At 40.6% G+C, this 60,948-nt stretch overlaps 1 long non-coding RNA gene across 1 annotated transcript; it reads right to left on the bottom strand.

The window, feature by feature from the left end:
- Nucleotides 1–6,505: 6,505 nt before the first annotated feature.
- LOC103554979 (uncharacterized) lies at nt 6,506–29,081 on the bottom strand. Its single transcript, XR_545862.2, has 3 exons — nt 28,807–29,081; nt 26,416–26,548; nt 6,506–6,702 (listed from the first exon to the last, which is right to left on the bottom strand). It is a non-coding gene; the product is annotated as an uncharacterized lncRNA (long non-coding RNA).
- Between the last annotated feature and the right edge of the window lie 31,867 nt (nt 29,082–60,948).

Below are 60,948 nucleotides of genomic sequence, written 5' to 3'. Positions count from 1 at the left end.
GGATTCTCCTGGGCTCCAGCTCTGTTTAAGTGCCAGTTGTACTACAGGGGGTTTGTTGGAATCCATTAACGGGTTAAACCATGATGAGACAACAGCTTGTGTGGATGTGCCTTTCTCCCTAAGGTGGATATTTGGTGGCAGCATGGGGGAGTGGAGGGAATGAAGATGACGGGGGAAAACGTTTCTCTTCTCTGAAGCCTCAGTATAGTTACCTTAATGCCCACTTATGTCAGGGTCCCGAGGTTTTCATTCAAAATGATAATAAAAAGATACCTTAAACCCACAGGGAAAACCCACTCACATAGAGCAGCTTTGAGCCAAGCCTCTGGAGTCACCAAGCTGAAAAGAACCTGATTAATGACAGCACCTGAGATAAGTGGCACTTTAACCAACCTTAACTGTTGATGTATGATGACATAATGTCCCCTCCAATTAATGACAAGGATATAAAACACCTGTATTTAGCAGAGCAGATGCTGCTTTTATGGTTAGATGCACAGATGAAATTGACTTCTAAAGGACCATCTATAACTTACTTCCCTATTATTTGTTTCTATATTTGTTTCGTTATGTATGTTTTAGGTAGAGGAGGAAATTTAATCTCAGATTCCACACCTGTGCAGCAAAAAGGTATATGCTATACTGTAATTTACCTAAAAACTCCATCCCATGATTGAGCAGGGTGACAACGGTGATCTGCCTTATTCACTGAGGGCCTTTCATACTATATGAACCCGAAGTTTTTTTTTTAATGTAAAGATGAGCTATACCTTTAATGAATCAGCCAACCAATCAATCAATATACAGAAGCCATTTGTTTAAGTCCTCTGTAAGGTGAACAAGGTATATGTGGTTTTAAAAATGAAAATGGTTATTGCATACTAAATGAATGTAAGCTGCTGTATTAGGTGTTTTGGGCTTACAGAGGACTTCCTTATGGAGTTGTAATTTATCAGGGGAAGCAAGGCACATGTACATGGCTGTGAATGCTAGACCTTTGGGAAAGCTGCTGTGATGTTGTGACTTATAATAGAAACATATATTAGGTCTTTGTCCAGTTTCTGGCACAAAGATCCTAAAATCCTTGGGATTTCCTGAGTGTTGAGGGCTTAAACATGTCTTTTGTTGTGTTAATGAGGTGACTTTTGGAGAGCACTTAGGTAAGCAAAGGATGGGGGCTGGTTGCCAGGGGACCCAACCAGCCACCTGGTTAGAGGGTGCGAACTTTCAGTCCCATGCCCCCTGCACCCCCTTCCCCTGCCCACCACCACCTCCAGGAGGAGAGAGAGGCCAGAGGTTGAATCAGTTGTCAACATCCAACGATTTAATCAATCATGCCTGTATGATAAAGTCTCTATAAAAACCCAAAAGGATGAGGTTCAGAGAGCTTCTAGATTGCTGAACTTGTGAAGATTTTGGGGGAAGGGCACACCTGGAGAGGGCATGGAAGCTCTGAGCCCTTTCCCAGCTTGCCCTATGAATCACTTCCATTTGGCTGTTCCTGAGTTATAATCTCTTAAGAAACTGGTGATCTAGTAAGTAAAATGTTTCTCTAAGTTCTGTGAGCTGCAAATTAATCGAACCTGAGAGGATGTCGTGGGAACCTCCAGTCTGTAGCCTGTCGGTCAGAAGCACAGGTGACAACCTGGACTTGCAACTTGCGGCTAAATTAGTTGGGGAGGGCACACTTGTGGGACCTTAACCTGTGGGATCTGAAGCTATCCCTGGGTAAACAGTGTCAGAATTAAGTTAAATTGTAGGACACTTAGCTGGTGTCAGAGACTTGCTTGTTGGATGTAGGGGTGCAGGGGGAACCCACACACCCACACCTTGGAATTGGGTCCAGAATGCTTTTAGCTACAGATAGTAGGCATTCTATGAGTTGAGGGAAAGGAGAGTCCCATGGGCTGGAGTCAGCTAGAGAAAGCTGCACAGAAGAGGTGGGATGGGAGAAAAGACTATGTAAATAGGTTGGGCAGAAAGAGAGGACAGACCAGGTAGGAGACTACGCTTTTGAAGCAAAGGCCCGGGAATACACAGGTCAAGCCAAAGTCTGGAGCCAAAAGAAAATTGCAGTGCACAAAATGTCCATTGGACAAACTGTAGCTCAAGATCAAAAAGATAGATGAGTTAAGATTGTGAATGATGTTGAAGACCAATTCAGTGTCGTTTACATGATGATTTGGGAATCTAAGGATGGGGTAAAATAACAGTGAATCTTCCATTTTCTATCTCGATTTGAAGCATTTTATGTTACCAACTGTGTTGCTTGGGTGAATGCTGACCCAGGAGGCTGGGTAATAGAATTGAGAGACTTTAAACAGGTATTCAAAAGGTATTGTGGGTTCAGACTGCTCATCTTGTTGGTTACAAGAAAAAAAGATAGGAGCAGCAGTAAGAATTGGAGAAACAGCCTCATGAGTTGTGTGCAGGTCCTCCCATGAGACCTTGGTATGAAACTTTATAGGCCATTGGCATGGCTGTCAAACACGTGGGTTAACAGGAGAAAGAACAAAATGAGGGTGAATTTTGGTTTTTGTGAGCTAGGAAATTCATGGCCCCTCTCTTCTTTCTTTCCAACTTCTCTCTACTCCCGAGAGAGGAGTTTTTATGGATTGGTCCAGTTTTAGAACATTTAAGTGGCCACTGAATACTTACTTATTCAGGCCAAGAAATAATTATTTCAAACTGACACTGAGTAACTATCCAAACCCAATTAAGAAAGCGCTTGGAGGCTTCAGCTCCCTCACTGTGCTGAGTTAGGTCCTAGCGTGTGTGGGTGTGGACTCTGACTCACGGCTCATGGCTTCCTGAGACCTGAGAGGACACCGGATTCAGGGCTGCTGCCGAGCGGGTGAAGCCCAGCAGCAGGTCCTCTCTGCGTCTCCAGGCCATCGGCAGGCTAGGGGCAGCTTCCTCCCCTCCTCCCTTGCTGGGACAGGTGGCCTTCGTCAGTTCTGCTTTCATTGTGAGGGCAAACGTTCTGTTTCTTTCACTTTCTCTTGTTTGCCATTGAGCATGGCAGGTGTGGCCATTCTCACATCTCAGGGTGGTCTCTGGGAGGGAGGCAGGCAGAACAGGGAGCTTGGGCTGACAATCTGAGGTCACACTTTTCTTGATGAATTTGGAGATAGCACGTAAATCCTATGCACGCAGGACTTTATTTTGTTCATTGCTTTATCCCTGTGCCTGAAACATATTGGGTATTTACGTTAGTGGATTAAAAAAGTGTCACTTTGCCTTGCTTTCTTTTCTGCAGACAAATTTTCTTTAAGGACCCAGATGGTTGATTGAGGGCTACATTGGCTGTTTGGGGTCTCATTCCCCAGACTTTCATGTTTCTATCTATGAAAGATATCTGTATATTGCTATAAAATGGGGCACCCCATTTTAACATACCCAACAATAGCCACCAACATTTTAAAACTAGTTTTTCCTTTACTTCTCCTGGAAGAGCTATTTGTGGGACGAGTGAAGCCCCCCAAAGATGGTTTTCAGTTTTTTATGCCCCCGCTATTCAAGATTCCAGTCTGAGGAATAAATCAGCTGAGGACATGTGGGACCCATTCTCACTTCATCTTTGTAAAAGGAAAAGATGCCCTTCCTTCTCTTCAAGATCACTTTTCTCCGTCCCACACCCTCCCGTCTAACCAAGATCAGACTCATATTTTATACATTATCCCCTCTCCCGCCTGGTATTTTCCACCTCTCACTATCAACTTCTCTGCAAACTATAGACATATTTATCAATCTTTAAAAAAAATCTTTCTTCCTCTCTGTGTCCCAGTTGCTGCTGTTGATCCCCTCTCCTTTCCTTTGAAGTTTAGCTTCTTGGGAAAAACACTTACACATCTACAGCCTCCACTTCCTCCTTTCCTTCTGACGGCTCCCTAACACTTTCCTGGGTGGCTGCTCAGGCCAGAGCTTGTGCTTTCTGGTCTCTCATGTATCATTAAGGGCCCTTTGTGATGGCATAGGTCCCCAGCTATCTGTGCTGGTTCATCTGTGGTGACAGGCAGCTGTTGAACGGAATTCTTGGAATCCTATGATGCTTATGACCTAATTTTACATTAAAATGAAATTGGAAGAATGGGGACCATGTGTGATTTTCTTGTTTGTTCAAATAGTTGTACTTTTATGGAAGCGTTCTACTTTTGGAAGAAGGGCAAACCATGGTTCCGTGCTCTTATCAGGAAGTGGAGACCTGGGGATGTTTGAGGAAGGAGGATGGGGAGGTAAGGAAAAGCTCTCTGTGCTCCGTTAGCTATCAAAGAGCCATAGACTAGAAACACTCTACACAACAGACGGGACTCCAGGGACCACCTGGTTAGATGAGGCAAACAGGCCTGGAGGTTGGGATGTGGGCAGAGAGAGGAAGTGTAGTGTGATGGTCAAGACCGTATCTTCTAGAACCTGAATTCCTGTGTTTAAATCCCAACTCTGCCACTTAAGAGACAGTTGCTTTGTCTCTCTATGACTCAGTTCTCTCACCTATAAATTGGAGCAATAATAACAGCTACCCATAGGATTGTTGTGAGGATTAAATGAGTTAATATTTGCAGAGGCCCTGGAACAGTGCCTGGCAGATAATAAACATGTATAAAATGCTATTTTCTATTATTAGTTAAACAGACGTTAATAGACTACCCGCTGTATACCCAAAATTGTACTGAGTGCTGGGGTTATAAAATGATTAAGTCGTAGAGACAGACGTCACAATACAATGTGCATAAGTTACTGGAGAAATGCAGAGTCAAGGCCCCCAATGGGGGCTGAGATCTCCTTACCACAAGCATCCGATTCCATCCAACCTTGACAAGAGTTGCCCTGTGCCCCATTGCTCCAAGTATTGGAATGAGAGGAATGCATCCAGGTGTGCGGGCAAGCCCTGTCTGCAGACATTGCTGTTCACACATTTAGGAAAAGAGGCAATGGACTAAAGTGCCATTCAGCAGCATACTTTCATAAGAAATGAAGTATGTGTGGTTTGGCCAATGGAAATAATGACCTCTTCGCTTGAAAGCATAAGCTTCTTTGTCCTTTTTCTCTGTCATGGATATGTTTAGTCTTCAAAATGGCATTGAGGGATTAGTTTATTATTTCTAAGAGAAGAGCAGCATTTTCTTGACCAAAAAGAGATGTAATTTCCACATGAGCCAAATCTTTAGTTTAGTTTAGGTGGAAGTGAGGCACTACTCTTTTGGTCTGTAGTGTTTGTTTGGGTATTTATTTAGTTATTTGTTTTTAATGGCAAAGATATATGAAAGTTGTCTCCTTAGTAGAAATGTCCACTTTCAGACATTTGTGCCCACAACAGAATTTTTGGTCTGTGAACTGGGTGCTGAGAGATTAAAGACAGCTGGTGCACACCCCAGCAGCAGAGAAGGAGCGCGTTTCTGGGTAAGTGTGTTGAGTGAAATCTAAACAATGCTAACTGGTCACAGACACTAATTAAGGAGCATGCCAGTAGCTGTGGGCTGCTCCAAATGAAACACTATCTTTTCTTCACTCTGTTGACATAAAGATACAAATAAGTTTCCAGAAAGATTGAAAAGAAGAGTGTGGGCCCTGTAATCTTGTCTTCCTGGTAAATCTGCCAAAATCAGGTAACACTGAGACGGAACTAGCTCAGAGCCACCAAGAGACGTTGTTAAATGAGGGCTGATTTGTTTTTTCCTTGAGAAAAAAAGTCATGGAGCTCAAATTCTCAATTCTCTGGCATCATCATTTTGTGTTAATCAGAAAGAAAACAGCTCCACTGAGAATTTAAGAATTTCAAGGCTCCTGTCTACTCATCTCCAACGATAGGTTTTTCCCTTGTCAAGGTCTTTGTGATTTTTCATACTTTCTCTTTTGGAGTGAAAAAAATAGTCATAATTTGAAATGATCCTCTTTGGGGAGTTTTTATTCATTAGGCACCAAGAGCTTTGTGTGTATTGCTTCTTCAATCCTTACAACGACTACGAGATTATTCTCATTTTATACGTAAGAAAATTGAGATACTGAGGGATTCGATAAATTGCCTGGGGTCAAAGAGCGGAAAAGTGGTGGAGTCAAGATTCAAACTGTATGGCCTTGAAAAAGACCAAAGTTGGAGCCTTCCATAGAGTTCCAGGAAATCGGCAAAGTCTCCCTGCAGAAATAGAGGCCAGTTCAGCCTGAGAGCTTGCCCTGTAGGTCAGGGTAAAAATAGAGCTTCAGCAGGTGTGGGTGAGGTGAAGATCAAGTCTGAGCCCGTCTAGGAATATTCAGTGACTGGATATAACAGGCGTGTATATTTAACATTTGTGTTTCACAGTATTCTTTGTTGTCGTCGTGAGGTAAATGTACTTCATCCTGTACCATATTTAAGATCAGTGGAGGGGGCTAAGGGAAGTGTGCCTACTGCATGGCAAGGAGTGAGGGTGGGAAGCAAGTACTCCATTTGGAATATACCTACTACCTATATCAACTAGGGTTTAGGAATATGGTATTTGCAACTGACAGAAAATCCAAGTAACAAGGGTTTAACCAAAATAGGAATTTATTTTTCTTTTACATATATAAAAAATTTGAATGCCCAGGGCTGGCAGAGCAGCTTTAAGAAGTCCTCACAGACTCAGGCTCCTTCTCTCTTGATGCTCCACCATCCTCAGTGTGTAGTTTTCATCTTATGGCACAAGATGGCTGCTTGAACTCCAGCCATCACATCTACAATTCATTCTGCAGGAAGGAGGAGAAAATGGGACTCATGTATAGCACATCTGCTTACATGCCATTGACCAGAACTTAAAACTTTTGACTATGTTACATCATTATTATGATAAAGTAATCCATCTGAAAGTATTACAACTAAAGAATTAACATATAACAAAGTACTCTCTCCAAGTACCATTTTGCATGTTCAAGGGAACTTCTGGGCATATAGCACCTTCACTCCAGAATTTTACTTGTATGTAGACACCACAAAAATAGGTAGAAGAATCTTCGGGGAGTTTTCTATAAAGTTTAAAGCAAATAGGAAAGGGATCCTAGCTTGAAACTTTGGACCATCTCTTTATACATTTACTCCTAAGAAGAAGAAAAAAAAAGGCTAAATAAAGGAAAGATGCTGGTTATTGAATAAATTATAAGATGAATTGTTTTATTCCAATCTGAGGGTTTAAGAAAACACGCATGTAGAGAAAAATATACTCTATGTAAAGTAGCAAAATCTACATCTTAATGGAGGGTAGAGTCATACTTAGTAACGCAGAGAGCTAAAAGCCTTTGAAGTACAAAATATTAAAGCCTAAGTAAATTAAGCTAGTTAGTCAAAGGGCAAGATTTTATCAGTTGTTTGTTTGTTTGTTTGTTTGTTTGAATTCCAAGGAACCAGCACTGACTTGTGTTAACATAAGCGGGAAAAATTAAAACTAATTTGTTGGAAGATTATGGAGAGCTTACTAAATCCAAGAAAAAGTGAAAAGTGGAGATTACTATATCTACAGAAAACTCCCCAACAATTCATGGCTTCAGAAAAGACATTCACCCTGAAACGCGTTGGTCTCTTTAGATCCTGCAGAGTGAAGCAGCTTCAGCCATTTTTCATACTTGGTGCATTGCTCTCTAGATTCAAATTCCCAGGAAGGTTGATTCACTAAGCTTGAGTCTAGTGCAAGGAAAGGATGTGGCACCTTGATTGACAGAGCTACCAAGACTGGATACATTGGGGGTGGCGTGATTTCCCACAGAAAAATTAGGACACTCTTAGCAGGAGAAGAGGGAAGGAACGCTGCCAGGCAGAAATAACAGATGGCCGGCTACCTACATACACACAGAGAGTAGCTCAACTTGAATCTCAAAGGATGCGAAAAGCATAGAGATTCAGGTTCAGTGTGGTTAAAAAGCAAGAAGATCATAAGCAAGTCTAACTAACAGAAGTTCCTTATTTAGTTTAACAAAATTTACAGCTGGAAAGTCAGAAGGAAGGATCCCTTTGGTCCTCCAGGAATGGAAGAAAGGCAGAGAGTGAGGGAAAAAAGAAAGGGAATGAGGAGGAGAACGAAAGCGAGTGAAGGTTTTGTGCCATGGTGTGGCCCGGCTCTACTTAAAATGCTGAAATAAGGACCACTGCTTTCATTGTTTTTATAGGAGTTGTGATGCTCTTGACTAACACTGTGGCATCAGCAAATGGGGCTGCCTTAACATACCATCATGGGGATTTGATGACACATAGATGTTGCAATGGCATCACTAGGAGCCACTTATCATCCTCCCATTATTCTGAGGAGTTTGGCTGAACTGACGACAGCAAGGGCTTTAAAGGCAAAGAGGATCAGAGTCAAACCTCACTTGTTTAAACTTGGGAAAGTTATTTAATCTCTCAGTTTCCTCCTCTATATATTGGGGTTTTTCATATTTCCCCAATAGAGTACCTGTGTGTCTCAATTGCCTAGGAGACCCGGCAAGCCCTGGTCCCCAACACCACTCTGACCCCATCTTCTTCCACTTTCCTCTTTCTCACTCAGCTCCAGCCACAGTGATGATGTTCTTCAAACAGACCAGGTACCAGCTGATTGTAGAGAGCAGTGACCCAAGCAAGGAAAAGGGTTGAAGCTGATTCATCCTGGGTGATCAAAAGAGATCAACTTACGCCCAGGTGCCTATCCTTCCCGAAGCCTGAAGTTGATGAATCTTGGGGACATTTTCTGTAGATGTGCTTGTGTTAGTTTCCTATAGCTGCTGTAGGAATTACCACAAAACAATACAAATTTATTACCTTACAATTCTGCAGGTTAGAAGTCTCCTAGGGCTGAAATCAAAGCTGCATTCCTTTCTGGAGGTTCTAGGGGAGAATTTCCTGGCCTTTTCCCATTTCTGGAGGCCACCACACTCATTGGCTCATGGCCCCTTCCTCCATTGTCAAGTCCAGCAACATTGAGGCAAGTCCTTCTCACACTGCCATCTCTCTAGTTTTCTCTCTTCTGCGTCCCTCTTGTAATTGTAAGGGCTCTTAATGATTACATTGAGCCCACCTGGATAATCCAAGATATTCTCCCTATTTTAAGGTCAGCTGATCAGCAACCTTAATGCCATCTGCAATTTTAATTCCCCCTTACTGAGTAGCCTAACATATTCACAGCTCCCCGGGATTAAGATGCAGACAAACCTGGGGACCATTATTCTGCCCACTACAAAAATAATACGCAATTTCCACTCTTCCTTAGAAAACTCTCTAATATTCTTCCAATGAGTTACTTTTATTCCCTGCTTATGCTAACCCAAGTCAGTGTTGGTTGTCTCTGCCTAGATCATTCTTCCCCCGAGATATGGTACAGCTCACCCTCTTGCTCTTGTGTTTATTAAAGTGTGTCTTCTCAATGAGATCTTGATACCCCATCCTTGCCCCATGCCAGGATTCTGGAATTCCTGTCTCCTAATCAATTATTTCCACAGCTTTTATCACCTCCTAACTCACTATATGATTTACTTATTCATTATTCCTACTTTGTGTCTCCATCCACAAGAACAGTGTGTCTGGGACATCACAGGCACTCAACAAATAAATACTTGATGAATTAATGAAAAGAGTTGTTGTTAGGATTAAATAAAATTAACTGAGATGATTTGTGTGCAACACTTAGGACATTGCCTGGCACGTGGTAAGAGCTCATGGATGGTTGCTCTTATTGTTAATTCCCAAAGGTCTCTGGCTTCTGGAATTCTTCATGGAAAGTCCTTCAGCCCCAATTTGAGGCCATCACAAATCTTGCTAACAAGCCCCAAGAAACTTAACTTTTAATATTTCTTTGACTGGAAAACAAAACTTTAATTCTTTGAAAGCCACAAAAATCTTTTACACAAGGCAGTTACCACACTGGCCTTGTCTTTCTGGAAGTGTTGGGATGGAGGGACAAATCATGCATTATGCACCAACAGCTCAGTTGCTTTCCCTTTAGGGTGACGGCTCTCTGCTCCTGAAAGTGAGGGACCCTGTCCGCCTCCTCAGGATTCCAGGCTGCTGCTCCAGTGGTTACAAAGCACCGTGCAGCATTGAGGAAGGCAATCAGAAGGCCACTAAGTGAAAAAAGGCAAGAAGGAGGGAACAGCCCTCCGTGCCATGTGAGTAACGGGCTTTTTCAAATCAGCCTCCGAAGTACCACTTCCCTGAATCTGCCAGAAATGTGAGGCTTTGACCCTGAGAACCAGAGAAGTGCAGGTTTACATTCTAGGTAAAGATTTCCTTAAAGCCAGCCAGCAGCTGCAGAGCTCAGAAGAAAAAGAGGAAGACAATACATCCTCTTGCTCAGTCTGCGGTGGCAGGTGCACACCAAGGGTCACGGCCTCCAGGAGGAACTGGAGCTTGGCTGGAGAACTGTCAGTTAATCATCCAAGAGAATGCCCCTGACAGTGGGGAGAAAACTCCCATTCATTTCCTCAGGATTGTGCTGCAGCCACTAACTGCAGTGTTTCTACAAAGCAGAACTCTTTCGCTGCTTGGCACTGGGAGTCATTTGTCTGCTCCTGTGTATTGTAGGCAAACCCTCTGTTGCAGCCGGACGGGCCTAGGCCAAGTCCTCTGAACACATTTTGTGCCTTCTCTTCTCTGTTTTTGCCTCTTACTGTGCCCCATTTGGAATGCACAGCCCCTCTCTTCTCTTCTCATGTAAATTCTGTTCATTCTCCCCGGTCCCACCAAGTTCCACTTCCTCCCCGGCCACTTCTATCAAACTTTCGCCCTTTCTTTACCCCATTTTGTGAATTGAATGACCATGTATTACGTTTATAATGATAATAATAAAAACTTGGCTTAAAAAATTCCCCACTTTCCCATTTACTATCTATATAACCTTGAGCAAGTCATTTGACCTCTCTGAGCCTCTGGTTCCTATCTATAGAAGGGGGACTCCACCTACCTCGGAGCTGCTGTGAGGATTGGAGGGAATAACCCGTGAAAGCTTCTCTAGGTCACTTTGCACAAAGCAATTGCTCAGTAAAGAGCGGTTGAATCTGAAACTCTTGTCCTCTGGATGGTTCAGATGCTAAACTAGACTCTGACGTTCAGCATTCTGCCGATACGCCTTTAAATGAGTGAGTCACTCCAGCCCTTCTCTTCTCCTCCTCCTCTTCTTCTCTCTCTTCTCTTCTCCTCCTCCTCCTTCTATCTTTTTTATTCGCTGTTCACTGTTCGTCCCCTACCACATCTGGCCACTTTACAGCCACATCCCCCCAAACCACCATCACTCCAGTCTGGAAGTACATCTGATTTTGAGAATTTCACCCGGCCTAGATATCCCAGATCTAATTTCCAAGCCAGTGGGAAGTGTGGCCCAGGTCCTATCTCCTCCTCCTGCCCACTCTGACAGCCATGCAATAGAGGTCCCCAGACCTGGGCATGTTGCTACTTTGAAGAAAGTGTTCGTTGCAGGGAGAGCTCTCCCATAGCCGGACATTCTGCAAATGAACTGTCCTGGACTCTTCAAGAACTGTCGGTGCCATCAAAGTCCCTGGTTGTCCCTCCCCACCTCACAAAACAAGTCTGAGGGAAAGAGACTAAAGAGATATGAAAAGAAAAGCAACACATAACCCATGATAGGATGCTGGGCCAAAAACATATTTCTAATGGAGACTATTGGAAAATCTGTATTTGGTATGTATGCTGGATAGTAAACTTTCTGAAGGCGACCATTGTATTGAAGTTATGTAAGAGCATGTTCTTATGCTTACAAGACACGTGACTGAAGGATTCACGGGTGAAGTTCCAGATAATGATGTCTACAGCTAATCCTCAAATGGTTCAGGAAAAGAAAGAGGGAGAAAGCAAATCTGGCAACATGCTCACAACTGATGAAACTAGGTGAGTCTTAGATGTTAATTTTACTACTCTCCTGGCTCTGTTCTGTCTTTCTGGTCAGCAGGTTCGCTCCCCTTTATCCCTCAGAAGTTAATCTCCCGGACAGCTTCTGGCCTCAGAGTCCAGTAGGTTTTCTGCTTCCTCCTTGGTTGTTACTATGTTTTGTGTTTTGTTGTCCCACCTGTGATATATGGAGTACTCACCTTGTTTTTCAGGATGGCTATGTCTTTTATTATTTTCCCCAATTTTGAGGAGAAAAGTTGTTTTTTTTTGAGGAAGATTAGCCCTGAGCTAACATCTGCCGCCAATCTGCCTCTTTTTGCTGAGGAAGACTGGCCCTGAGCTAACACCCATGCCCATCTTCCTCTACTTTATATGTAGGACGCCTACCACAGCATGGCTTGCCAAGCGGTGCTATTTCCGCACCCGGATCTGAACTGGCGAACCCAGGCCGCCGAAGTGGAACGTGTGCACTTAACCGCTGTGCCACCAGGCCGGCCCCTAGATCAGTAGTAAAATTAACATCTAAGACTCACCTAGTTTCATCAGTTGTGAACGTGTTGCCAGATTTGCTTTCTCCCTCTTTTTTTTCCTGAACTATTTGAGGATTAGCTGTAGACATCATTATCTAGAACTCTACCCATAAACCCTTCAGTCACGTATCTTGTAAGCATAAGAACATTCTCCTACATAACTTCAATACAACGGTCGCCTTCAGAAAGTTTACTATCCAGCATACATACCAAATACAGATTTTCCAAGAGTATCCTTTATAAATATGTTTTTGCCCAGCATCCTATCATGGGTTATGTGTTGCTTTTCTTTTCATATCTCTTTAGTCTCTTTCCCTCAGACTTGTTTTGTGGGGTGGGGAGGGGCAACCAGGGACTTTGATGGCACCGACGGTTCTTGAAGAGTCCAGGACAGTTAGTTTGCAGAATATCCCCAATTTGGATTAGTTTGATTGTTTTATTATCATTTGGTTCAAGTAAAGCATTTTTTGTCAGAGTCCCATGTTGGTGATATTGGCCACTTCTTACTGCTTGACATCAGGGGGCACATGATATCAGTTTGTTGCTATGGTTTTTAAATAAATATTTTACTACTTGATTTTTCTGTTTTGGGTTGGGTAGGGAATTCTGCATGACTTCGCAGCAGCATGGTGAGTGGAACCCCTGATAGCTTTTACTGTTGCCCTAGGATTGCTTTAGTCAGTTTGCATATTTTTTAAATACATTGATGGAAGTCATTTTGAAAATCTCACACCATTGTCCTCTTAAATCCAAGGACAGTGATGAGAAACTGAATGATGACTCCTTGTTTTTGTTTCTTATTCTTATTCTTATGTGAAGAAGCTCTTGTTTTCTTTCTGCGTCACTTTAGGACATCTCTTGCTGTGCTGAAATGTGTCCTCCATTCGTCTAGATGTGGGTAATAATGTTTTATTCTGACCAGCGCTCAGTGGGCCCTTTCAGTTTACCACTTTTTTTTCACAAGGCAATGCAGTTTTATGATATATTTTTGAAAAATGCTTGGCTCTGCCTCCCATGTTACCAATCGAGATGTTCAATCCTTGATGCCATTGTTTTGTCATTGTCCGTCATCCCTCCACACCCCAGCAATGTTCTCACTCTCCTCCTTACCCACTTTAGTCTATTTTGATTCCTGGCAAACATTTGTCCTTGCCCCATTTTCTGCTTATTGTATTTAGTTGGCAAACTCAAGCCCTCACTAAATTCAATTACCAACATACTTTCCTCCTCAACCTAAACAACTGAACATTGTCAGAGAAAAAGAAAACATTTGTGCTGACAGTTCTTATTTAAAATTCCATACCACAGACCTCCAGTGGGCACTCAATCAGCGCTCCTATGACACTTCCCTGGTGTATTTGCTGTACTCTTCTCCAAAACAACTATTTCATGCTCTCCTCTCTCTCAGCAGACTACCTTACCCTCGACTCTGCCTCTCCATCAACTTGTAACTTCACCACTTACTTTCTTCAGGAAATTGAATCAAGCAACAGGTAACTTATCTACTGGCATCCATACCTACTCATTTCCTTTGGTCTTCTTTCCTGCTTCAGTAGATGGACGACGTGAGTTCCTGCTCCAATGTTACTATTGCATGTCTCTATTCTCCTTCCCGACAAACCTTCTCTGTGGTGATTATCTCAGCTAACACTCTGCTCTTTCTCCCTCATTAACTCCCTTCCTTACTGCTCTCCGCAAATTGCTCTTGTCAATATCCCCAATAATCTTAATATTGTGCAAGCTGGCTGCCATTTCTTTGTCTTCGTCTTGCTTGATGCCTCAGCCAAAGTGACCACGTCTTCCTTCTTGAAACATTGTTTTTCTCTTGGAGACACTGTGCATGCTGATTTTCCTACTCCCTATCTGGCTGCTTTTCCTTGGCAGTACTCTCAATTTTGGAGTATCTCAAGGATCTCATCTGGTCCCCAATGCTTGAGATACCACCTTTGTGTCAAACACACACACACACACACACATCCATTTCTGACCTCTTTTTCTTTTTCTTTTTTAAAGATTGGCACCTGAGCTAACAACTGTTGCCAATCTTCTTTTTTTTTTCCTACTTTTTCTCCCCAAATTCCCCAAGTACATAGTTGTATATTTTAGTTGTGGGTCCTTCTAGTTGTGGTATGTGGGACGCCACGTCAACGTGGCCTGCTGAGCAGTGCCATGTCCACGCCCAGGATCCGAACCGGCGAAACCCTGGGCTGCGGAAGCAGAGCATGCAAACTTAACCACTTGGCCACGGGGCTGGCCCTATGACCTCTCTTCTGATCTCCAGAGTTGAATAGCCAACTGACTATCAGACATCTTCACTTGGACATCTCGAATTTAACATATTGAAACAGAACTCTTGCTTTCCACCCCGCTCAAGCTTTATGTTCTCTTAGATTTAGCATTTCATGGAATGGAACCAGCATTAACCCAGTTTTTCAGATGTAAAGCCTAGAAGTGTTTCTTGTATTCGATCTTTCCCTTCCTCTCTACATCTAACTCATCATCAAGTTCTGTTGAATATACCCTTAAAACATAACCCAAGTCTGTCCCTTTCTTTCCATTTCCACTACTGTTACATTGTCCTAGTGATTCTCAACCCTGGATGGACACTAGGGTTCCCTGGCAAGCTTTTAAAATTTGTTTAGTCTCTCTCCAGAACAATTCAATTGCAGTCTCTGGGGCAGGAACTGATCCTTGTTTAGTTTTGCTTTTTTCCCCCAGAGTTCTCCAGGTAGTCCTGCTGCATCCAAGCTGGAGACCATGGTCTTCCTCCAGGCCTCTTAAGTGGTCTCCCAATTTCTATTCCCCACCTTTCCTCCATCGTTTGCAATCTAGCAGCCAGAGCAAGCTTTAAAAGCTATAAATTATTTCAATTCACTCCCTTGTTTGGAACCTGCTCAGGACTTCCCATCATACTTAGAATAAAATTCAAATTCCTTATAAGAACCACAGGGTATATCCCTTGCTGAGCGTGCAACTATCATCTTGAGCATCTCTCTACCTTACTCATCCTCTGCCCAGTCTACTAACCATTCTACTCGTTGACCACCCTAAGCTTATTCTCATTGTTATGCTTGGAACCAGCTATCCTTTCTGTCTGGAATGTTCCTTCCCCAGACATTCACGTCATTCAGGTCTCAGTTTAATAAAACCTCCTTAGAGATGACCATTCAGTTTTATTTTCTTTGATTCAGGTCACTAGCTAACATTTTATTTTTCACTTTATTATTTGTCTTATTATTCTTTCTGTTAGAAGAGATTAGTGACCTTTTCTACTTTTTTTTACTTAAATCAATGCTTGATTCATAATAAACCCTTCATATCTATTGTAGAAAGAATGATTTGCTTTTCAGTAGTGCTCATTCTGCTATTGATTTTTTAAATTTAAATTTTATTGTTGTTAACTATATACTCGACATGGTTTAAAGAATTGACTAACTCTTTAAGAATTTTAGCCTCAATTTTTTTTTTCAAAGGAGGGCGTCAAAGAAGTCATTTCAAACAGTCAAGGTATGAAGTGGCTCAGAACCCCAGTATTCATGGGGCTGCAGCTTTCTCTGGGTCGCTAATAGAGCTGGGTGGGTGGTGAAATCATTCTTTGGGCTGGGTTCAGTGACAAGAGAAACACAGGGGTCTTGGGGAAAACTGGGACTGGGTAGGGAACTTGGGTTTGTTCTCATTTGTCCCTAAACTGTGTGACCTTGAGGAAGTCACTTAACCCTGATGAACCTCACTGCTTTCATCTTTAAACAGGGACATTGGGAATGAAGGTCAACAAATTCACAGCCAACCAACTTCCACATTCCCTCCCGGGCCAGTGCCATCATGGCACTCTCTCCCAGTAAGGCCAGATATAGACTGAGAATTATTCTAAACACTAGTTCCAAGAAGCCCCTGTCAATTTTTAGAGCTGCAAAAGGAGATGAAATCTATTTACCATCCTGCAGATATAATTTTGACCTTCAATGATGTGATGAGATTGTAGTGATCTGAAAGAGGTGATCTAGAGACTATCTTGAAGGGTTAGGGGATGGCAAACTCACCATAGTAAAGCATGGATGATGCTAGAGTACCAGCCCCATAAGGGCAAAATTTTGGTTTGTTTGGTGCATTGATGTATCTCCAGATCAGTGCCTGGGCATAAAGTGAAAATTCAATAAATGATTGTGGAGTGAATACGTTTTCTCATCCCAAAGGCTTTCTCATATTTTGTCAACTCACGTGACCTGTGAAGATGCTGATCAAGTCTAGGTTTAGTTCCAATAATGAGAAAGGGAGAGAGAGAGAGAAAGAACAAGAACCTGGATGAGGGCTGGTTGTCTTCACAGAGAGCACATGCCTGCCTCCTAGGTGTGCCAGACCCTCTTATTGCAGGATCCCTGGCTCTGGGAAGACATTCAAGCTGTGTCTACACTAAGGCCTACAAACTGAACAGCCTGCAGGGCCCAGGCAGGAGATATCTGTTAGTGAATAGGCTGGCAGGGTCTATGATAAATTGAAGATCCGTGTTCCACCTAAAGCAGATACTCAACTCTTGTCTGTTGTGGGAATGTAGGTCCAGAGTTATCAGATGATGAATTTTTTTTCAAAGAAGTCAAGAAATTAGAATTTTTAAAGTGAAAATTCTTTGATTTTATTTTTAAAAGTTAGCAACTAATTAACTTAAAAAGTTTTAAAAACCCACTGTGCTGAAGAAGCAAAACATGTCTATAGACCGGATATACAACCTTTGGCCTAAACGTACAAATTTGTTTGTAAAATTTACCATTTTAATTTAGCAAGTGGTTATTTTGAAAAATCATCAGACAGATTCAATCAAGCAACTACATCATAACCAAGAACCAAGTAATTCAAAATAAACTGTTTGACTAGATTTAGGCTTTAAAAAATATCTTTTCTAAAATGTCATGGAAATATAGACAAGTGAAATAACACCTCTAGAGATTTCAAAACCAAAAACATCTTAGCTTCTAAATGAGCAAAGGTGTAACTGAAATGAGATTCATGTGTGTATATATGTATATATATTTTCACCCAGGCTTATATATAAGCCTATAACTTTTTGTGATATACAAATAATTTCTCCTTACTTTGCTTTTTATAACTTTCTGGTCTGAGGCAACATAAAACAATAATATCCCACAATATAACACTCGTTTAAAATTTTTCTATAAGTAACATTATTTAAAATACATAATGTGGGTCTTCAGAGTGACAGAAATCTTACAAATTAATTGTTATCATTATTTCTGGTAATAGTAATGATAACATTTAGCACTTGGTACTAAGTTGAAAAACGTTTCTCTAATATAACCTGGCTTCAACTTGTGTGTTTGCATTTTTCTTGTGCTATTAAAGCTGAAAGATCTAACTCAGATAAAGGTGCAGTGCAGATAGTAGGATAAGTGCTCCCAAGTTTACACTTTTCATTAGATGCCAACTTAATTTAGGTTTCAAGAGCTCAGGGGAGAAGTGGCCCTCAGTTGCCATGTGCCATTTCAAGTTACGTAAGGTCTCACCACAGGTTCCATTTTTAGCTACATTAATAAAAGGGATTGTTCATCATTATACCAGCTTAGCAGGCACAAATCACACACTGGGTCAAACCTTGAGGGAAACTGAAATGATTCATTCTATTAATCCTTGGCTCCGGAAGTCCTGCTAACTCTTGCCTCTTACATGGAGATGCAAAGTTGAGCACTCAGAGATGGAACATCTCTTGCTCTACTTTACTGACTTTGCTGTTGAAATATCATATTTAGAACTTTATTTTGGCCACATAAGAAGCTGCCATGATACTATGCCTAGAAAAACAAGAAAACATGCTCTCGAGTATTGTTGCGCAAAGCAGATTATTGCAAAGCAGTGTGGTTCAAAATGCAAGGACTTAAAACACCATGGTGACCAGGCTTACATCTGTTCCAACTGCCCCAGTGCCCTCTTCAGGCACCTCTAGGTGGTGGAGACGGGAGCTCACAGAAGCTGAAGCGATGGCCCCTGCCTGTGAAGAAACCTCCTCCCCTTGCGTCAGCAGGTAGCACTCAGCATCCGGGGTATGACGGGGCTGCTGTTCCCACCAGCCTGTTGTGTGCTTAGTCAGGGATTTCGCCCAACAACTGGATTTGGAATATATTTACAGGCTATTTTCAAGACAGCTGGAGCAATGAGTGAGAGATCAAGACTCAGTTACGGCAGATGAAAGAACGGGAACTTTGAATGCTCAGCTGAAGCTTCTCCAGATTCATCCCTTTTTAGGTGACAAACTCAACTGGATTTCTTCTAGACAAACCAAGTCTCCTGGCTCCCAGGGTTACCCAGGCCAAATATACTGTGGGCCCTTTCCTGTGGCATGGGACACAGAGAGGGGCAATTTGGGGGAGGTGGAGAGAGGAAGAAGAAAGACTTGGTCATCTTTTCCAAAGCATTCTTGAGGAGCAGGAGGATCTTAATATATAGATGGTGAATGCGTGCCTTGATTGCATTTTCTTTTCAAGCAGCATAAAAGCAGCTTTGGTGTAGTAGGAGAGATAATTGGAAGAAGGGACATAATAAACACTTTAGTCAACAATGGGATACCTTGATGTGGGTTATTCACTTTATGTATTATCTACAGCAGCTCTTGGGCATTTTTCTACTTCTCAGCTGCAGCCCCACAAGTCAGTCCTTTGAAGTTGGGCCTAATTAAGAAGAGGGTTGGAGTGAGACATAGCTGGGATATGAGTGTGTCTAAGCCTGTGAATGTTGAAGAAATGCAGAATCCTCTGATTTGCCTTTACTGAAGAAGGTAGTGAGTTACTGTGGCTAGGATCCATGCTTGTTGTGTTAGCTTAGGCAAGTTTTTAGCTTCTGTGACCCTGAATTCCTCACCTGTGAAATAGGAACAATAATATCGGCTTTGAAGGGTTGTGACTAGTAAATGAGATAATATATAAAAAGTGCTTTCCACTTGCCTGGCATGAAGTAGGTACTCACGAAATGGTAGATGCTATATTTACCCTAACTTTGGACAGTAGGAAAAAAGTCATTCCAGTTAGTGCTAATGCTATTTTACCAATATTCATTTTAGTCTACCTGTGGATTATATTCCTTTATGTCTTTTCTCTCTCATCTTATCAATATCTTCTTTGATTTATTTTTAATATTTGGGTGAGGAGGCACCGCTTTATTGATGGTTCACTTTCCTTTTTTCTCATTTTAAAATTTATCAATAAGACTGGGTTTCAAGTCACAGAAGGATGAGATCCTTGTCCACAACTAAGTCCCAATACATTTTTACATTTTAATAGGGCATATCCCAATTATTCCCCCAATGCCAGGGGAAAGAAAGGAAGAGGTGCTGATTAAAGAAGCAGAGTCTTGAGACGGATTGTCTAAATAGAGTCCCTCTGCTTGTACACTGATTCTTTGTTTGACTTTAGCCAAATCTCCATGCTGGCAGAGGTAATCTAAGCCAAACGAACTGAGTGAACATCTGAAGTACTGACCATTTTTATCTAGGGTGTATGTCCTCCTAAATTGTTCACGTGATTGGGGTTGGCCCCGTGGCCGAGTGGTTAAGTTCGCACACTCCGCTGCAGGCGGCCCAGTGTTTCGTTGGTTCGAATCCTGGGCGCGGACATGGCACTGCTCATCAGACCACGCTGAGGCAGCGTCCCACATACCACAACTAGAAGAACCCACAACGAAGAATATACAACTATGTACCGGGGGGCTTTGGGGAGAAAAAGGAAATAATAAAAATCTTAAAAAAAAAAAAAATTGTTCACGTGATTTTATACCCATTTTTGTCTCCCAATTGCATGTGCATGTTAGATTCTTTGGGAGCATCTATCTGCATTGATTAATTAGTTAGTTTATTCATCCAGTAAATATGTCCAGTAAGTATTTACTGAGTGTAGACTACTTATAAAACACTGTAATCGATTTTGGAGAAGCCTGGAATATTAAGATGTTTAAGATATGAGTGGTATATATATTGTAGGAGTCAATATATGTAAATGCTTATATATGGGAGAAAGTTCTAAATGCAACGAGAGCATCAGTGAGTGTTCTAGGGGGAGATCATACTTGCTCAGGATGGAGATTTGGAATGGCTTCCTAGAAGTGGCATCTGATGGAGGCTTTGAATGAAGGTTTGGACATCCAGAGGTAATGATGATCCAGAGTCCCGGGGCAATGGAGGCAGAGAGAGCAGTATAACCAATGCAGAGAGCCAGCCACATGCAAGGCCTGTGCTGGGGACATTAGGTCCTTGCCCTGCTTTACTTTCTGTCCCTGTTTGTGATCTCTTTGTATAGAGATGTTTTTAAAAGTAAAAGAGCAATAAAGAAAATAAAAACTTAAAATACAAAGTGTATTCATATCTATCATACAAAGAACAGTACATCTGAAGTTTTCCAAAATGAATGATCTGACAGTGCAGATTGGAACATGTTAGTATTGCACTGAGTCCAAAATGCTCAGCTAAGATGAGTAACAGTTCCCATCTTGAGAGATGGACAAATGATTCCCTCTATGGCCTCGGACCTCTCCAATAGGTATTTAAATTCCTTGGCAGGTCAGATGTGGGAGGCTTTCTTTGCAGAGGTCGCCAACTTCACCAAATCTCAAAATCCCGAAACGAAGCACATGTACCATAGTAGATACTCTCCACAACAGCACCTTGTCTATTCCAAGGCATTAGAACCAACCTATCCAACTGTGCCTTGTGTTGTTGCCTAGTACAGTATTTCATGTGTGAGTACTATTTTCCCTGCTAGATTAAAGCATCCTTGAGAACATATCTTTCCCCTCCCTCTATATCTTGAAGGATGGTGTTGGGCAGCCTCAGTACTCATCAATATCTGTTTATTGATGACTTTTCACAAGAGAGCTATGACCATGCTTCATTTTTATGATGTTCTGTGTTTGCTTTTGTTTCATATAGAACGGTGAGTGCCCTACAGGACTGAGTATCCAGTGAATGTGAGTTGACTCAAAGTTAAAATAGGATTTAGCCCAAGTCCAGCCTGCTTTTGGCTTGTAAAAACAAAATTCTCTTTCTAATTTTTGTGAACTCCCTCTAGAACTACAAAGCTGCTACCAGAAAAGGTTATCCAATTTAATCAAACTCACGATACTTCAGTTCAAGTTACCAAATATTGTGCATAAACCAATTAGCCAACTGAACATGACTAGGGCAGGTGAATAAGTCCCGAGCCCTCTAAACTTCCCATAAGGTCATCTGGAACAGTATTAGCACTTGACTCAAGGCTTAATATGGGAAAAGTGAGCCATTGAGAAGCCACACACTAGCCAGGCTGGCTTTGGGGAGAAGAATTGGTTACTCCTGTATGGGTAGGACCATTGACTTCTGTGGTGTACAGCTTACACATACTCTAGGCTTTAAAGCTCTGAAGGAAGGTTGGCCTTGGTTAGGGCATGGGGGTTGTGTGCCCAAAGTAACCAGGACATTGATCCAGTGATTCTCCAGGGAAATCTTGGCTGACTCTTTGTGCTCCCCAGAGGCCATCTGCTGCTTTTCTCAAAGAACTTGCTGCCAGCAGCCTGTCCTGGGAGTCTTGGCACTCAACAAACTCCCCTTCAATCTAAATTATCTTGGATAAAGGAAAATCCTAGCCATGGGTGAAGTAGACTCTTTTCCTCTTTTGAATTTTGGGAACATTTTATCCACCTGCTATAAAGGAAGTTTCGTATGTCATTTTCCCCCCAAAAGGAAAAATTCCACTCAAAATAATCCTCCCCCAAGAAGTGAGCATTGGTTGGGTATCATATACTCAGTGGAACTGGCAAGCATAGAGGGTCTTAAGACTGCATGTGTACTCAGAGCCTGCCAGTTCTGTGACTCATGACATGGCAGAGGCTGAGTTGGCAGCAAAGCCCTGTCCCAACCAAATGTCTCCTGCCTGCACAGTCTAATCCTCTACCCACTTCTGAAAGAGTGTGGTCTCTGGAAGCTCACGCAGTCTCTTCCCTGTTTAGTTACATTTCTTCATTTACAGATGTTCAGGTTTGCCAGTGTATAAGATGCTTTTTAAGTGCCATATGCAAAATGTGAACTTAACCATCACTGTCATATTTGATGAGAGAACCTTACTCTAGCGTGTGACTTTAACAGCGACACACTTGCAGAACTCTTTATTGACCCTTCTCTTCCTCTCCAGCTCTGATGTTGGGGTGGAAGGAAAATTAAACTGTGACCTGAATTCTACAATAGTGCTCTTGGATCCAACCACTTTTTGACACAAATTCTCTGATCGTGGTAGAGTGACCCCTGGGCACTCCTTGCCTGTGCCTATATCCAGCTTTTGCTCTTGCTGTTCTCCTTGCCTGGAGTTCCCTTCCTCCTCTCTGCTAATCTAGTCCCTTACTACCCTTAGAGGCCCCCCTGAAGTACATGATCCCAGCTCTACACAATCCTTCATTTGTGGAATCATCAAGTTTGGAGGTTGGGAAACAAAGTGTGGACTGCCAACTGGACCAGGCCCATCATGTAATGGTTATCTTATTCATGAGAATGAATGTGTGGCTGGAGCCCAGATTGTCAGCCAATCGAAAGGCAGTTGTGGGGTTTAGAATCTATGCACATGGATTAAGAATAATGTTCGGTATGCTAGGCTGCTCAGAGAGCAAAAGCAGCAGAATTTGACATACACGAAGAATCTTAGAAAGTACTTTAGAAATCAGCTTTCATTCTTTACAAAAGATCCTGAAGCCAAAGGAGTTAGGTGGCATTCCCAAGGTCACAAGATATTGAGAGACAGAGCCAGGACCAGAGCTCAGAGAATGCAGGCTTCCAGAAATTTCCATCTGTATTTCATTCAGCTATACAAGCATTAGGATGTATGCAGAGTTTCTGACTCAATAGACTTCAAGAATCACGTTTTAACAAATACCCTAAGTGTGTCTGATACACAATAAATTTTGGAAATAGCAAGTCTCGGTTTTCTGGTGAATTCTCATTGTTGTGTCATACGGGCTGGACTATTTAATTTGGTTCTTATTTATCATTTTTAACATTTTGTGATGTGTGTGTACGTATGCGTACATATATAGATGAATTTTCTTTAACATATCAAGGTTTAGGTGTTCTCCTTTTCAAAATTCTTACTTTGAGAGGCTCTGCCATTATCCCAGTGGCTCTTATGGAATTTACCTGAAAGAATTACTTTCAGAGCCTAGGACGCTTATCATCCATGCATCCTTCTCCTTTTCCTCCTCCTCTCTCTCCTCTCCCTCCCTCCCTCCCTCCCTCTCTCCTTCCCTCTCCCTCTCCACCTCCCTTTCTTCCTTTCTACCTTCCTTCCTTCCCCTCCCTTCTCTTTCTCTTCCTCTTCTTCTTCTGGTCCTTTGTGAGTTGATTTTGTTATTTTAGGAATAACAAATTGTTCAGTGACTACTTTAGGAAACAAGGTGGATGATCATAGTGGACCACATTAGATAAAATTATGATGTGATGGCGAAGTAATGAGATTAATTTTCTACACATAATTAGTGAATATCTATCAAGGGCCCACTATATACACCACCCTAATCCAGGAGTGAGCAAACTCCAACAGCTCAGAGTCTTAAAACACAGCAAAATAAAAAGATAGTGCAATGCCTGGAGCCAGCCCTGCTGCTGAGATACACAGAGGAACTTGAGGAGTATCTGGAAAGTGCCTTTGAGTCCAGGGCTGACAGTAGAGAGGCTGCAAACTGGTTCTGAGAGAAAATGTTCGAGGAGGAACCCCAGATATGTTTTGAGCAATGATGGGATTGTGGCATAATGCATGGCTCCTCAAGGTAGAAACTCCATTTGGAAATGTAAAATCGTTTCATTACAAAACAAATCACTTTGTTCTATAACCATATTTTAAATGTCTAAAACGAGATAATGAGCCATTGGAGTTTGTGCTGACATTGATCGCTTGAAGATATCCTTAAGGCAGCCTATCTAAAACCCAACTTGGAATCACTCTAAGTGAACCCATTTTTCCCTCAGTGCTTTCTACTCAATAGCTCAAAGCAGAGTCCCATGAGCAATCCCTGATGTCTCTTTGATCCTCTACTCTTGTCTGATCAATCACGGAGCCTGTCCACTTTACTTCCTAGGTATTTTTTGAACCATTTGCTTCTCTCCATCTCTACTGCCACCACCCTGATTCAAGCCACCGCTGTTTCTTCCTTAGATTTGCACAATCACCTCCAAACTGCTCTCCCAGTTTCTGCTGTGGATCCCCTCCAATCTATTCACCATATTATAGGCTGAGAAATCTTTTTAAATGCCAATCGGGTCATATCACTTTCACTCTTAAAACAACGCTCTTTGGATAAAGATCAGCATCCTCTGGATGGCCTAACGGTGTTGAATGATAAGGCCTTTCTTTACCCCTCAGCCAAATCAGCAGCCCCATAGCCTCTGTTCTTTGTTGCAACCACACTGGTCTTTCTGTTCCTGAAACTTGCCGTGCTTCCTTCCACCTTGGAGATCTCTCCCTCCTCACTTCCTTCCCGTGGTTAAATGCCTACTCACTCTTCACCTCTCAGTACTGAGTTCCCACACTGAACCACACCCTTCTGTTTTAGTCTCCTAGTTCCCTGAGCTTTGTTTTCATGACACTTATTACAGTTTGTTAGTTTGACCATGTAATCATTTGATTAAATTCTTTCTTCTCTACTAGACTATAGGATTTATGACATCTGGGCCCATATTTGCATTTGCTTACCATGACTTCCTGGGGACTAGCATTGTGCCTGTCATCTAGTAGATGCCCAATAAATATATCCAGCTAGAAGGAATGTATTGAATCTTTCAGTAATGCAAAAAGGGATATATCTCTGGAAGCACCAAATAGTAGAAATAAGTTCTGGTTCAATAAAATCCAAATAAACACAAGTAGTAAGTAAACAAGGGTTATGTGGCATGCTGTATTAAATATGTACACTTCTAGAGAGATACCCTCCTGATACACACACAAAAACTACTGACAAAGCAAGAAATATAATATGTGAAAATGGAGGCAAGAATTCTTCCCCCCAACTTTTATATCACATATATATACACACAAATATACATAATATATATATACACGTATTGAAAATATTATTTAATGAACCATGTGTACCCACTGTTTAGATACAATTATTGACATTTTGCTATATTTGCTTTATATCTTTGTGTGTGTGTTACAATTTGAGTAAGTTACATTTATCTCAAAGAGATAATTCAGCAAATATCTCCTATGTATAAAACCTTTTACCTGCATACTTACAAGATCATTATAATCTAAGAAAATATGCAGTAAAAATAAGCAATAATGGCTAAAGTAATCTAATAGCCAATCTAAATTTAAATTTCCCCAGTTGTACACAAAATGTCTTATAGCTGTTTGTATCAAACAAGAATCCAAAGGTCACACGTTGCTTGTTGTTGTTGTGTTTCTTTAGTATCCTTTAATCTACAATAGTCCCTTGCTTTTCAAAGTTCACTACATTGACTTTTTGAAGTGACTAGACCATTGTGTTGGACTACAATCCATCCTGGATTAGTCTGATTGTTTCCTGTTGGAGTTACTTATGTTGTTCTTCTATTTCCTGCAAGTTATGTTTAAAGCCTTGATTAGAACTAGGTTAGACATTGTTAACAAGAAGATCTCACAGATGTTGCTTACTACTGTACATTGCATCTCAGAACATTATTGAGAGGGTTCTACTATTAGTGATGCTAAAATAAGATGGCCAGATCCTTCCATTGTAAAGATTTCTCTTTTTTCTTTGCAATTAGCAAGCAACCTATGGGATGACATGTGACACCTTGGAACTAGCTTTTCCACCCCAAAACATTTTATTCAACAGTGTTGGCCCCCATTGATGTTCCTTGTCTGAATCAAAGCTTTCACGGGTGGGGTGTTAGACTGCGAAATGGTGATTTTTAAAATTTCTATCATTCCTTCTACTTTAATTAGTTGACATTCATTTGTAAAGAGAAGCTTTCCCACATCAACTGGGGATAAGTTAAAATTCCTCTTTAAAGATGCTAAAATGGTTAATTCTTTGTGAGAAATATTCCAAGTGGATGAGTCAACATACCTTAACATAGCATTTGGAGTGGTTGTTTCAAGGAGTTGGCTCACTGGTGATCTGCAGGAGTGCATATGCCCAAGCCAATTATGGTGCTGTGGTCAATGATCCGTGAATTTCAAATTCTAATTAAGTCTTGACGCTTTAGGTTAGAATGATGCAAAAGTTCATTAAAGATTACTGAGTCTATACTACCTATTTTGAAAATACTGTATCTGTGTATTTAGTCAATTATTGTTGTAGGTGACCAAGTAAATTCTGTGCATTCTTAAGAAGGCTCGCAACTCAATATTTACATAAACAGCCTAGAATGGGTAGAATATCAAGTAATTAATAGACATTTTTAAATGACAAAAATATCCATATTTAGGAAGTTAATTATGTATTTATGTGATATGGATGGATGGACAACTGATAGGTATTTTTTAAAGTTCATTGTTTCATATCTTTGCAGAGACTTACTATGGTTTGTAACAAGCCATGATGGTAGACTCATGTCACGTCACCTTTGGCAGGCAGAGCAATGGGTCCCTCTTTTCATCCTGACTAGCATCCAATGAATTTCTCATTCGGGCTTTCCCCTCCTTCAAAGAGTTGAGGGGAATAAATCTACGACAGCCAAAACTGTGTGCTGAAGGAAGTGTCATGCTTTCAACTCCCTGAATTCAAGCCGGAAACAATAGAAACCCAGAGTCAAGAATGGCAGCCTCTCTTCTGGTTCAGGATGTTAGAATTTGTAAGTGAGGCACATTCATGAAAATTAAAATGAGGCTGTCAGTTCAGATGGGAATCCCAAAACAGCTTTTCTCACTTTTTCGCTTATCATCATTTATTGAAAACGGACTTCTTGGGAATTTATTATTTATTTAGTTTCAGATATCTCTATTGTCTTTCATCTAGAGGCATGGTATTTTTTAGAAGGTTTAAAATAGAAGATCTGTGTGTACCACAGGCTATTTTTTTTAAGTTGTATCAATTAGCATGAGTTGCTAAAAATCCCTGAGTAAAATAAGAAAAAAATTATTTCTTGAGCTGATTATGTGCTCTGTGGTGTGCTGATACATTGATGATAAAATAATGAATTTTTGATAAGTAGCGTTATTCATCAGAAGAAATCTGATCTTTGGCACACAGAGAGTTGGTTGACTTCAGGGATGCAGGAGAAGCAAAAACCACAGTCCCCTTCAGCAATAGTTCTCGCCACGTAACTTTTGTATATAATGACTTAATCGAAATTAATTTAACTGACATTTATAGAACTGTATTGGTCATGACAGGCTAGGCAAACTGCAGAAATAGACAACTCCAAAATCACAGCGGCTTACTCCAGCAAAAGTTTGTACCTTGCCTACAGCATCAGGTACTCTTCTCATGTTTTACCTGTCTTATGTTCTTTAATGCTTTGAATGGCTTATGAAGCTACAGCATTATCATCATCCCCATTTACAGATAAGGAAACTGAAGGCTGGAGAGATTAAGTAAACTGCTCAAGATTGCACAGCTGGAAAGTGGAGCAGCTGGGCATTGAACTCAGGCATCCTGAGCCTTCTCTCTTCACCTCTCCACTCTGCTTCCTCCTGGTTTAGGCATGGGAGCCAGGGAACAGTTTGATGCAAGGGAAAGAAATAGGCTCATCAAGGAGGTATCTGCAAGTAGGGATGACACAGATGTGCACACAGCTAGGTTGGAATCTTATCTCTGCCAGTTATTAGCTATGTCTTTGGCATTACCTGTCTGGCTTTAGTTTCTTCATCTGGAAAATGAGAGTGAATAAAATCTATTCCATTGTGTGTGGGTGGGTGGGTGGGTGTGTGCGCAGACACACACACTCGTGAGCCTGAGAGAGAGGAAGCAGAAGGTCTGATACTTAATAAAGTTCTATTGCCTTGTGATGGTTTCCTTTCAAATTTCATGCAAGAGCATTTTAAGTGGCCTTTTAGGTTTCCAAATTATGGATTTTGATATCTGTATGTCTCTTCTCATTCTCTACTTACATTCTCCAAAGCAAGTTTTTTAAATCACTGAGAGAGCCAAATCAAATCTGTGCTCCGAGAACACGAGCTGTCACCTTGCATAACCGACGTCCTCAGGAATAATGATGTGTGAGGACTAATCTATGTCTTATAGAAAGAGAACTTTACAAAAATGACTCTTTCTTTTCCTATTGTGAGGTAAAGACAAACTCAGTCTACAAGCATTCAGATACTTGGCTATTTTCAGTGACAAAAAAATCTCCAGGGGAGAATTTACATCAGAAACTCTCTTCTAATAGTTCTGTCTCCAATGCCCATTTCTGAGGTGGTTATGACTTTTATGAGCCTTGCATTTGAACCCGAGGCTGAGGCAGACAAGAGGCCCCTCCCTTCCCCCAGTGGCCGTATTTGTAAGCCCCACACCTACCTCCTATCCAGAAGTCCTCCTGACAAGAATTCTGGCTCAAACAGGTGTTCTTCTGTTTCCTCCAGGATTAAGTATAGAGATGTGAAAGCCAGCAAGGTGGACATGACTGCCTTAGGACCTGAGTTTGTTTCTCAGCTATCCAGGCTTGGTTCATCCAGGGCCTCAAAATATGGGGCAGAAACCTGGCTTAGATGCTGTTCATTGTATTAGAAAAAGGATAGCCAGTAGAAGGAAGGGGAAGAATTCTTCCCCGGAGCAGTCTTTACCCAGGGAACAGACTGTTTGGATCCTAAGACCTTAGGAGGGAGGTTTTACTGGAAATTGGCCAGTTGTGGCTATTGTGTGTTCCTCAGATTAGAGAGCAGATGAAAGTATAATTATGTTGTTCTCATTCTTCTTAAGTTAAAAATAAAGAAAAAACCTCTCACATCTAAGTATTTGGTGAGACTGTCAGAAGAACAGACAGCTGAGGCTTTCCTTAATTCCTCTATCCCAGCTCCTCCACTGGCACTTCATGTGGTCCAAAGGCCAGTGATTCATACTTCCAACTAATTCATCTTGTCCTGTGGGGAAGTATTCAGTTTGAAGTGTCCTGAACATGCTTTCAGCGGAAATAAATTTGAGTGCAAGATAGATAAGTCTGTAAAACTCAAAACTATGAGAGAGAAGCTTAAATTTGGGGACTAACCACTTGCTGGATGTGTTTGAATTGTATTCAACATGCATGGAGAATATAACCCCACATCCAAACCTGGACAGTGATGGATCAATAGCTGTGGGTCCTTCCCTGTCATAATGATCTTGAACAGTGACTCTAGTCACACAACTTTCTTCACAGGTAAACTGAACGCTGAGATAGTCTCACACTAGGATATACATGCTTAGACATAGGTTCAATTTCTGCTTGGCTTGAACTGGACCTTGAAGAAAAGATGCTCCGCGGAAAGGGGGGAAAAAGGGAGGGGGTTATGTCCCAGGTATGAGCAATGGAGGAAGCAGGAATCCTTAGCCCATTGTCTCAGTGACTAGTGTTTGTAGGAAGTGGTTGGAAGAGATTTGGAAAAGTCCATTGGAGTCAAGTTTGATTGACAGGCCTAGAGACAGAGGGTATCCCATGGGATTACACATTAGAATCCTCTTGGGAAATTAACACAGATATCACTAATTGGACCCAACTTCCACAGATACAGAGTCTGTGGGTAGGCAACCCAGGCACCTATGTTTTTTTCTATGCACCTCGTCATGCTAATGGCAGCCAGGGTTGAAAACCAGTGTCATAAACAAAGGGAAGCCAATGACCATGTGGGATAACAGCTGATGCCTGTGAACCTGCAGATATAGCATCTCCAAGTGCTGTGGCCTGTGAGGGACTGGATAGGGCTTGTAGATGTTAATGTGGAAAGATTTTTAAAGATTATACTCACATTCTTTTATTACTCGCAGAAAGGTAATTAGAGATGGCTCAGTATTTGAGTTTATGAATTGATTTTAAGAAACTTAAATACCATGCATTTATGCCTGCAAACGCTTTCTCCTATGAGTGTGTTTGTTTATTAACGGCACAGAGTCTTGCAGCCGTGGGAAGAAAATGTGCTAAACCTGGTTCTAACCTGTTATCCTGGCTTGCTTCTCCTCCTCTGATGTGGTTTTAGTACCACACCTACACATCCCTTTTCATTTTCCTTCAGGAATTTGGTCCTGTGCCATGTGTCCAGGAAAGGTTCAGTAAGTGTTAATTAACTTTGATTTCCAAGGAGGGAAATTCTACAGAGAATGGTGATCAGTTCCGTCTCTTTTCTGCTGGAGGGAGAACAAAAATAATTGCAGCAGTAGAAAATATCTGTTGAGTCTGACGTATGTGTGTGTGTGTGTATTAGGGAGTGGGGGTTAACCTGCTTCCTTTAATTAGAGAGGGTTGGGTCATAATTTGAGAGGTTAATGAGGAATCTCCTGGATCTTAGCCTGCCTCTCCAACTGTCAGGTGCTGGGACAGGGAAAGAGATTGAAGAGCTCCAGAGAGGATTTCCCTGTATATGGTATGTAATATGTTACACCTCTCACCTCCCTTCATGTCCTCACTTTGAACTAGTTGTTCAAACCCCCACTTACTTACATTATATTCATTCTTCTTTCCAATGCGATCTGGATTTGTCTCCAGAATTCCAAATTATTTTCTTCCTTACAAGGTTGTTTCTTATTTTAGAAAGTGACATTGCCATCTATTGTCACCCAAGCTAAAGCCTGAAAGTCATCCCAATCCACTCTTTGCCCTCTTCACCTTCTTTGGTGTCTCCCACTCTCAACCTGCCACATCTAAAAGGTACTCTCTATTCCCACCACCTCTGCCTGTCGGAGGTCCTCCCTTTTGCATTTCCCTGCATCTGGACTCTCATTCTCCAATCCACCTGCTGCTTCCTCTGTGCAGGGCTCATTTTTCTCAAGCACATGTAGGGAGAACTTTCTTGAAATATCTTTGTGCTTCATTATCCCTTCAACACCTGTCTGCTCTTTCCTTGTTGGTCTTGCTGCAGTCATGACCCATGTCGGAGACTCAGCCCAGGCAAATTCCCATGTGGAAAATCCCCTTGTTAGTGGTCAGGACATCTGCAAACCCCACGAAGCACAGCTTGAAGCCTGGGACATCTGGAGGACATGCAGGTGCTGTGGACGGGAAATCTCCGATGTCCCTACTGGAGTAGGGGGTGAACAGAGACAGTTTGAGGTTTTCCCTCCACTGTGTATGGAGTGAAACCCATTCATGGCGTGAGACTATCCAATAGTTAGTATATTTGCATTCCTCTCCTAAGTACATCTTTTCTGCCCCCGCAAAGAACTTTTATTTTCCTCTAGGATCCTAGAAGAACCCCACCTCCTTCCTCTGGACCGCAATGTGGTGAGAACTGGGGTTGGTTTTTGTCTATGCTTTCAGGATAGCCCTTCCCACATGCAAGGCCATGCCTAATGGTGTGGGTGACACACTCCCCAGGGTCCTACAGTGTCAGGTGGATGAGGCTGGGTATCTGGTAAATACCTCTCCACCTTGGTTCGGTGCTCCCTAGTGGTCTCTTCAGTTCTAGAGGCCATTTTTGCTGGCAGAGCAGTCTTAGGTCTTCTGAGCCCTGATCTTCCTAGTTATCCTCGATTTTATCTCAAATCCAGAAAACACTGGAGCCTCAGGCTGTCTATGCACATAGGAGTGATGCCACCTGTACTTTGAGACTTGATTGAGCTCATTCTAACTGCCCTGTGTATTCCAGCCCTCTCTTTGACAAGGCAGGCATATCTCCCCAAAGATGGGGTAAGGCCCTGTAACACGAGAGAGTAAAGATGGTGGTGTGAATGGGAAAGAACTTCATCATTTTTATTTCTGGGGGAGACGACAAAACTGGCTTGAGAGCCCTGTAAGAGGACAGTAGGGAAACTTACCCCTGTTTATGACCGTTACCTATGAACACAATGTTTGAGATGCTGTTAACTTAGGTTACCCCACGGGCATAGTAAGACTTTAAGATCTAACCCAAACATCTCTTCCTTGTGATTTTGTTTATTTCTTTTTTGTTCATTCTTATTTATTTTAGCATCATCCCAGAAGATCTCCAGATTGATAAAAGAATGGTGTATATATAGGACTAGAGAGGTATTGGTTTTAAGCCATGTGGGGATACAGATTTAGGGATTATGCAGTGATTACTAACTCTTTCCTGTATGATCATACTAATTCTTCAGTTTAGATACTTCATCCTCCTAGCCACTCTCCAGAAAGGTCAAGAATGATTCAGTCCTCTCCTAAATTACTCTCACAAAATCCACATCCCATTCATGGAAGCAAAAAAGCTTTTCTCTTAGCTTGAAGTTTCCTTCCAAGGCTCTCTACACCTTAGATACCAGGGAGTCCATAAAATCAACATGCTTAGGTTTGCTTGGTTTTCTTTTTCTGAGGAAGATTAGCCCTGAGCTAACATCTGTTGCCAATTCTCTCCTTTTTTTGCTTGAGGAAGATTAGCCCTGAGCTAACATCTGTGCCAGCCTTCTTTTACTTTATATGTAGGTCGCCACCACAGTGTGGCTGATCAGTGGTGTAGATCTGTGCCCAGGACCTGAACCTGCAAACCTGCGCCACCAAAGTGGAGTGCACTGAACTTAATCACTACACCATGGGGCTGGCAACACGCTTAGATTTTAATTTGGGAACTTCTATAGGATTCTACAGTCCTAGACAGCAGAGCAGAGGTCTTGACTGTGTTTCTGTTTTCATTCTATCTTTTTGCAGGTATTTGTACACAGAAAACACATAGAAAGAAAATCTAGGTATTCAATGCCTATCTGCTGCCAACAGAACCAGGCAGCCATTTTATAAAATTGGAGTTTGCTACTATTAGCCCTCGTTGCATTCTTTCATTTTGGTGGCACTAAATAAATCTGGTAAAGGAAGAATGTGTGTCTTTGTACCCTTATTAGTCCATTAAAATAGAATAGAACCTTGTACTCCTAGTGCCTGAGCCTTTGCTAGGGAGCTGGTGGTCTTCAGGACTCGGCAGGGGGAATGGGTATTTTCCAATATCCATGACTGATGAGTGCAAAGAATTGCCTTCATGTGTTCTGTGTGTGTTTTTATCAATTGCCCAGATGTAATTGACTATCTATATGACACAATGTTTTCCTCAAGACCTACTTGCATTTTCCATGAACAACTGTGAAGTGGCGTGATCCACAGGTGCCTTCTGGGAGAAGTGGTTGAGGTCAGAAGCCCGGTTCTGTTGTGGTGGCAGAGGTAAGTGAAAATTCTTTGTGGGATTACAAAAATGGACTGAGGACAGAGATATAGCGGACCTATCTTGGAATACATTAATATGATATTGTATGGAAGTGGGTTTCTCCACCATTGTAGCTGAGGTGAAATCTCGAGCTGGCCTGGTTCTCCAACTCCCTCCCCTCTTCTCTAAGTTGAGGTGAGAAGATACTTTCTCTTCCATGGCTCTCGCACTTCCTGTGGGTGTCATGGCCTCACTTCCTTTTTGAGGCTTACAAGTGTCCTAGACTTTTGAGGAGGGGGCTGTTCCACATAGGAGGATTTGGCTGAACTGAGCTGTCTGGATGCCTCCCATGTGTCACCACTGTCAGAGTGCAGGCAATTGTTGATGAGATGCCCTTAAGGGACAGCTGGAGCTGTCCTCAGGGCAAGCAACACTAGTGATGTTCACTCAAATGGAGACAGACAATCAGAGCAGGCAGGGTTAGCTACCTCAAGGTTCCCTGGCTCTGGCCACTGGAGGTGCTCACTCAGAGGCTGGGTCATCTCTCTGGGTTGATTCCCACTTCTCCAAGTGGTTCCTTTAGGTCCAGAAGGCCCCACTAGTCCCCCCACCCCCTGCAAATTTTATAGAATGTACTTTCTTCTACTTCGTCTATTCTCTTCCCAATTTATTGTCTGCAGATAAACTCTTCATTTGCCCTATGGGCCTTCTAACACTTCTAGATTTAATCCAATCATGTCTTTCTTGTTGTTTTAGCATCATCTTAGAGAGACACTAGATTGATAACAAAATGCATATGGGACTAGGGAGTTATTGTCAAGCCATGTGAGTGGTGGGGACACAGATTCAGGGACCACGCAGCAATTAGTAATTCTTTACTGTGTTCTCATACATCCGCCAGCTCTGTCAGAGCTTTGCCTTTTGATATGCAAAAACTTCTTTCCTCTCAAAATCTTGGTTCTTGAAAATTAAAAGTGGTGATTTTCACTATTGTTTTAGAAATTGAAAGCTGAAATGGGCTCTTTCTTGCTGCTTTCTTACTATAAAAATTCTAATTCTATCTAAAGCAGTGGGGACCTCTGAGTGAGTCATGTCCATACATAGGAATCTGTCCAAATTACCTTCTGTCTTCCAACTCTTTCTAGCTCCTTATTGTCTGTAAAATAAAGTCCCAGCTCCAGAAGCGATTCAAGCACAGTAGTGGTCTGGTGTCCCACTTCTTTCCAGCCTCATCTCCTGCCTACCTCCTAGGCTCTCTTTGTTGCAGCCACACTCTTTCTCAAAGATGCCTCACCCCTTCATAACATCATATCTTTGTCCACACTTCTCCACCAGTACATTCTGACTCTTGTCGTTTGGTGAGCTCTTAGTCTTTAAGGCCCAAATCCAATATTATTTCTTCTGTGAATTATTTACACATTCTCTGCATAGACTTAATGTCACCACCCCTTGTCCTCTGAAAGCATATTGTTCATCACAAAAGCATAGCATTTATCCATTATGAAATACTTACTTGCATCCTTTTCTCACTCACTATGCTGTCAACTCTTTGAGGCATAGATTATATCTGATTAATCTTTCCAGCTGTGTTAATCTTTGCAACTGTAGTACCACAGAGCCAAGTACAGAGCTGATTCTCAATGAAAGTTTGTTGAATTGAATACTAGAGAATTCTTTACAATAAAACTGTATTTGGATTATGCTAATTTGGAATTTACGAGTTAGAAAGTTGTTGCCATTTATAAGCAAACCACTAATACACTAATTAAAAATTAATCCTTTTATTTGTTAAAGGAGGTCCCCAATGAATTTTGTTTGTCAGTATTTTGTTAGCCTAGAGTTACTGTATGCATTGAAATTTCTAAGCTAAATTTCTTTAAAAACATCCCATTAAATAAAAATTGGTTGCTCTTCTCATAAGTGTAAATTTAAGACATTTTAAGATATTCCCACCTGAAGATATGCCATTTCTAAACCTGTGATCAGCCTTGAAGATCTCTTGAAAAGCCAGTAGCCCTTGTTCTGGCCACTGAACTGAGTTTCACTGCCTAAGCTTTCTGAAGGAGAGGGGCAGACTTGTGCCATCACATTCTGCAAATGGTTCAGCACTTGGCTAAGTCATGATAATCCCTTCGTGCAAATGGGTCACCAATGTGCCCACTTGGGTGCCTAAGCCACATAGAGGACTTCAAGCCAATACTAGCTCAGGGGAACTTGAAGCTGTGGCTTGAGATTTGGATCTACAGTGGAAAATCTTCCATTCCAAACATAGGCAGTATTTGGTCCAAGCAAAGCATCCTTTTGGTCATGATTCTTGAGAAATATATTGCCCTTTAAATGAATGTTTATTTTTATCTAGTAGCTCCTTTGAGAAACAGATGGTATAGGAATGGGAGGCTTTTAATTTGTGACTCAAGGTGACTGCCCTACTTCCTGAAGTTACACTATAGTGAAAGCAACCAAAGACAACAGTGTGGACAAATATGTCTACATCTATCATGATAATTCCGTGAGGGGAGGACCTCCTCCCTCAACCAATATTACATGTTCTGTGCCAACTAAGGCATGCTCTGCATAGTCAGAGAATGCTAAGCGATGGGAACAAACTTGATGAAATTATTCAAGCAGTATTCTTTCCATAGCTTAAAAGTACTGGAGAATAAAAAGTGATAGGACTTCAACATCATGTCATGCTCTATTCGAGAATCAGCCTGATTATTTTAATTTTAAGAGAAAAGCATTCAGTTCTCCAAATATCTATGGGTCATGGCCTGCTCTCTTCTGGTCACCATTTACTATTCCCAGAAAGAGTATGAAAGAACCTTGAGGTCACTTCTCAGTTCTGGCTGCTGGGATAATTGGTTTGATCTCCATGATTTCTAGACTCCAGACATTGGCAGGCTTGGCCTCTGAGACCTGATAGTTAAGTCTTTCCTTATTTGATGTCACAGGTTCCAGACCCTCAGATGGCTATTGACTTTAGGTAATCAGGGAAATCCTCAACTCTGTCTTGACTTCCTGACTTCCAAACCTTGGCCCACCTTGGCTCACCGTGATCCACCTTGGCTCACCTGGGCTCACTATGATGATTCGGCAAAGGCTGTGATATTAACACTCAGGGTGCTGATATAGGACCTGGGCTCCCTTTCCTGGTACTTACCCAAACCCAGCCCAGTCTTCTGATCTTCTCCTATCCCTGGGCATTTATGCTCAATATAATGCCTTGTCAGTCATTGGCCTCTGGAACAAATGCAGAGGTAATGTCATGTAAACCATAACTGTGATGAGCAGGGGCCTTACTTAAGGTTGAGAAGTTCAATGCAAGAAATCATATGTCTAGCTATAGCAGCAAATTAAGGAACAACAATGTCTTGAGAAGACATGATACAGCCAAAGCTGTCGTTGGTGATGTTGTGTGTGAAACCATCTGAGAAATCTGACATTTTCTTTCAAACATCTCTATTTCACCCTATCCTACTTTAAACTGAATCATAGCAACACAAGAAGGAGTAAACTCTTTAGATAAATTGTGTGCCTTTCAACCATAAAACATTATTATTATTATTGTTTTTGTGTCCTGTGAAACCTTCACAGATTCAGTTTTCCGTTGCTGTGTAACAGATGTTCCAATACTGAATGGCTCACAATAATAATTGTTTCATTCTCTCTCATGATTCTGTGAGTTGACTGGGCTCAGCTGTGTGGTCCCTCTGCCTCATGTGATGTGGGAGGAGGCTGCATCCTGGGGGCTTGACGTGGCTGGACATCCAAGATGGCTTCCTTACCTGGCTGGCAGTTGGTACTGGTTTTGCTGGGAACTCTGCTGGAGTTGTTGATCAGAGGGCCTCTGGTCTCCTTTATATGGCCTCTCTGGGAGATTTGGACTTCTCACAGCATGGCATCTGAGTTCCAAGAGGGAGCATTTCAAAAGGCAAAGGTAAAAGCTGCAAATCTCTTAAGGCCTTCCTCCAAAGATACACAGTGTCACTTCTGCCAAATCCTGTGGGTCAAAATGAATCAAGGGGCTAAACTAAATTCAATGTGGTAAGGCTATGGTTCACTGGGCTCCATCTTTGGAGACTAGTTACTAAAAATATTAAGTGGGGCTGGCCTAGTGGCGCAGAGGTTAAGTGTGCACGTTCTGCTTCAGTGGCCTGGGGTTCACCAGTTCGCATCCCGGGTGCAGACATGGCACCACTTGGCATGCCATGCTATGGTAGGCATCCCACATATAAAGTAGAGGAAGATGGGCACGGATGTTAGCTGAGGGCCAGTCTTCCTCAGCAAAAAGAGGAGGATTGGCAGCAGTTAGCTCAGGACTAATCTTTCTCAAAAAAAAAAAAAGAAAAACGTAAAATAAAAATAAATAAATAAAAATATTAAGCAAATTTGCTTCCACCAATAAAGCCCTAATTTCTGGGGAGATTACTCCAGTGGCTCAGCATTTGGTTAGTCTGCCTGTTGGTTCCAGTTCCAATCCCTAGTCTCTTGAATTGCTGTTTGTGACCTATATCAGATTCTGTCATTGACCTCTGCCCCACTTCTCCGCTGCCTCTACCTGACTATAAATCATGTGCTACCAAGTTTCTGTCATGCTAACTGCCTAAACCATCCTTAGATATTTTCTTCTTTCCGTCTTTCAATGCTGGTTCCCCACTTGCTGGGCCTCCTCTTATTCACTGAAAAGTCTGATTTCTCCCTCTGGGACCTATTTGACTTGAACCCAAACGTCAGTCTGACTTGGCTCACTGCTAGCTGAGGTCCACTAATGCAGGAGCTTTGCTTGGAGGCTGAAGTGGTCCAGAACCTGTGTCGGCCTATGTGAGGTGGTCACTATATCTGATTTGTTCCTAACACAGTTTAATTCTGAAAACAATAAACCTAGTGCTCTTTTTCACGTCATATTTGCTATTCATTTAGCTATGTGGACCATCTCAGAGTCCCCAGGGCCCTTCCCCAGGGCCCAGTTGGCTGTGCTGAGATAGCTGCATAAGTTTATGCTCTTACCTCTGTGGCAATATTCCCCTGGCACCTTATTTATGTTGACTCTGGAATGTCAGCTTGTAAAACCAAAGAACTTTTGCAATAAAATAATCTTGCAAAGGTCAGCCATATCTTTAACACTGGTCCTTTTTCACAATTTTTAGAACATCCACCATCTTAAAGAACATTAGCATTCTATAATACAGACTCCTGGGTCATGTCAATTCATCTTATTTCATTCTCTTCCAAAAGAAACAGAACATGGGTTGGCATAAGGTGGATGTAGAATGTTTATGTAATGACATAGTTATTCTAAGATTCCTGACAAGGAAGCAGCTTGTTGCTGCTAAAAAGCTTAAAAGAACACCCCAAACTGCCAGGACAGTCTATTAACAAAATGTCATTTTAGTATGCATGATGCCTATGTGTGTACCTTTAATTACTGAAGTCACAATTTATTAATAGATTTCTTTAACCTCATGCTCTGGACAGGTCCCAACTTGAATGAGTGCATTCTTCCTGCCTAAATTTTTCTAGTTCCACACTCGTGAAAGCAGAATAATGGACTAACCATGCCTTTCCATGGTCTGCTCAGATTACCAATAAACATTTAATGGAGTTTGAATTGAGCAGCCACTAGTGAACACGTATTTTCTACAATAGTGATTTCCTATAGTAGATATTGCATATTTATTGATTTGATTTGAATTCTAACTTGATTCAATGGTAATTCATCTCGTACAATCTATGGCGTTGTACAGTAATAATAGTACAATATTTCAAGTGTTTAGTACGTGTCAGGCATTATCCCAAGTCTTTTACATGTATTATCTCATTTCACCTTCACAATAAACCTGAGAAGTAGGTTAGGGGTTATTATTATCCTTTCTTTGTAGAAAAGGAAACCGAGGCACAGGGGATCAAGTAACTGTATCGTGTGACATTGACAATGCCTTTGTCATGCCAGTTGTAATTCAACAACAACAAAAAACTAGATATAAATCTCATTGATGTCTCATCATAAGGAACTTTATTCTCCCTTTCTAGAACCTACAGAGAGGTGGGTTTGAAGAAGCAGGAATGAGATGGGCAGGGTAAGTGACAGATGACTAAGTTTATGAACTCTTCTTATGAACTACCTCTGTATAGGATAGAGGCTCATAAACTTATATGAGTGTGTGTGTGTGTATATACACACACACATACACGTACACATATATATTCTGTAACACTAATCCACTTGCAAGTGTGTATAAGTATTATGAACAGGCCAAAAGGTCTTGCTAAAAATAGGAAAATCTTTAAAGATTATAAAACATTCACTAAATAAAGGAGGCTTGCTCTTAACAGATCAAATGGAGAATTATAAGGGCTTATGTTCAAATCAAATGTAACTCATTTAAAGATCCTTGAGGAACCACTGGATCTTTTTTTTGTGCCTCCATTAAGCTGGCCAGGCAGTATCTATGGTCTCTTCAACTCTGACGTCTTTGTGAATTTATAACTATGAAGAAAATTGAGAACAGCTTACCATTTTTGCTCGCAGAGGTTTTGTTTACCCTGTTTATATGAAGCAGATTCTATGACTTTGGTGGCTTTGGAGAGCTCTAAATATTTCTTCTACTGTGGGAAAAGCTGAAAAATCTTTACTTATTGGCAACCCCCTGTTTCTACATGGGGGACACCTGACAATGCTAGTGATATATGGGGACATATTTTTATCTCTGTTCTGGCTGTGTGCTCCAACAGCATCCCCTTTGCACACCCCTGCTCCTCACACGCTGCAGATCCTAGAGCTACCCTCTCCTCAGCCTCAGTTACTCCTTTACTGTCATTGTCTGCACTTTGTTGTCACACCCAAACAAGTCCTGTGTCTGGATCCCCTTCCGGTGTCACACGTGAGTGAATTATTTTGGCTTAAAAAATTATTCACCTAAAAATTACTCCCATAAATGCCACTTCCATGGCAGGAGGAGTGGGAGAAATTCCTCAGAGTCAACTCTATTTTCTAAGTTCGCCTGCTTGAGGTTGTTGGTAGAAGTTCAGTTGATTTCACTCAACTGCCTCTGAGTAGAAGGAACAACAGGCCAATATATCTATGCTGTTTGCTTTGGCAATATTAGGTGTTAGTGCTGTTGTTTAGTTTAAAAGTTCCCAAAAACATTAATGCCAAGTTGTTAAGGCATGAAAGCCCCAGAGAATGATTTCATTCAAACACCAGTTCTTATAAACGCTCAAAATAATAATATTGTAAAGTACATAATAATCTCTAATTTCTGCACAAGCATCCAAAGCAAAACTTCTCCAAGTCCTTTTCAAACCCTGCTTTCAATTCTTTGACCCACCCTCTGGAGTCTCTTGGATTGAACAGAAAATAAACAACTCAGAATAAAATCACACACAGTGGAATCCAAGTGCTTTCTGTGAACAAGGCTTGATTCTATTGCATTGCTTGCAAGACTACTATAGTTCTTTTGTACTTTTAAAATAAACAAATATTTTATGTGGAAGTAAGAGATCTGGAAGCCCCATCAGAAGTGTTGAAGTCTAGCCTAATGAAAGCAGTTAGACAGAGGTCAGCTCAAGGTTGGCTTTCCCAGGACCCATTCTTCCAGGCTGGGAGCAGACCAGAGAGGAAAAGAAAATTCCGTGTTTGTTCTTGGGACCCTGATGGACAACACAAAAGTCATGTATCTTTATTAGCAGCCATTGTGAAGTAGCTGGAAGTAGAGTAGGGAAAGATTGTTGTTATGTTTCATTACCTGTCCTAGGACAAGGTGTGTTGTTCTGCCACAAGGGCATGGCTGGGCTAGGGACGTCAGAGATGCATGAACATCATTACATGAGTGTGTGGTCACCTTCTTGATGCGGAAGACTTTTCCTTTTCTCTAGCTTTGCTGAGGGCATTAATCAAGACCTTGGTGGGAAAAACTGCCACTGTTTACCAAAAACACCCTCAGTGCTGGTCTTGTTTCCTGTTATTGGATCATGTTCTGCAATTCGCATTTTATTGTTTTTAGCTGAGACAGGGCCAGGGCTGTCAAAATGTGACTTTTTCATTAGTGGTCTCATTGTCATTCCCTTCCTGTTCCGACACAGAAGCTGATCCAGAGGCAAAGATCTGGCTGCTCTAAAAATGCTCAGCTTCTACTGGTATATCCCTGGACACTCATGGCACAGGGGCAGTGGGCAGCAAGAGTTACCATTGGCCCTCTTGCAGGTGACCCTCTGATTTCCCTTCCACCTTCTGACAGCACTGACTTAGGTGGGAGTGAGTGCACTAGGCACATTGCCAGGACACATGTGGGGTAACCCAACATGACACATAGTTTACCAGGTTTGTCCCTTTTTTCCCCATCCTCCTCTTGTAGAACTTTTAGCTTCTGAGGCCACAGGGTTTTGCTGATAATAAATGAAATCCTAAAGAAAACTCATCTCTTATGTGAGTAGAAAGAGAATTTACTTAAAAAGTTATTCATTGTCAAGTGTTATTAATTTTAGCCCATTTTCAACAGTATTTATATTTTCAAGGAGGATATCTGGAAAGGGCAGCAATTATTGCAAACAATCATTCAGTAATAATCAAATTTTAGGCATTACAAAGGGAGATTCATTTATTCAGGGGTGGGCCCCAACCCAGATTAGGTGGCTGACTGCAGTTTTTTTTTTTTTTTTTTTTGCTGAAGAATATTCACCCTGAGTTAACACGTGTTGCCAATCTTCCTCTTTGTCTTTGCTTGAGGAAGAATAGACCAGAGCTAACATCTGTGCCAATCTTCCTCTATTTTGTATGTGGGTCACCACCACAGCATGGTTGATGAGTGGTGTAGGTCTGTGCCCAGGATCCAAAGCCAAGAACCTGGGCAACCAAAGCAGGGCATGGGAACTTAACCACCACGCCATGCCACTGGCCCCACTTTTTCTTTAAACCAGTATGGAGCATAGGACTGAAAAGCATTGTCTATCAATTTTGTATTTTCAAGACTGCTTCTTTATCTACCCTTCCCAGCCATGTTTCTGTTTACTTTGAAAAAAAATTCTCCCAAATCTCCCCATAAAACAAAACACACTGGAAGCCAATGATGGTACAGAAAGACCAAGAAGACAAGAAGTGAAACTATTAAAGAAAGATGTTAAGTGGCTAAAGGCTTAAGGATGACTTTTTATGTAAGAATGATCTGGATGCTTTACACCTGGAGCAGAAAGAATTCCATTATTATTCAAGGACTTGTCCAACTGATAAGAAAAAAATTGTAATGTGAGCCTAACTCTACATCTCTGATGAGGAAAAATTTAACAGAATTTATCTCTAAGGGCTTACCTTTCAGCTATTTGTTTCACTTATTCCATTTAAAAATTTCCAAGGGATGTGAAACAAGACATACCTATTTCAAAAAAGTGCAATTTGCATTCTCAAGGTGTCCCATATTAGCTAGTACTTTGGTAAAAAAACAAGCAAATCAGTAGGGGAGGAGATGGCCAGAAAAGAGAGAGTGTGGGCATAGATACTAAATGGGTCAGGCTAAAATTAAATTAATTCACTCTTTTTATGCTCTATGTTAAACCAGAAATCCATGAAAATTAGATACACAGAAATAATGCTCAATGTCTTTCATTCAAAGTTTTCACATTACTTTATCTGGTTAAAAATGTTAAACTTAATATGTGGAAATTTTGAAGGGAAAAAGACTTGAGCTTAAAATAAATGATTTTTTGTTTTTCCTGATTATAAAATATTACATACCTTTTATAGAAAAATAGTGAGAACAATATAGAAAAACAGTTAAAAGGACAATAATCTCCCTACCAAGAGATAAACACTGCTTATATTTTTGATATATCTCCTTCTAAATATTTTCTTCCATACATGTGCACATAAAAACATAGACATGTATGTTTTACAAAATTAAATATTTTGTGTTTCATTTTGAAGCCCTCTTTGCACTTACATAAATGGTATATGTTCTTCAAACAATAGTCTACTTAACGTTCATTTATTACACATGGAGATCAGTCCTAAATTTTTTAATATTATAAATAAGACCTTGATGAATATCCTGGTACAACAATTATTGTATGTTTATTTATTACTTTGTCAGGTTTTTAACTAATTATATTCTATGCAACATTTTATACTTTTTTTCTAATATAGGGCACATGTTTTTCTTATACATTGTTCTTTATACATTGATACCATTAACATTTTGTAATATTTGTTTCAAATGTTTTCCCAATTTTTCACACATCTTTTACATTTTGATGCTTTTGTTGACATACAGAAGTTGCGTCAAGCTTGATTTTCTTTTGGTGTTTCTTTCATTGCTTTTAGGTTTTGAAAGTTATTCATTACCCTAAGATCAATAAAATATTCACCGACATTTTCTCCTCATTTTGAAAACCATGCATCAAGTTGTTGCTTATTGCTTTTTAAGAGACAAGAGATAAAGTAAACGTAGAAGTGCCTTCATTCCCCATCCCTTCCTTCTGCCAAACCTGGGCCACAGATGCTCCTTCAATTTTTGGTGATTTTACTTTTTACATTTCACTTTTTAACATCAGCTGGAATTTATTTTGTTGCATGGTCTGAGGTGAAAATCTAACTTGAGGATTTTTTTTCCAGATAGTGAGCCAATTTTCCCAACACCATTGTTGAATAATTCATTCCTTCCTCCTTGGTTTGCGAAGGCCCATATTTTCTGAGTTACAAAGACAGGAAACTCACAATGACATTATGCAACACAAATAATCTGCTTTCAGTGCTTGAATCCATGACTGGCTAAGCACGTGGTTCTTTATACACCTACACTCTATGTGGAGGCAGAGCATGTCGCTGTAGGGCAAGCGATTGGATTGTCCATTTTTAACAGAATGTTCTAATTTGCTGAACCACACAAGCCTTTAATTTTTCAGTTCAGTTCAGTTCAATTCAACTGACTTAATTTCAACCAGTGTTTATTAAATGCTTATTATATGCATTCACTGTAGTGTGTGAATTATGTTTGATCCAGTTTTGGATTTCAACCCAGCCTACAAGCAACTTGTCTAATAACTCAGGCAAAAGCCAAATAAAATTCCCCAAACAATTCTAGAGGAAAAGGAGGAGACTTTGCTGAAATAATTTTAAATGACAATCTTCAGAGGTTGAACTGATATGTTTTTAGGGCTGCAGGGTGCCTTCATGTTCTTATCTCAAAAGCCGACAATAACAAATTGTCCAAGTCATTTGGATTATGCCATGCGAGCAGACTGAAAGCTCATAAGCACACGATTGAGCAAAATAAATAAATAAAACAACATATGTAAGTCAAGGAGACACATTCTTCTCCCAGTATAAAAACAGGGGAGACAAAGACGCCTGCCGTTCTCGGATAACTACCCATAGTTCATCAAGTACAGAAGAGCAGGAAGAAACAACATTCTTATCACAGATGCCATATGAATATCTAAAATAATCATGTCCACAAATATTCCATTTTACTTGTATTTCTATTGCTTATCTTTCCTTTTCATCATGTTAGCATTCATTTTTTTTCATGGAATGATATAAAAACAACCTGATGAGATTATATATTTTTTGGTTCCTATTAGAGAAAACAAAATTATTCATATGATTCCATTAGAAGATGACAGAAAACTGCTGACACGATGGAACTGTACCAAAGATGTGTTTCTTCTGTTTGTAGTTACACTGCCATTTTTCTTTACTACTCCTGACATGCTGCCTATCACACCAGGCACAGTACAGGAGACGAGGGACTGCTCTCTGAAAACTTCACTCCTCCGGGGAGTTCAGAAGCCTTTGCTCACTGCCCAGCTCCACCGCATTGGCTTTCACCCCTTCCATTGCTCTCTACTTCTTGGAATCTCCATAGGGCAAGAATTCCCACAACCACACGATGATTTTTTTTAGTTTATTCAAGATTATTGTTTTTAAATTTAGTTAAGGGTATTTTTTTTAACATGATGTATTTTTACTTCCTAATATTCAGCATGGTTGACATTTTACATTTATGGGAACTCAATAAGTATTTACTGAGTGAATGTTAAATGAACCAATTATAGGACAGACATTTTGCTGGATATGAAGGGAAGCTCAAAGATGCGTGACATATTGTTTCTATTCTCAAAGTACTTACAGTAGAACTTGGAGCCATGATAGACATGAAGCTAAATAGGAAGACAGCCAATAACACAAGAGATGTCTTTCAAATCATACAAAGTAGCCAATTAAAGGTACCACAGTCTGTGCTTGTGTCAGAGACAGTGTTTACCAAATGAATCTCCCACGCATTTCTCAGCCTCCCTTGTAGTTATCGGGGCAAGTGACTAGTGCTACCTCCAGTCCATGAAACGTGAATGGAGTTTTGTGTGTATCATCCAGGTGGAAAGTATTAATAACCAGTATGCCTCTTCCATCTTGCTCTTCCTCTGCTGGGGCAAACTTAGAGACCATGTGGTCCTGATGTAATAGCTATGAGATGAAAGCAGCCTGGATACTAAGCCAACACTTGGAGGATTGGTGCCCTGTAAAGTCACTCAACCCACCTCAGACTATGATGTGAACCAGAGATAAACTTTTGTATTAAGTCATTGACATGTCCATGTGACAGCTAGAGTGAAATATCTTAATAAAATATTATCACAGATTCAGGAGGTTGGAAGGTCGTGGAAGACTTCTGAAAGTGGTGACTTAAAGCAGGACTTCAAGCAGTGCATAAAAATTCTTAAAATGAAGGCAGGATCCAATGGTGTTTTTTGCAGAAATAGAAAAATCCATCCTAAAATTCATATGGAATCTCAAGGGATCCTGAATAGCCAAAACCATCTTAAAAAGAAGAGCAAAGTTGGATTTCTCATACTTCCTGGTTTCAAAACTTATTACAAAGCTAGAATAATCACAACAGTGTGGGACTGGCATAAAGACAAATATAGAGATAAATGGAATAAAGCAGACGGCCCACAAATAAATTTTCACATATATGCTCAAATGATATTCGACAAGGGTGCCAAGATGATTCAATGGGAAAAAGACTGTCTCGTCAACAAATGGTGCTAGGGAAAGTAGCTACCCACATGAAAAGGAATGAAATTGAACCCCTACCGTACGTCATAAATTACAAAAAAGCATGCAAAGTGGATCAAATACCTACATGTAAGGACTAAAACTATAAAACTCATAAGAGAAAAAATATAGGAAAAGCTTTATGACATTGGGTTTGGCAATGATCTTTTCAGATACGACACTGACAGAATAGGCAAAAAAGAAAAAGTAGATAAATTGGACTATATAAAAATTTTAAAACTTCTAGCCATCAAAGTATACTCTCAACAGAGTGTAAAGGTAACTTACAGAAGGGGAGAAAATATTTGCAAATCATATATTTGATAAAGTATTAATATCCAGAATATACAAAGAATTCCTACAAATCAACAACATAGCCACACACACACACACAAAACAACCCAGTCAAAAATGGGCAAAGGATTTGAATAGACATTTCTCCAAAGAAGATATATAAATGGTCAATAAACACATGAAAAGATGCTCAACGTCACTAATCATTAGGGAAATGCAAATCAAAATCACAATATGAGGGGCTGGCCCCGTGGCCAAGTGGTTAAGTTCGCATGCCCCGCAGCAGGCAGCCCAGTGTTTCATTGGTTCGAATCCTGGGCGCGGACATGGCACTGCTCATCAAACCACGCTGAGGCAGCATCCCACATGCCACAACTAGAAGGACCCACAATGATGAATATACAACTATGTACTGGGGGGCTTTGGGGAGAGAAAGGGAAAAAAAATAAAATCTTTAAAAAAAAATCACAATGTGACATCCCTTCACACCTATTAAGATAGCTACTATCCCCTCAAGAACAGAAAATAACAAGCATAAGTGAGAATGTGAAGAAATTGGATCCATTCTCCACTGTTCATAGGAATATGAAACGGTGCCGCTGCTATGGAAAACAGCATAGAGGTTCCTCAAAAAATTAAAAATAAAATTACCACATGATCCAGCAATTCCACTTCTGGATATATACCCAAAAGAATTGAAAGCAGGGTCTCAAAGAGATATTCGTATATCTATGTTCATAGCTGCATTATTCACAATGGCTAAGAGGTGGAAGCAACTCAGATGTCTACTGACAGATGAATGGATAAACAAAATGTGGTATATACATACAATGGAATGTTATTCAGCCTTCCAAAGAAAGGAAATTCTGACACTTGCTACAACATGGATGAAAATTGAGGACACTATGCTAAGTGAAATAAGCCAGTCACAAAAAGACAAATACTGTATGATTCCACTTACATGAGGAAACTAGAGTAGTTAAATTCATAAAGACAGAAAGTAGAACAGTAGTTGCTAGGGCCTGGGGGTAGGAGAAAATGGGGAGCTGTTGGTCAATGGGTATAGAGTTTCAGTTTTGCAAGATGAAAACAGTTCAAGAGACGCATTGCAGAATAATGTGAATGGCCTTAACATTATTGAATTATGCTCTTAACAAGGGAACTCTCTGGACCTTCTTCTCAATTTTGCTGTGAACGTAACGCTGCTCTAAACAAATAGTCTTAAGAAAAAATTAAGGCAGTGTGTTTTATCCTTTCTTCTGTTTCAAATATGGTATTAATTTTCTCAGAGGGAGAAAAAGACACGTTTCTGTTCCTAGGAAAATAGGCCCTCTAGACATATACTGGTTGCACTTTGCTGAATTTGGATAACTTATGTCTGTAAAATTATAGTTTGTTAGCAACATTTGGCCATCGATGGGATGATGACAACAAAGGCTTTAATGCCCATGTTATCAGGAAAATTATCTGAATTCTCCACTGTGCTCTCTATATGCTCATACTGTTGATAAACAAAGTCCCATCAACTAGAGCTAGAGGGATCTGGGTTCTGACACTGGTGGCACTGCTAAGGCCATATATGCCTGGGCACTCCCAGCCTCGAGTTCCTCACTTCTAAGTAAAGGTGGTGAGCTCATTCTCATTGTTGCACAGGTATATATTTCTCTCTGTGAGTTTGTGTGGCATTGATTTCTATTTTATTATTATACTTTCATCACTACCTGTCTTCTAAATTATCAATATTAAAACAGTTTTAAATTCTGGAATGAATAAAACTCTATTGGTGAGGGTCCAGTGAGAATCCAGAGAGCCCAAGCCAGGTATTTCAACGAAGGGAATTTAATAAGGGAATTCACTATAGAGGAGTTGGAAGAGCTGAAACAGGTAAGCTGTTGTTATTCTTAGAGCAATAGGATAAAGGGAGGAGATGGGCATCTGGGTAGCCAACATGCAGGAGCTGAACTATGGAGAATGTCTGGTGGGAGCTGGGACCACGCCAGAAGCTGGAACTATAGGGGAGCCACTGGAGGTGTAGTTTCTGAGGTGTATGAGGTGGGCTCCTTCCCTCATCTCACCCTCCAGTTTCCACTATTGCTACCCATTGACCTAACCTTAATAGAAGCCAATGAGCAAGGGAGTCTGGGAAATGTAACTTGCAGAGATTAGCATTCTGGGGAGCAGAACTGGGGAAGGATGGGGAATGAATCTGAGGGACAACAGGCAAATGACCACTACAAACACTGAACCTCAAAAACGTGTATCTATTTATCAGGGCTACAGTTGGTATGCCACTTCCCCCATAGATGAGTAAGTATTTGGGAGAGGGGATGGCGGTCATCTGGAAGACTCTTTGGCAAATACTTAAGCTGTATGTACTTTGACCCCAAGCCTCTTCACACAGTCAGATAGATTGTTATTTGGTGAAGCCTTTGAAATTCAGGAACACTGAGAACTTCAGAACCACAAATTAATTAGGGTGGGAGGAAAGGACAGTGGGGCAGCCCCCAAAGGAAATGGTCCTCAGGGTAGAAACATTTTATTTGGGACACAAGATGCTAGACTCAGAAGTAGAAATCTCTCAGTGTCCTTAGAGAATGAAAACATGCTGGCAATCAGAGCCTTTAGTTTAGCCAGCCATAAACTCTTTTCTTAAAAGACAGAAGCTGCGAGGCACATATTTCTGTTCTGCACGGACAAGGTTTCTGGTTGGACACAATGAACCTTTTAAAAAATTCTGAGCAAGTTTTCTCAGCTTTCACAAAGTGATTTCAATCGCATGAACAGAGGAAAACACACCAACTCATAATATAGAAGATTTTGAAGTCGACTGAAAATGTTGTGGTTGCTTTTGTTTTGGAATGTGAAATGAAAGAATTGAACATTAGGCTCTTATCTCAGAGGAAACAAAGAAGAAACCAAAAAACTGAATACTAAGAAGGAGGAGTGGAATTGGGCAAGCTTTCATAATATTGGTGGAAATTGTTAAATCTTTGTCAATCTTTCTACAGGAACTGCCCCATTTGAATCATGTGGGCAACTTTTAGTCTAATGGGTCTCCTATAGTGACGTCCTGGACCCCAACCCACCAGAGACTTCAGTTTTCCTCTTTATAATTTTGCCTCATTAATTTTAGAGTTTAGTGGAAAACAGAAAATGTCTAAGCTTCCCCTCGTGATAAGATTTCTAAGAAATAATATCAACACTTCCAATAATGCCTCACTCTGCTCTGTGTGTGCGTGTGTGTGCGTGTGTGTATGTGTGTGTGTAGATTGGTGACAGCTACAAAATAGAAATAGAACTTAGAAATTTCTTCCAGAAGTGCCTCACCATTACCATTCAGCCCCATCCAGGCTGCCGCCTGAACTTCAAGTGATGGTCGGATTAAGTCTTATGTCACAGCTAACAGGGGAGATACCTGGAAAAGCATTTTAGCATCAGAATAGTTTTAGGTTAAATGAGGCCTGGGGAGCTGCAACTAAATTTGATCCATTGCAGCAGGAAAACAACAAAAGACTTGTAGGGGGGCCAGCGCCATGGTGTAGTGGTTAAGTTCTGCATAGTCTGCTTCATGGCCCAGGTTATGGGTTTGGATCCCAGGTGCAGGCCTACATCATTTGTCAACCATGCTGTGGTGGTGACCCACAAACAAAATGGAGGAAGACTGGCACAGATGGTAGCTCAGGGTGAATCTTCCTCAACAACAACAACAAAGACAAAAAGACTTCTAGGTACTTGGTGGCACAGTTCCCACTAGAAAGTAGTATACAGCACTCTGGGTCAATTCAATATTTAATTATATCAGCTAAACAGGGAACTAATCTAGTACAAGTTTTGTGTATACGTTCTATCTTTAGCTCTGCATGCCATGCACTTGCTAGATAGGAAATTTTGAGTTGACGAGTATTTAAATGCTCCTTAAGAGAAGCACCCCCTATTGCCTGACTTGTCTTTTGAGAAATAGAAGAGCTGTGTCTGGAAATCTCAGTGGTAGCTGAGCTGCCTGCATCTGGACAATTGCTCAGGAGATGCTCCCTGGGGATGAGAATGGAAGCTCTGCCAGTGAGTGCTCATGAAGGAGACGAGACTCACAATACACAATAAACAGCCCATGTACTTCTTCTCACCGTTAGGGAAGGAAATTGGGAGCAATGGTTCTACTGTAATTCAATCTCTCTGAGCATGCACACCACTCCTGCTCTGAGGAGACTTACGTAGCTTCTTTCCACCTTTGAGTCTGCTCCTGATGCTCACTGTAACCCAATTTCCCTTGCAGGGGAAGAGGAACGCACCTCCCTAGGGATGCCTCAGGTTCTTGATTCCCTTTAAGTATGTTCCTGCTTAATCCTCACCTCAATCTGCAAGATACTTGATGAAGACTTGAAAGTTTTTTTATTCCCATATGGGTGAGAAACCTTGCCAGTCTGTCGGAATACTGCTGCAAACCTTGTGTTGAACCAGTGTGTTTTGTCAGATTGATTGGAAGTTTCTGGCTGGAATGTTTAATTATCACCTAATTAAGACAGACTTGCATTAGTCTCCTTTTTGTATGCCTTGAGATTTGCCAGTGGCAGGGTAAGTCTTACTTGACTGACAGCTGTCAGTGGCCCATATGGAAATGACAAATAGTGTGACAGGATGAAGATAAAAGGTTCACCTCAACACTGACCTGTGCCAGTATTCCTTCTCTCCACTTCAGGTTTTTAAGGCAGATGCCATGGTCATGTGGTGCAATGACTTGGCCAGTAGAAGGCTGTGTTCTGGGCAAAGATTATAGTGACCTGTCAGGCTATTCATCCCAATTCAGACGTTGAGCTGTCTGGGTTGGATGGACCACTTCACTGAATGATCCACTGCTTTGCACTCAACCACTCAGATGGTTGGAAACAACTGATTCTGCTCAGAAGAGCTGAATCCATGCCCACTTAAGCCATACCCAGTGTGTTTAAAATAAAATAATATATGCATCTTTATAAGACCAAGATAGAAGATAACAACTCAGTAGGCTCTTATTTGAAAAATCTGGTGTATGAGATCAAATGGTGTTTTCACAGATTCCGGGAGAGACAAGGAGTCACTAATTTTAATTTCTTTCCTATTCCATTCATCCTACTCAGTACCCCAAACTGATTTTTTTTTTGAAACATCAACTTTTGTCACATTCCTTACCCACTCAGAAGCCCCTGGAAGACCACCCATTGCTGACCATAGAAGTCTAAGCTCAACTCGATTCAGGGCTGCCTGGGCACCGTCATCAATCCATCCATCCAGCCTCATGTCCTCCCGCTCCCTGACAGGAGCCCCACTTTGCCAGACTCTCTCCTCCCTGTCCTCTGAGCCCAACTTTCCCATTCTTATTTCCAGCCTTAACTTGGGCTTTCTTCTATTTTCTCTTCCTCTGCCTAGATGTCTTCAAGAATACTCAGTGGATTTCTTGCCCTAACTGAAGTTTAGCTTTTTCTGAGGCCACAGATTCTCCAGCAGCTCAAAAGAGCAAAAGCTTTTCATTCCCTACACCCCGAGTGACCAGGACAGGAGAGGGAGGTAGAACGGCAGCATGCTCCTAGACCCCCATGGCATTCTCCCCGTATTATTCCTCCGCTCGTGGAAAATCTCCATGTGTTTGGATACCTACAGCATCCATCCAGACTGTCTTCTTCACTATAGCTTACCGTCTCTGTCATCTGTTGAGTTCCGGCCACTCCATCCCCTAAACCACGATTTTGCTCTCTGATTGGTGGTTTTAATTTCTGCCAACCATCATAACAGGTAGCTTCAATATATGTTCAAATAATCCATCTAATCCCTTTCATATCTCACTTTTTTCCCCTCAAAATTGTTAACTCCAAAGACCTGTATGACATTTCCGTTGCAGTGGCATACTTTCCTGGCCACACTCAGAACTGTTCCATCTCTGAAGCCTCTGATTATATCTCTGTCCTCTCAACTCACTCTTTTACTACCATTCGTCTTGTTCATCGGTCTCACTGAGTCCTCTGGACTTGGAACCCTTTAATTTTCATTTTTCCAGTTTTGATCTCGATGATACATCACTTCTGTTGTTCACTGGCTGATCGCCCCAACTCCCTTATCCCTGTGGTCTTTAGCTACATTAACCCTTTAAGGCACAGCTTCCTGATCATCCAGCCATGTGTTTCTTCTACTCTTAGAGTTGAATTTCTGAGCTACTGAAGGAAATGAAAATGTTGCGGTCAAATGATGCTTTTTAACTTGAAACAGGAACACCGTGGTCATGTCTTAAGAGTGTTCCCTTTAGAATCTTTAACAGGAAGTTCAATGCGGTGTAGAGGAATGAACACCACATTGGTCTTTAATCTTCTGTCTTTAATACTGGGGTAACCTTACTCAATCCCTCAAAGACTTTCCTGCCTTCCTTCTTTCTTTCCTGCCTTCCTTCCTTCCTCTTCTCATTCATACCTCTTTCATTCTTTTCTCCTCTCCTTTTCCTTTTACAAACGTTATAGACAAATCATTTATCATGGTAAGAATTATGAGATATAGATAAATCATCTACATTGTTTGCGTCTCCGGGGACACAAAAACAAATAGAACATAAATCTTGCCCTCAAGGAGCTCAGAGGAAGGCAGCTGAGGAAATCTTTGACTCTGGCGTTGTGCAGGAGGTGCAGCTGCAGTGCTCTGAACAGTGGTAGGTAGTGGTAACACAGGTGGGGGAGAAACTAACTCTGCCTGGGAGAATCACGCAGGCTCCAGAGAGAAGATGGTTTTAATCCTGGTCTAATTCATCTTCTGAGACGTAGCAATAGATCTATCCAGGTAGACAAAGCAGGTCTCAAATTCAAGCCTCCAAATAAATGTTGATATTCTCAGTTATTTCCTTTGGTAATCAACAAAGTGTAAACTTACATCTTTTCTTTGTGCTGTGTGGGCCTCACTGAAGGATCTCAGGTATGACCTTTCATTCAGTCACCTTTTCTAGAGCCAGGCTCTCACGGAAACTCATCAATGTACAGGGCTTCCTCTAAAAGGAATATGGTAGCCATGAGACACATGGTTATTTAATTTTAAATCTAAATTAATTAAACTTAAGCAATATTAAGATTCAATTCTGTGGTTGCACCAGTCGTATGCCAAGTGCTCAATGGCCACGTGTCTAGGCGCTACCATACTGGACAGTGCTGATACAGATCGTTACATTTCCATCATTGTAGAAAGTTCTTTTGGACTTCTGTAGTCTAAATGCTGCTTCTTCCATTATTCTTTTTACCTTCTTTCCATCAAATCTAACTGTGCTAGTCAGGCTAGTTTCCTTCCCTGGCTTATCCTTAGCAGCTTGCTCAGCTCCACGTCAGAGGGCAACAGGAGTTAAGAATGTCTTAGAGACACATCATCTCATTCAGTTTCAAAATTGTGGTATCAAACAGGTTCATCCTAAGGGAAATAATGTCAATAGTGATTTTTACCACACTCTTACTGTGCGCCAGGCACTGTGCTAAGTGTTTTATATGTATTATCTCATTTAACCCTCGAAGCACATGCTGGAGGTGGGTATAATTATTCCCATTGTATATATGAGGAAACAGAAGCTTAGAAAAGTTAAGTAACTTGCTAAGGCCACACAGCTAAGTGGCAGATCCCAACTCAAGCCACTTATATCTAACTCCAAAGTTCCTGCATCTATGGTTCTAGAACATATAACCTGCAACTAGGTTGTGACGGAATTGCCTGGGGAGCTTTTAACTAGCAGATGCCTGGGCTTATAGACAAGCTTATGTGTTTTCAAGTTTCTATGAGAGTCTACTGGGTGCTTTGTATAGATAGTACAGGCAGCCTAAGGCATGCCTCCTCCTCTCCAGAAAGACCAGGCACTTGGCCCATTCTCCTGTTCTTTGCTGTTCATGCAACTTGCAAATACTCAGACCCAAGTAGGGCTGTCTATTGTTGCCTGAGCTGCTGGGATGAGATTGAAAAGTGACCCCCACTCCTCCACTTAGGAGGGAACTGCTTTGATTCTCAGGTCACACTCACTACTAGGCTGTCTTGTCTCCCTTGCTCTTTATTCTCATATACTCTTTGGATGACATATCTTTCTGCTCCATCACCAGGTTCTGAGTTCCTAATGAGGCTGGGGACCATGCCTCAGTCGTATTTGCACCAGCCCTCCCTGATCCTATCCACATACTCATAAATATCTAGCATAGTGTTCTGCATAGAGTGATAGCTCAGAATAATTTTGTTAAATAAAAGAGGAATAAATAAATTAAATCTAAGTAAAAAAAATTAAATAAAAATTAAATAAATCTGTTAAGTCAAAGAGGAAACTGCTAAACATTATTTTAGGTGGTGTTGATTCTACGTAAGGGCAATAGGAACTCAGAAAAGGGAAAGAGCAAGATGATGAATAAGTCAGGAAAGGTTCCAAGGAGGAAGAGAAAATCTGGTACTCAAGTGGTACAGTTTTGAAACTCACTGCCTGAAAACAAGAACTTTAATAAGTGTATTCTTTAGTGATGTACCAATTAAAAGGCCTTTACTACATTATTATTCAATATTCCAATGATATAAGAATATCAGAACACTCTAAAATGAAAGGCTAAAAAATGAGTGAAAGTCAAAAAGAAGGGTGTGGAATTACCTTTTCATATGATTTCTAGAAACTATGATGGTTTTCTATTTAATATACCATGATATAAATAGTCACAATTTGTTGAGACCAAATATTTTTTTCAAAATCATTTCATTTAGTACTCACAGTATGAATATACGTTAGTATATGAAGGATATTTTTAAAGCCTAAATGAGATCATAGAATATTTTTTTTCAACACTTGCTTTGCTCAGTACCCAGTGAAGAAAGACTTTCTTGTAACTCTTCCCAAAGGAAAAAAGATGGATATCTGATGATTTTCCAAGGCACCTTTTCATGCTAAATTTCTGAGATAAAGGGTTAGTAAGTAAACTGGTTGCAAAGGTTGTATTCATAATCACCCTCTTTGAACAGAAGTTCTCTGTCTGTCGAGGCTAGGAAAGATCTGAGCCTGTGGTTTACCACATGAGCTCTCTGAGGTGGGGAGAGGCAGAGGGAAGGGTTGTGAGATGGTGAAAGGAAAAGCAGAATCGGAAGTCAAATTGTGTGCTTGCGTCTGCTCCTCTGCAGGAAATTCTTTTCTCCTCAGGCTGACTCCTGCTGTGGGGGCTGCTTTTCGTTTTATTTGTACATAGTTTTGTGGTCCTCTACAGTTTATAAGGCTCTTAAATTTCCTTCAAGTTCAACATCTCATTTTATCCTCATAGCCACCCTGTGAGCTAAGTAGAACTACATTTTCACTTTGCTGATGAGGTAACCAAGGATCAGAGAAGATAAAGCAGAACCAGAACTCCAAGTCTTGCCAACCTTAAATGTAGTGTTCTTTCTTTGAATCAAGATGAGTACAGAGTTCCCTTCCTCTCCTTTCACCCCATAAACCTGCCACCCCATGACTTCCTCATTCTATGTCACCACCACCACCATGTTCAGAAATAGGGGTTTAACATTTACTTTAAAATTAAATACCATCATGAATCTCATACAAAGTTATTATGTATCTTTTTAAAAAGAGAATATCAGAAAAAGCAATGGGATAGAAGAAACCCTAAAAACTATAAATTGAGAAAATCTTCCTGAAATAAAATTCTCAAAACTGTGTATGGAAAGGGGACACCATATTTCTGGGGACAACTTAGAACAGCCAACACCAAGATGTATGCTAGCTAAATTATTGGACCTTCAATACAAAGAAAAAAAAATCATTTGGCCATCTATGACCCACCATCCCCCCAGCTAGAACAAAGCAAATACAAACAAAAAAGTTACTTATAAAGGAAAGAAATCACATTTTCGTCAGACTTTTTGATTGTGATGGTTTACTGTGGAAGATAATGGAGTAACATATTTTCCCTTAGAGACTTAAGGAAATAAAAGGAGTTAAGAATTTTATACCTAGCTAAAGCAACTTCCAATCTTAAAGGCAACAGGCAAACTGCTATGAATATGCAAGAAAGAATTCAAGGAGTATTCTCTCCATGAACACTTCTCAAAGACTTTATTTGTAAACATGCTTTAGATAAACAAAATGACTAGAAAAACATTAACATAAAAAATCAATTCTATGCCATATACGAATCACATACTTAAAGCCAGAAAGATTAAAAAATCAAAAGATAAACATAGATATATCAGGCAATAAAAAATAAAGGAAGTAGGAGTTGCAATCTTATTTCCTGACAAGGTAGAAATCAGACCAAAATGCATCAGAAGTGATAAATAAGTTTATAAGATAAAAGCTAGAGTTGCAATGATGACAAAACAATTATTAATATGGATTCAATGACTCCGCAACTATCATACATCAAAAACTTTAGGAGATTCAAGGAAGAATACCCAGGACCATACAAAGACTGCACACAAAATGTGAACTATACAACACTCTCTTCTACGAATACAATGGAAATGGAAAAAGTATATGGAATATCAGTAATCAGAATCCAATAGCACATTAAAAAGAAAATATAACATGACTAAATGAGATTTTTTTTCAAGAGAGTCAAATATTAAAAAACTTGACAAGATGTATGAAAAATATTTTAAAAATTTAACACCCATTCACAATAAAATATACTCAGTCAAGTGGGAATGGGTGGCTACTGCCTTAAGGAGCGATGATAGGTAGATAGAGCCAGTTTCTGATTAATTAGTAATTAATTATTAATTAATAGAGAAACATCACAGGTTTCTCTGCTAAATCCAGGAACAAGTGAAGGATGCCTGCTGCAACCACTACTATCTAATAACATATTTGAGGTATTAGCCAATACGAAATTATACAGAAGGCAAAAGAATTGGTATACAAGAAGTAAATACTATCTCTTTTTGCAAATGATATGATTATAAATCTGGAGAAACCAAGAGTCAAGGGGAAAACTGTAAAAATGTTATAAACATCGTAAAACAAGGCTTAAAAAGAATAGCTTTTATGAATTTCCCAAAAGAAGACGTAAAAGAAGAAAAGACCCCATTTTAGACTTATATTTTCCTTGGAAAGAAAAATCCAATATTGCAAAGACAAATTTAATGTAACATCATTAAAAATACCATAATTTCTTTTTCTTCAGTAAGGCAGGTTGGTTATAAAGTTTATTTGAAAGAAAAAAGAAGCAGAAATAGCTATTCAAATTCTGAAAACTAAGGGCAATGATGTTGTATGTGGTGTTAGTCCTACTCAGTAGAACACTTTGATATCTTCTATAATTAAAATAATGTGGTGTTAGTGCACGAATAGACAGACCAAAAGGACAGAGCAGAAAGTCCAGAAATTGGTGTAATTATATTTGAATATTTAAATGTGTTAGGATCACTGGATGGCTGTCTGGTGAAAGACAACGTTGAAACTCACACTCTACATGAGGATAAATTTCAAATGGATCTCATATTCAGATATTAAAAAATGAAAACATTCAACTACTGGGATAAAACATGGATTATGTGCTTTATAATGCGAGAGAGATGAAACTTTGCTAATTATGACTCAAAATCCAGAATAATTGTATTACTTACAAAAACTCCACATTATCATGAGCAAGCTAAAAAGTAAAGCAAAGTAAAAAATGGAGAAAACCATTTGCAACTGACATCACAAAGGGTTAATGTCCCTAATATACAAATAGTTTCTTAAATTAGAGGAAAAAAGGACCAAGAACCCTAGCAAAATAAGCTAAAGTAAGAAGAAACTGTTAGAAAAAAAGATGCAATGACTTTTGAACTCATGAAAAGCTGTTCAATCTCCCTTCCTCATATTAAGAGAAATGCAAAATAAAATTACATTAAGATATTATCTCTCAGGTCTCAAATTGACAAAATTCCTAAACTTTGACAACACACTCTATTGGGAAGGCTTTTTGGAGAAACAACACTTTCTGGATGGGAATACAAAATGGGACCAGCTTGTGGAAGGGAATTTAACATTGTCTAGAAAAATTGCATACACATAAGCTTTGACCTCCCAAATCTCACTTTTAGAAATCTATTGCAAAGATACACTGCCAAAAATTGAAGAGATGTCTGTTATAGACTATTCACCCAACATTGCAGTAGTCTCCGTTTTTCTGCAGTTTTATTTTCCATGATTTCAGTTACCTGCGATCAAACGAGGTCTGAAAATATTAAATGGAAAATTCCAGAAATAAACAATTCATAAGTTTTAGATTGCCCACCCTTTTGAGTAGTGTGATGAGATCTCCCACCTCCTTCTCCCTCCCTCTCCTGATGGAAGTCATCCCTTTGTCCAGGGGATCCACGCTGTATATGCTACCTGCCTGTTAGTCACTTACTAGGCAACACAGTGCTTGCATTCAGTAACGCTTATTTTGAATAATAATGGCCCAAAGTGCAAGAGTAGTGACGCTGGCTATTCAGATATGCCAAAGAGAAATTATTGCTGTTAATCTCTTACTGCGCCAAATTTATAAATTAAACTTTGTCATAGGTATGTGTGTATAGGAAACAACATAGTACATCCAGGGTTCTGTACTATCCACAGTTTCAGGGATCCTCTGGGTCTTAGAACGTGTTTCCTGAGAATAAAGGGGGACTACTGTATTTGCAGCAATAAGAGACTGAAAACAAGGCAAATGTCCCTTAATACGGATTGGGCCGAGTAAAGCACGGTGAATCCACACAGTGGAGTGCTATGTAGATGGAAATAGGAACGAGGGATATTTCTAAATATTGATATAGAGTGAACTATTTGAAAAATGGAAGGATTTATAATTTTTAAAAAATTTACCTAAAAAGGAAAGGAGTCATAGAAGTTTGACTTGTCAGAATATACTTTATTTTTTTTGTAGTTTTGACTTTGGGATCTTGTAATGATCTTACCTAGTACAAAACAACTTTTAAATTTAAAAAGCTATCACTAAAACATCAGAACGAAAGTGAAACAAGTGAATCCATTTTTTTTTTCTTGATTGAGATTTTTGCCTGAATTTTACACAGTAAGTTCTTTCTTCTGGTCTCCCTTTCTTCCCTCTTCATTTTGTTTTGTTTCATCTTTTCAATTTTTTGTTTCTGTTTTGTTTTGTTTGTTTGGCTATAGCATGTTTCCTTAGTTTCAGAAATTGTATCTAGTATGATACACTGTTTAGAGATTTTGAACTTTGTTCCTACTTAATCTGGGACTAGTTTCTTTCCCCTCCCAGGTATAGCTTGAGGGATGGCTACTTACTTTTTGTAGCAAACATTACTAGGTGCCTCCTCATATCTAGTCTCCTTTTCCTTAGTAATGGATCATTACTTTTTTTCCAGGCAGCAATGTGCCCTGATACAAAAGACTATGTTTCCCAGCTTCATTTGTAGCTAGCAGTAGCTTATGACATATATTTGAAAATCATTAAATGGGGCTTCTGGAATATTTCTTTAAAAGACAGTTTAGTTGTGAGGATGTTTTTTTCCTTGCCCTTTGCCATCTTCCTTCCTGGAATGTAAACATGATGGCTGGATCTCCAGAAGCCATTTTGCAATGTTAAGAATGATTGTCACATGCTATTGATGATAGAAAAGGAAGATAGAAGGAACTTGAATGCTTTGTCAATTTACGGTTTCACTATCCTAACCCTGGATTACCCACCTTTGGAATTATTTTATGTGAAAGAACAAGCTTTTAATTCTTGAAGCCACTATAATTAGATCTCTTTGCTAGCAGTTGAAGACAATTTCTCATCACTACTCCGTTCTGCCTACTTTTAGGAGTTTGAGGGATGGTAAGAAATCCCTGTCTGATGAAAAAGGAGTCCTTGTTAAAATAGCTGAGCTGTGCTCTCTCAGAGATATTGTTCTTTGTCAGAGTTGTATCTACATAGTTGGCGGGCGTGTACCATTACCATTAGGGTGCAGCTTGCTCTTCCAATTCCTTGTGGAGACCTAAAGACCTACACTTCCATCTCAGAGTGTCAACCTTATCACGTCTTCTCCCATTTCTTCCCACAGGCTGTGTCCACCACCTGGGCAGAAGAATGAAAGATGCACATGTGATTCAAT

This window comes from Equus przewalskii, chromosome 7, assembly GCF_037783145.1.
Source record: "Equus przewalskii isolate Varuska chromosome 7, EquPr2, whole genome shotgun sequence".
NCBI lineage: Eukaryota > Metazoa > Chordata > Mammalia > Perissodactyla > Equidae > Equus > Equus przewalskii.
This window is presented reverse-complemented; position numbering and strand designations above follow the sequence as displayed.